Source organism: Gigantopelta aegis, unplaced genomic scaffold, assembly GCF_016097555.1.
Source record: "Gigantopelta aegis isolate Gae_Host unplaced genomic scaffold, Gae_host_genome ctg1962_pilon_pilon, whole genome shotgun sequence".
Lineage (NCBI taxonomy): Eukaryota > Metazoa > Mollusca > Gastropoda > Neomphalida > Peltospiridae > Gigantopelta > Gigantopelta aegis.
In genome coordinates this window covers 54,105-117,072 of record NW_024532812.1, presented here as the reverse complement: position 1 = coordinate 117,072, position 62,968 = coordinate 54,105, and the positions used below count along the sequence as shown (strand labels likewise).

At 31.2% G+C, this 62,968-nt stretch overlaps 1 protein-coding gene across 1 annotated transcript; it reads right to left on the bottom strand.

Annotated features, from left to right (window-relative positions):
• Nucleotides 1-8,730: 8,730 nt before the first annotated feature.
• On the bottom strand, nucleotides 8,731-47,434 carry LOC121391217 (ankyrin-1-like). The gene is made up of 14 exons (XM_041522917.1): nucleotides 47,291-47,434; nucleotides 44,602-44,697; nucleotides 43,632-43,730; nucleotides 41,600-41,698; nucleotides 40,797-40,895; nucleotides 39,716-39,772; nucleotides 38,183-38,263; nucleotides 37,423-37,526; nucleotides 36,985-37,003; nucleotides 36,356-36,454; nucleotides 35,659-35,757; nucleotides 11,184-11,211; nucleotides 9,752-9,876; nucleotides 8,731-8,808 (listed from the first exon to the last, which is right to left on the bottom strand). Exons 1-14 carry the CDS (start codon nucleotides 47,432-47,434, stop codon nucleotides 8,731-8,733), a joined length of 1,227 nt encoding a protein of 408 aa, XP_041378851.1.
• Between the last annotated feature and the right edge of the window lie 15,534 nt (nucleotides 47,435-62,968).

Below are 62,968 nucleotides of genomic sequence, written 5' to 3'. Positions count from 1 at the left end.
AAATTAACACTCTTGGCATTGTACCATAATTTGGGGAATTTTTTTGATATGTTGCATCACTGGTACGCTAATAATGGAAGCTTTCTCTTAACCTTCCTCTCTTGTTTTCTTACATTGAATCGCTTGTCTAAAAAGGCGAATTCCGATGGTTCCTCACCTTGTGGTCTGATCTCAAACATATAGAGAATGTCTAAATAAGACCATGGGGCGGTTCTTGAGGCACAGGATTTAGGACTAATGGAACTGGGAGTTTTAATGATATTGTGGACGGAAGATGTTTGGCTTCCAATAGTACAGTCATCTTTTCCACACTATGTATATATGCAAAAGTATGAAATACTCTGACAGCAGTGTGTGATGAGAACTTCCCGTTAGTACTGTAGGGGGTGCTGATGCCCATTGTCTCATTCTGTAACCCATTCTCGTCGTTTAAGGTACTATCAATTGCATTATCGCAACCAAACTTGACTTTGTTTCATCAGTAAAGTCCGCAGACGATAAACGTATGAATAAACATCCATTGTGGAATTGAAACGAGAGAAAAGGGTGCCTAGTATTACTTTCCACTGGGGATAGACTATCTTGTACATTGTTTTCTATACCTTGAAGTTATCTCTTAACTCAGTCCGTGTATTGCACTTTCCACTTCCTTTTTCGAACTCATCAGACATTTTAGAGCATTCCAAATCCAACACATTGCATCCTAGATTAATGATCGAACATAATACGTTCGACGGTGATTTTTCCAACTATGATAAGGGGCTGTATTGCCCGCACATACGTAGTTCTAGATCTAACTCAGAAACAACAGATTAACGATAGTTTACAGAAAAAGAAGGTTAGTCTGGATCGGGACACCGTCCGAGTATAAAAAGAGAATAGTTTGTGTGATGACGTAGACTGAAAGGTTTGATATAGTTCACATGCATGTCTGTATGGCGAATGGTTTCAAACACATCATTTTTTATCCAACAAACACAGACCCTACAGTGTAATACAAAATACCTCCATCATTACTGCACACACAGATAAAAATAATATCACTCTTTATTCCACAAATAGGAAGGCGCACACTTGTTTACTGGACATATAATTGTAAAGAAATAATTTTCATAATGATGTAATATTTATTTTTTTCTAATTAACATACCAATTAATTCAAGTTTACATAACTATATAATTTTGTTAAAAAGCAACATACTTGTAACACATCATATTTACATGAACACAACTAAGTTTAGTAATTTACATGTAACACAACTTAACACATCATAATTTACATGTAACACAACTTAACACATCATAATTTACATGTAAACAACTTAGTGACACTCACAGGTCCATGTACTATAAATAATTCAGAAGCTAGCTGTAATGTGTTAAACAAAGTGTCAGCGATTAAAAACATAGTTGAAATAGTAGTTAATGTTAGCATTATTACAAGTAATTTTCCCAATCTATGTACCAAAACAACTACTTACCAGTAAACATGAATCAGATATTATCTTCAGGTATATTAACAATAAACGTAACCGAGGGGACAACAGGAACTTTGTAAAATCATGATCTCCAAATTGCAATCGTTCGTCAATACGCACAGGTACACGCCTCCCTCTCTCTCAGTGGCCGCAACAGGGTAACCAGGCTCACCCACTTTAATCTTATGTTTATCGTCTAAACAGACAAATGCACAATATTCACGGACAGTTATGGAATACTCTCGCATATATGTAAGGAAGCAGATGCATAATAGGAATCAACATGATGATTACACCATTGACGTTGCTGTACCATGAACTTTATTTTAAAACCTTCCAGTGTGTTGAAGAGCTTTTGTAGCTGTAGGAATTTTAGGCCAAAACTGCAACGAACCCATTCACTTGGAAGGCATAAGAGTATGAGAGTGAGACAACGTTGTTTGACTTGTTTCGACCAAATCTCTGATAGAAATAGCACGTGCAAGATGAGTTATTAGATCATGACGGCGATCATCTACTGCAGTACCAAGATCCTCATTCAAAAACGTTTGGCACTCATTTCAAAATACATCAAACCTGCTGTCTTCCGTCCATTAGAAGCTCAAAGGTCTAAAACGATATCAGTATCTTCGGGATGTCAATGATCAGTTGAACTCGTTCATCAATTGCTGATTGATCATAGGTTTGTAGATGCTGAGTGGTCACCTAAATAAAATTACATTACATTTAGTATGAGCAAAAATTAATACAATAATTATACATACATGTATACCATAAAACTACACAACACAGCAACATATCAATTTTACAAAATATGATAACATGACAATCTTACCAGGTAAGTCTTTGTAAAAAAAACCCTCAAAACAGCTGGCTTAACTGAAGACGATACTAGACCATACTTTCGATACATAGCATTCCTCATTGCTCTTGTGGATAAGTGACCGGATATGCAAAAAGGGACCACTTGAGTCTTTCTGTCATTTTCACTTTTTCATACCATTTAAAGTGTAGATAATGCTGAATTGTTTGATACCTTGAATAAATGCATACGTTGCTCAAGAAACGAGATATAAACGGAAATAGAGTGGCTACTACCAAAAATTAATTTTGAGAAAGTGGAAATTAATTTTCCACCCCCGCATCCCGTACACTAATATTTGATACCTTTGAATAAATGCATACGTTGCTCAAGAAACGAGATATAAACGGAAATAGAGTGGCTACTACCAAAAATTAATTTTGAGAAAAGTGGAAATTAATTTTCCACCCCCGCATCCCGTACACTAATATTTGATACCTTGAATAAATGCCTACGTGCTCAAGAACGAGATATAAACGGAAAATAGAGTGGCTACTACCAAAAATTAATTTTGAGAAAAGTGGAAATTAATTTTCCACCCCCGCATCCCGTACACTAATATTTTGATAACGCGAACGCTTCTACGTGCAAAGCTAGAAAGAACTTTGCCTTTTTAGACGCTTCAAAATGACTATCAGGAACTATTCTCTTCGTTTTTTGGTTTAACTCAAATTCACCAAAATATTGAAACCATCACTTTTTCTGTCCATACTGAAATTTTTTTTTTTGACAGAAGTGGTCCCTTTTCGCAAATCCGGTCACTTAAGTCGTAATGAGTTGTTTTGCTTGCTCAATAGCAGGTTGACTGTGTTCAAAACACTCGTAACTTCTATGTGTCAGCACCTTTCCAGAGAAAGTGTAGATTACTGACATTACTGCCTGGCGAATACACAAGGAGCATACATGGACATTTTAATCCAGTAGATATAAGAGAGTTCAGTACTCTGTGTTTTTGAACATTGTCATTTGGCAAGAGATCTGTTATGAAAACAGGTTGATAGATATCATGGGATACAACTTTCTCCCCTCAAAAGACATATAATGAGAGTATGGTATCTTCTTCTGATGCTGTAATGAATTTAAGATGTAAGTTGGCAGAAAGGTCACGGACAGGAGCTAGTGATTTGTGGTATTTTTTACTCTTTTTATTCTTTGCAACGAGGTATTCCACATAACTAGATATACTGTGAAGAAGGGAGAGAAAGGTGGGTTTTAGTTCAACCCAGTGTGTCTATCCCAAAAACTGCAATGGAGGAGAGTTGAGAGTTCTAAAGCAAACTCACGCAGAGAAATCAGATGACATAGTTTTTAGTTAATCTCTTCCTGTGTTTAGAAAGCTCTGGATTGTTATAATCAGTAAATGATTCAAAAACAGAAGGAATGGGTTGAGCACGTTGTTGAAATACATGTTGGTGACCATCAATATGCCCAATATATCTCTCATGACAGTAACTAATCTTTTTCCCATTGGCAACTCTGATGTGTTGAGGTAACGGATGAATAATGAAGAATTGAATGAGATCATTAATAGTTTGTCTTTCTTTGTTCATTCCCTAATTGGTTCGATGAATATTGGAGGGGTGTATTCATTGTTACTTGTTTTACTGATTTGAAGAGTAGTTGACAATGTTCCTGTTACACTGTCTATATTTACTGTATATTTAAGAATGGACCAAAAGAATTCACCACAGCAACTAACGGAAGAGTAACATCGACAAGATCGAGAGTGTTCTTGTCCTTTCCTACTTGAGCTGACATCAATTCGAAATTACCTTGAAAATTACTGTCTAAAGAGAGTCTAAGGACGAACGTCTCTGTGAAAAACCTTGATATAGTCTGTTTCCTGATCATCGACGTTCAATATTGTCCATGGAAGTAACGTCTTTCCACACAGGGATGCTGCTGCAGTATTGACCAAGTGAGCATTGTAATTAGAAAATGTGAGTGAAATTGCAGAAGAGACAAAACTGAAATTAACTAAATACTTTGAAGATAGTCAGAGAGATCTAACCAAATCACGTGACTTACCAAAACGCTTAACGACTGGGCATCCAACGGTTGAACAGCAACCCGACCAGACCGAGTAAAAGCAGCTGAGTTATGATTTAAGAGATGAGGATGGCGAGTAAAACGTCTAATAAGGTAGTTTAGTCGATAATTAAGTAAATTAAGCCTGATTATCGAGAGAGACAACGCCACGAGGGTAATAATATATGATAATAAACAAAATACACAAATAATGAAAAATTTTGAAATTAGAAGCGGAGGAGTGCGGGCGGAAAACAGAAACTATGAATTTAATTGCAGTGGCCTTACAAAAATAGCATCCATCGTAAAAGACTCTAGTGAATGACTTAAGATAGTCTCCTAGAGGACAGTCGCAGTAACTTGAGTATTCTGAGACAAAGGACTTTGCAGTACATTGTAACAAATGGTTAATGAATATTAATATACTTCACAAAGTTACACGGAGGCATGTTCCACGTATCACCGTACACAGCTGGTTCCAAGTTTGTCCAGGCATGTTCCACTCTGTACGGAAGTAGGTTTTCGAAGGCAGACCCTATAAACCCAGCCCAAACTCATTTAAAATTCAGTCCAATCTCCAAAGCGATTAATCCATTACTCAAATGTTATGCATAGGATGTATACTAGCAACTTCTTGAGCCCCACCCAAGTTTTGTGATATTAAAATTATGAATGAATTTTAATTAATTGTTGCATTCACTTTTGACACTTTCGAATTTGTTTTGTTTCGTCCTTTCTTTGATCACGATTTGGTAATATAAAGATCTCAAAAAAACTAGATTTCCTCGATAGGTAAGTGAAAGAAAGTGTATGAATAAATGGATGGTTGCACCACTGATTAGACATAACAGTGCACCAATTCTCTTAACTAGCGAAGTCGACAGTCTAAATATGGTGAGTGCTTCCGTTTCACAATCTTTTTGCATAGTAGTTGCACAGGCAGGCAAAGAAGATTGTTTATCAGGTTGACCCAGTATCGTTAGCATCATCAGATGGGACGTCGAGTTTGTCCTCACATCATGTGCTAATAATAATTAACTCCATTAATGTGTCTATAGGTGAGTCTTTCATTTAAAATGGTATTTATTACCTGAAACAAACACACACACACACACACACACAAAGATAGCAGGCCAGTTAGTCTCTTGATGTCATGTGCTGCTATGGACTTATGTATATATGTTACAGTAAGATTGTCTAAATAAGGATTTTGTGAAATCCCTGAAACTTTCATGGAGTTTGTGAAATCACTATTTCACTTAGGGACTTCATAAATTCACTAAAATTTCTAGTGATTTCATGAAATCACTGAAATGAGGCTCTTGTTATTTCACAAAAATCACTGAATGTGATATATTGGTAGAAAATCAGCATTGCTTAAGTGTTGTAAGGAAGTTTATTCATAAAGATATGATTAGTTTTAATATCTGTACACATTCTTTATTGCCGATTTTTCATGGACAATCACCACAATGAGACATCTTTGATGAAACAGTAATTCAGATGGAATAATACCATAACTCTGATGACTACTCTGAGGATTTATTGTAGTTCAGAGCAGTTTTATACTTCCTTTAATGTGTTGTAATTGCAATTTAGCTTAGCCTTCACTATATATAAGACAGATACACAATGCTCATTTCACTTTATTCCTGCATTTGAAGCAAAATGGCGCAGCATAATTTTGAGACACAAAAATTGAAGAGGCTTTGTTCAAGAAATATTCTCAATGTGCAAAATATCTCATTCCTAAAGAGGTGTACTACAAGACCATTGATGATCTGAAACACAGCAGCTGAAGCTTCCACTACCAAGTCACATCACCAGTACTACATCCTAAAAAAGTATGAGTTACTCAGTGTGGTGATGTAGAGAAGCTTATCAAGAAGAAAGTCATCAGAAGATCGCCCTGTCTACTATGCCACCATAGAAGACACCTACAACATCATCAGTAAAGCTGACATTGCAACTGACCACGGTGGTTGTGACAGGATGCTGAAACATCTTATGCAAAAGTATGCCAACATCACAAAAGATGCTGTTGAACTCTTCAAGTCCTACTGTGTTGTATGTCAAGAGAAGAGAAATGTCCCAAGACTACAGGTGTGTTGTCAAGCCTATTCTTTCCAGCGAATTCAACTCTCGTGGTCAAATTGATCTTGTTGACATGCAGTCATCCCCACATGAACTACCTCCAGCCACCAGCGAACAACTGCCACCTTCACCTCCTGCCATCTCCCAGACTTTTACAAGCTCCCAGGCTTTGTCAGTGCATCATCATCACAATCCTTCTCCATTGACGTCTATACCCCTTGACAAGCGACTTGAAGACATCGCCAATGAACAAAAAAGAGCACGTGAATCCAAGTTATACAGGCAGAAAGGATGGTCAAGCACTCCCTATTGACTTAAAGGCAGTGAAGCTGGAGATAATGTTGCTGTCCCCATTCTCATGTTTGACTGAGGGAGAGGTGACCCAAGAAATATCCTAGGAGTTATTGTTGATTGGGATGAACATGACATGTATAGAATTGAGGTGAAAGCTGGGATTCTGAGCAAAAAGTATTCCAGGAATCAGTTTGATCTCTGTCCTCAGCAAGTCTTGAATGATTCTGATGTCAACAGACAATCTATAATCACTCCGTCAAGCTCTCAAGTCTACAGCTTCTGACGGACAAGGGTTCTTCTAGTGTGACTGCAGCAAAGGCAAGAAACAGTGTCAGACAAACAGGTGCAAGTGTTATAAAGCAAAGAGACTTTGTAACAGCAGGTTCTCACAGCAGTCTCAGTTGTCATAATAAGAATTGAGAATTTTGTACAGACATTAAAACTAATCATAGCATTTTAAGATTGTTATTTTATCGTTGTAATCATTTATGAATAAAGTTCCTTACAACACTTGAACAATGCTGAATTTTTTACCAATATATCACATTCAGTGATTTTTGCGAAATAACAAGAGCCTCATTTCAGAGATTTCATGAAATCACTAGAAATTTTAGTGAATTTATAAAGTCCCTAAGTGAATTAGTGATTTCACAAACTCCCTGAAAGTTTCAGGGATTTCACAAAATCCCTATTTAGACAATCTTACTGTAACATATATATGATATAGCATGCAATAAGTGTGATAATATATGCAATCTGCTAGATAAAAAGACAACAACATAAAAGGGAACTACATCCGTCATGAAGACTTTCTCTTTTATTAACTATTTATTAGAAATGAGAAATTTAATACATCAAAATTTACATTCAACCGATTGATAATAGGACACTTCTTCAACTCATATTATATAAGAGAATACATGTCTTTGCTTATACAAAGATGTTCAGATGTTTGTATTTAACCAAGGTAAATCAATCTACTTATCAAAAGGTTATAAGAAATACCCTCTCTTGTCTGTTCATTTAGCTTAGCATGGTCTACATATCACTAATCATATAAGCGAATAGATGCATAGGCAGGGGATGCCGAAGACGGCATGCGATAACAGTGTAAGTACATAAACAAAAGTTAATTTATGTCGTTATCATTTTATGTAAAACTACATGCAGTTTTTATAGGTTTTGTTGGCCCTTAATAAAAGTAAGTCAAATGAAACTATTAATTAAACTATGCGTATACATACAGGAAACAGTACAGAAAAATAAGTATAACCAATGGGTAAGTCCACAACATATTCCGCTACACTTTATCCTATGTCAAGTCAAAGTGTCCTGTGAAAACGTGCAAAGCACAGACTAAACGTACTCTTTCTCCGAAACATTATTGGCATTTTTTAAAGTAAGCATATTATGAGATGTTGTTATTACGATTAATGAGACTTATAGAAAGAAACAACCAAAAAATATAGAGAGAGGAGGAAGGAAGAGGGAAGGAACTTACGTTAAAGGAAGATGGATGGTAGTGGGAAAAGAGACCCCCAAAATTTCTAAAAAAAAGAAATAGATACATTATTAAATCGTACATAATACAGTTACAGTTAGACTAGGTATTGTGGAAAGACGACACCTACTATTACTTACTTGAGGAACAGAAAGAAGGCTCCATGACTGCATATATGTAAGTTCATGACTACTAGCATATGTCATCATTCCAAATGGACAATACTTACAGCAAAAATAAAAGTAAATTTTTGTTAGAGACAATTTTGGCTCTCTCCGTCATTACATATATTTGACAGGTATAGGCGTGGCCATGTTTTACTAATTTTAAGTCATTTACATTTATATACGAATTCCAGAAGGTTTCCGCTATATTTTTCGTATATTACATCTATTCAATAGCTAGCAAATGAACTTATAAAACAGATACCAGTTATATGACTCCACTTGCAAGAAATGTTCAACTTGATTAATTCAGTTCAAGTCCTCCTGCACTAATGGCATCAATTTTAAAGCACTATTTCCAATTACCTGTGATTTGATGAAAATACACTAAAAATATTAAATAAGTATAATTCTTGTACCTAAAGTGTTCTGATTCAATGCAAAGTTCACTAATGGACACACTACCAAAAGAACTCAAGACATTGTTACAAGCAAGAACATAAATGCTACATCATGTAAAGTGACCTGCTTTAAAAAGCACAATGAATCCTTACTTCAATACATAGAAGCAACTATGCCACCCCATAGATATAAATATCTTCATCGGTCTCTTGCATGTTAGTGTTCAGAGGTTACCCTTGAAAGTTTTTAAACATATATGTAAAAAATCAGTGAATACATACTACACATTCCCAAGAATGATGAACAACAATCCTGATGCACTAGTACCAACTTGCTAAAGGTATGTCTTCTTAAACTTCTGTCATTGTGTAATTGCGAACCTAATAATAGCTATACATGAACACATCTACTTAGTAAGTCGATCCAAGGAAGTCTCGTCAAAATAGTGGGACACTTCATGAAGAATGTACATAAAATAACTTTTTAAATGGTAGATTACTCAATTACCATGGACAGTAGTTAAAACATCAAGCACATAAAGTAAATTGTAACACTCAAATCAGGTATAATACAAAACAAATAAAAACAAAACTTACAATTATCTTAGAAAATGACCATGGAACTCTGGTTTAATATTCCATATACACATCAAGAGTTGTTAAAGTGTACCGGAAGCTTGTGAACACAGACATTCCTGGTAATGAAAACAATAGGCCGAATATTACAGATGGTTGGTTACCTAGAGAACAAATGCTATTGTAAGAGTGGCATGGATTACACTATAAACCTGCTTGACTTTACGACACCACGTTTGACACAAGTTAGTCCAATGGTATTGTCCTAGATTGTTATCTATCTAGATGCAACATAATAAGCAAGGACACAGTATATACATTACCTAGTCATGTGTGAATGTTATATTACTCACCTGATAGAAGTCAGTCATACCAAAAGATCTGCTCTGAATGTCCCTTACAATCATAAAGAATGCAATTGCCCTGAAGGATGAATGGGCATTCGTCAGAGGGCATGAAGGGACACCGTTGACAACCTCTACAACCACAATGAAATAGTTGCATTCACTCTGAAAAAGCATTTAAAACCCAGAGAGTGTACGAAGGCATCACAGTACACGAATTACCACAACAATCTGAAGCCTGACAGGTACAGATTGCCATTGCAACCAGCAAACTAGTTGCAGTAACCTGAAAGACCTCCCAACTAGACGACCAGAGGTTTTAAATGAGGCAATTCAGCCAGAAATGGACTCAGAGTCAGATATCTTTGAGAACTGTATCAGCCGTGTCCCAGACAAACCCGCCAAAATGAAGGGTTGCATTAAAAAATTATTACAATTAAATGGATTCACTCTGGTAATTGATCCAAGGAATGTATTTAAGTGCTTATAAGAAAAAATAAAAACATTAAGAAGAAATGGATTGTTTTTTTTCAAACAATCATGATAAGTGAAAGAGTACATATTACGTCAAACATTTGTCTATATAGAGAGCCTTTCATTCTGCAATACAACTATGATTCCAGTTACTCGAGCTAACCAAACTAATATAATTTGAAATTAAGTACATGTAAAAAAATGAAATAAATGTTAACTAATAAATCTTACTTTCAAACATTTAGAAGAACATTCAAAAAGACCACAAATTAATAATAAAAAAGTGAATTAATAAATTAATAAGTGTTACTTTTAAAACTTTGAAGAGCATTTCCAAATAACAAAACTTGATATAATTCTAAAAAAGGAATAATAAACAATATTGTTTTTCCTAATATGCTAAAGTTAAAACAGAAATTAGTTGAAACCTTAACTACATGACAATCGTTGAACTAAATGTCAATAATAGTATACTCAATGGATTTTCAAGCACAATGCTTATTTTTATTAGTAAATCTTAAATTTTAGGCATCACTATTGTCAAATGCAAATAAAGAAGTAACCCTAACTCTTGTTCTTCCTCTAAATCTATAATGGTTGCAATTAATGATTTTCATAGATTAAGATACTTACCTAACTCTTGTTCTTCCTCTCTCTCCATAGTAGCTGCAATTAATGATTTTAGTTCATTTTAATTTGTTGATTATTTACAAGTTTCCATCTCACTTTCTGACTCTCTTTCTAATTCCATCCCATAATGTCTCTCTGAAATAGAATGTATGAAAACTACTATATAAGTTAACATACCATGTTCTCGCTCTTGCAGGTCTTGTACTACTGTAATAGAATATATATTGCAATGAATTAATAGTGACATTAACGTACTTTCATAATCCCTGTGATCTTGTCTGTCATCACTGGCCAAACTGCTCAAACAAATAACCAATAAGGATACACTTGCACCTACCTGAAGTATCCCTGATTGACTTCTCCATCTATAAAAATAATAATAAAGTCAATATGGTTCATAAAAAAACGGGATACTATTTTTATTGAAAATGAAAAGAGACATATGAGTTTATGCAGTCTTACCTCAGTAAAAGTATGTCTCTATGAAGTAGTTAATGAGGATACAGTTTACTATTTTAATTTTATTTTTTATTTATAACATAATAAAAAAACAAGTATGAACGAGTTTTATATCAATTACTTGTCTTCACTGCTTTCAGGTAAAGAAGATAACAACTTTGACAATGAAGAGTAAGTTTAATTCACAGTAAAAAAAGAAATCACTGTAGGGTTTGGAGGTTGTGAAAGACATTGAATAAATTAATGAATATTTTTATTTATTAATATAGTTATTTCTAATTAGTGTCACAACTTTCACATGTGGCATAATACTTGAAAGTAGATATTACCTTATAGTTTGATTTTCATTAGAATACTAATGAAATAGTTCCTACCTTTAAAGAATAGCTTCATATTTGGAGCTGCACTCTTTAAAACGAAGCCACACCTACCTTCAATAATTGAGATATTAATTAATGAATTAATTACAAATGCAATGTATGAATAATAATACCAATATATTCACCACCAAAAAGACAGTTTTACTTATTATTATGATAGTAATTGCTTGACTTTTAATTGTTAATATTATATACTATTTATGTTAGGTTTAGGGTTTGGGGTGATACTTGAATGTTACATAAATGATATTTAAATAATAAATGTAGCATAATTAAGTTTTCTAATTAATTTAAAGTTAATTTTGTGGTTTAAATAGTTAGAAGTGAGTTAAAATGGTAAAACTAGTTAGTATATTAGAGTTTATGGTTTTATTAAGTGAAATGTAATGTGAATTTATGCATTTTAGTATTTTTCAAATTTTCTTGCATTTAATGATATGTAGTTGTACTAAAAAATGTAGGGTTATGTTTACAATGAAGTGGTAAATCCATTAGTATAGTCAAATTTTCAGGGACAAAGGACATAGTATGTCCCTATGTCCCCTAGTGAAAATATTGACCCATGATTTATTTTAATTACATCAGATGAATTGTTGTGATTCATTGATGCTATAATTGGTAATTTTATATTATCAAAAATGGACATATGTCATACAATATTTTATTAATAACTCTATAATGAATAGGCCTAATTAAATTTTCATATATATTTGAAAGACTATATTAATAATGAAGACAGTGGTATACTTTAATTTGACAGATATTTTTGGGCCATATGTCTTTATAGCTTTCAATAAATAATGTACAGATGTGTTAATCCTAATTAAATTAATGAGTGTGTTGTTGGTCATTGTGCAAATAGGGACACTTCTGATTAATTAAAACTTCATTTAATAATTGGGACATACATAAGGACATATCTAGTGGGGTTAACATAATAACTTGTAAAGGGGTTTGCCCTCATTAAAATTAATGTCATAAAGAACACCTTTGATTGACAACACATCTGATGGTACCCTTTGATTTTATAAATAAGTTTGGGACATATGGCCCTGTTGTTTTCATTGAATAACTCTGTGGAATTTTAACCCTCATTGAAATTATGAATAAGATGTTGGTTAGTATTGAAGGAGGGACATTTTTGATTAATTAAAAGTTTACTTAATAATTGGGACCTACATAAGGACATATCTACTGGGGTTAACTAATAATTGTAAGGAGTTTGCCCTCATTAAAATTAATGTCATAAAAGAACACCCGATTGACTACACATCGATGGTACCCTTTGATTTTATAATTAAATTTGGACATATGACCATGTTGTTTTCATTGAATAACCTTGTAGTATCTTAACCCTTGTTAAAGTCATAATACATTTATTTAATTCTTTATTAAAGAGGGTTATTTTAATATAAGTAAACCTTACTTTTACTATTAGGACATATGTCCATTTTTATTGAATGGACAAAAAAGTGGGTTTGGGACTTTCTTCATAACTCTGTACAATGTGTGACTTTCTGTATGGGGTTTGATAGAGAAAAGATAGAGCTACGTGATGGTATTCTTGATTTGACCCTCCCGATGAAGTTTTAGTAAGTTATGGGCTGTTGAAAATGGAGAAAAATTTTTTTATTAAATGATCCTGAGCTCATACACACTCATACCGTCTTCTCTCATTCCTCTGCTACGAGGTATATAGGGTTTAGGGTTTGCTTCTGTATTTGCATTTGACAATAGCGATGCCTAAATTTTTAGATTTACTAATAAAAATAAGCATTGTACTGGAAACATCCTTGAGTATACTATTATTGACATTTAGTTCAACGATTGTCATGTAGTTAAGGTTTCAACTATTTTCGTTTTAACTTTAGCATATTAGGAAAAACATGTTATTTATTATCCTCTTTTAGAATTATATCAAGTTTTTTTTATTGGAAAATGCTCTTCAAAGATTTAAAAGTAACACTTATTAATTTATTAATTCATTTTTTATTATTAATTTGTGGTCTTTTTAATGTTCTTTAAATGTTTGAAAGTAAGAGTTATTACTTAACATTTATTTCATTTTTTTTACATGTACTTATTTTGAATTATATTAGTTTGGTTAGCTCAAGTAACTGGAATCATAGTTGTATTGCAGAATTGAAGGGCTCTCTATATAGACAATGTGTTGACTCTATTATGTAATCTTTGACCTATCATGATTGTTTGAAAAAAACAATTCCATTTCTTGTTAATGTTTCTATTTTTTTATGAGCACTTAAATACATTTCTTGGATCAATTCCAGAGTGAATCATTTTTAATTGTAATAATATTCTTTTTAATGCACACCCTAATTTTGGCGGGTTTGTCCGGGACATGGATGATACATGTTCTCAAAAGATATCTGACTCTGAGTCCATTTCTGGCTAAATTACCTCGTTTAAACCCTCTGGTCTTCTAGTTGGGAGGTCTTCAGGTTACTGCAACTAGTTTGGTGTGGTTTGCAACGGCAATCTGTACCCTGTACTGTAAGGCGTCAGATGGTGTGGTAATTCGTGTACTGTGATGCCCTCTTACACTCTCTGGCTTTTAATGCTCTTTCGAGAGTGAATGCAACTATTCATTGTGGTTGTAGGAGGTTGTCAACAGTGTCCTTTCATGCCCTCTGACGAATGCCTATTCGTCCTCAGGGCAATTGCAGTCTTTACGATTGTAAAGGACATTCAGAGCAGATCTTTTGGTATGACTGACTTCTATCCAAGTGAGTAATATAACATTCACACATGACTAGGTAATGTATATACTGTGTCCTTGCTTATTATGTTGCATCTAGATAGATAACAATCTGGGAAAATACCATTGGACGGTAACTTGTGTCAACATGGTCGTAAAGTCAGCAGGTTTAGAGACTTCTCTGGATCGACTTACTAAGTAGATTTGTTCATGTATAGCTATTATTAACATCAGCATTACACCGTAACAGAAGTTTTAAGAAGACATACCTTTGGCAGTTGTTACTGGTGCATCAGGATTGTTGTTAATCATTGTTGGGAATGTTAGTATATATTCACTGATTTGTTACATATATGTTCCAAAACTTTCAAGGGTAACCTCTGAACATTACATGCAAGAGACCGATGAAGATATTTATATCTATGGGGTGGTACAGTTGCTTCTATGTATTGGAAGTAAGGATTCTTGTGCTTTTAAAAGCAGGTCACTTAACATGATGTAACATTATATGTTCTTGCTTGTAACAATGTAGTGAGTTCTTTTGCTAGCGTGTCCATTAGTGAACTTCGCAGTGAATTCAGAACTTTTAGGTACAAGAATTATACTTATTTAATATTTTTAGTGTGTTTTCATCAAATCACAGGTAATAGTGATTTAAAAATTGATGCCATAGTGCAGGAAGACTTGAATGAATTAATCAAGTTGAACATTTCTTGCAAGTGGAGTCATATAATGGTATCTGTTTTGTATGAGTTCATTTGCTAGCTATTGAATAGATGTAATATCCGAAAAATATAGTGGAAACCTTCTGAAATTCGATATAAATGTAAATGACTTAAAATTAGTAAAAACATGGCCATGCCAATACCTGTCAATATACGGAGCAAGTGACGGAGAGAGCCAAAATTGTGCATGTTCTCTAACAAAAATTTACTTTTAGTTTCTGCTGTAAGTATTGTCCGTTTGGAATGATGACATATGCTAGTTAGACATGAACCTACATATATGCGGTCAAGGAGCCTTCTTTCTGTTCCTCAAGCAAGTAATAGTAGATGTAGTCTTCCCACACTCAGACCTCTCAACCTCAAACACTGAGTCCACAGTGAGATCATGGTGCATGCGCGTAATGATAAATGGATAGCAAAAGCACAACAAATATTCAAAATTAATAAAATTAGTTCTTGTGTTTGTCATTGTACGCTTTGGGTTGCTTCTTTGCTTTTCGTAGAAGTGTGTCAGATGGTTTCCACTTAAGGGGAACTTCTACGTGAGTTTTGACTGTTATAAGTGATGAAAGAGTACCATTGAGTTTCAATGAACTTCTGCTGGGTGTCTTATTCTTATTGATTAGCAAGAATATTCGCTCTCCCCTGCTTAGAATGTGGGATTGTCATAACAAGTTCTGCTACCTTAAAAAGAAGATCAAACTCAAGGTACTAGAACCAGGTTTTCTGACACCTTTCAGGTAACCCCAGAGTACATCAACTTGGTGTGGATCATCAGGTCCCAATCCTACACTCTCTTTTACTATTGTGGTGGATTGTCATCTTCCATGAGTAGTGGATAATTCAAGAACTGTTCATTTAGGCGATCCATGTTCATTTCAGGAAATATCTTGGGGTATTGCAACACAAAATACTGCACAGAAAGGAAATTCTTCTCAAGTCGATGCTCAAAATCGAGCCAGGTACATGGGCCAATAGCTCATCATTCAGTGGGGCACCACAGCAATAAATACTCTGTAGCACCTAGTAAGGAATGCTTTGACAGCTTTAAGAAACAAACTGTACTGATGAGTGCTTATATCACCTTCCATGTCTAAGCGTTTCTTGATAGTTTGTTTCATCATGATCCAATGACTAAGCAGTCATCGTCAACCAGGTTGACAGGATTTCTGAAGTCTACTGAGGACAAACCGTTGGTTTTCAAGCTCTCAGCAAGCACTGCAGGTTTAACATACTTTCCAAGGATGCTTTGAAGCAGTTTCAGCTAATTGTGGCTGCAATACGTGGATTAGAGGCTGTTCTCTCTGCAGAAATTGGTTGTGCAGTAAGTGAAAGTAGGTAAGACTGACTGAAAAAAAGCAGATAAATTCTGTCATTGGGTCATTGAACACACGTTGCAATCTCTTGAACCGAGCTTGCGACTCACATTCTGATCTAAAATAGGAAGTTAGGCTAGGAAATTGCTTCAAACACATCTTTGCACAGCAATTTCTAGCTCAACCAACGGGTCGAGACGTGCTTCATGATCACGTTGATACTCCTGATTACAAAATGCACAGTAAGATTGTAGCCCATTCTTTCGCTTCGTTGACTTTGTCGAACCAGTAGTAAAGATCAATCACCAGTTCTTCAACATCAAAACAGCAGCAGGTTGATTTCACTCTGTAAAACTTATCTCCTGCCTTTTTGGGCAGCATTGGTGTAGTATATGACAGGGACAACCATTAAAATAAATGGCAGGGGTTACTCCTCAAGACTCTTGTTTTGAGAGAAGTCCTATTACCAATATTTACTGAAGTGTTATCTACGCCAACAGAGGTGCACATAATTCAATGGGTTGGAAACACTCAAGGAATTTTTTGCAATTGCCTATCTACTGCACTATAGATTCTTTCAGCTGTACTACTACGTGATGTGACATGTCTAGGAAGCGGGGTGACAATCTTGTTGCGGTTGACATCATAGAGCCTGATGGTGACAGGGTTCATTTTTTCTAATCCCGAGTCGTTTGAGCCATCAAACATAAGGAACAAAAGGATTGGTTTTCATACTTCGAATGAGATCATGTAAAAGTGTCAGTGCCACCCCTTCATTTTAGCATGCATGTGGCCTTTGTTGAAGCTGACTGATACTTAGCTGCTATTTTTGAGTCCGGAAAAACCTTCTTATCATCGGCGAAAGTAGGTCATGGAATGATAAAGGAACATTGGATGAAGCTGTTAATACTGTCATGTGTAGTTCAGCTTCTATCTTTTTAGCATCATTTTGTGCTTGACTAGCAAAGCATAACCTTGGTTGCGATTTAAGTGATTTGGCTTGTTCTAGATGACTTTTACACTCACAGTGCATGGTAACATCCCTTTTCCCCATATGACTACACTTCAGCTTTGTATCACATATATTACACCGAAACCTGGGATTCACAATGAGATCATGAATTTAGGTAAACATGACAACACGACATACCTGTAAGGATCTCCTGGCACAGAGGTGAGAAAGGGATATTGTTTTATCCACGCTAGATTGAACCTTGTTTTGTACATTGTAGCCCCTGAGAGCTTTCTAAATCTTTTAGGAGCGGGGGAGACGATATTAAAGTAGAGGTAGAGTCCGACTCATCACCATTTTCACTCTCGGGGTAACCGTAGGTATCATTATCTGTGCTAGTTCCCTGGGTATCCATCTAATAACCTTGAACTTTACCTTGCACATGCGTAGTGTTGCCGCGTGGAGCCACGCCTCTTTTGGACTCCGCCTTCGCTTTTTTGCCGGGCTCCGCTAAGTTGTTAGGCGTGTATTGCTACAGCAGCGCTATTATAGCCCTCAGCCTTGAAATGGCTCAGTCGCCGTGAGACCTTTAGATACGATCGAAAACCGTGTATCACACTGCCGGACTGTGTGAGTTGAGAGGTATGCACACTATCTAGTCTAACTGTAACTGTATTATGTACGATTTTAATAATATATCTATTTTCTTTTTTTAGAAAATTTTGGGGGTCTCTTTTCCCACTACCTCCATCTCCTTTAACATAAGTTAATTCTCTCTCTTTTCCTTCCTCCTCTCTCTATATTTTTTGTTTGTTCTTTCTATAAGTTCATTAATCGTAATATCAACATCTCATAATATGCTTACTTTAAAAAATGGCTGATAATGTTTTCAGAGAAAGAGTATGTTTAGTCCGTGCTTTGCACGTTTTCACAGGGACACTTTGACTTGACATGGGATAAAGTCTAGTGAAATATGTTGTGGACTTACCCATTGGTGATATTTATTTTTCTGTACCGCTTCCTGTGTGTATACACATAGTTTGATTGATAGTTTCATTTGACTAACTTTTTATTAAGGGCCAACAAAACCTACAAAACTGCATGTACATTTACATAAAATGATAACTACATAAGTTAACTCTTGTTAATGTACTCACACTGTTATCACGTGCCGTCTCTTGGCACGTGATAACAGTGTGAGTGTGACACTATGCAGGGTGGTTTGACCACATGAGGGTGGTTGACCACATGAGAAGTACTATGATATAGAGTGAAATTAATCCACAGTATTGACAAGTCAGGTTCTTACTTCTTCACTGCTACTGACTTGGCTTTCTCATCCTTCCTTCCTCCTGTACAGGCTTTTAATGTTCCTTATGTTAAGCATTTCAGTACAAATATTCTTACTTCTTCAATGTCAGTGTATGTTATATAAAATTTTAATGTAATAAGATGGATGATTATAAAAAATTGCTGTCTTACCTCCTCTCCACTTGTTTCAGGTATTGTAGTCTGTTGTAAAGATTAACAGTGTAAAGGTAACTGCATTTCTTTCCAAGGACTATGTTTTAACTCACTTTTCTTCCATAGAATCAAAAATTTGGAAATGGTGTGAGTTTTGAGGGAATTTCCTGTTATGAATACTATTATCATCTCCCTTTATTGTTAATCTCCACCTGATCACTGACAGGAATCTTGGTACTACCGCATCAAGACAAAAAGGTAAAACAACTTTTCAACTGTACTAGATGTTTGTTAAATGTTAAGTTAATTGAATGAAATAATATTATTTCTTTCAGCTGGAGGTATGAAATTAAGTGAGTCCCCTTTGGTCGACATGTACTGGTCCCTCTGTTAACTATTGACTATTGTTTAAATTTACTATTTCAAATTTAATTCCTACCATTTTGCTACTGTTTTTAATTAATGTACAAGTTCAATTTGAGACCATTTTTCCTATTAATTGTTTCAATTTGCTATTACTATTTACATTCTATTTTAAATTATGAAAAATAAAGGAATGAAATAGAAGTAAATATTACATGGGAAAGTGGGAACAACACCATAGTAGGTCTTTATTGAAAGTTCATTCAAAAAAAACCTAAATAGACAATATGTCAATAATATATTAAATCATGCAATGTACCTTTATGAACCCTTTGCTATTAGCTGCCACAATAATACTTCTTGAGTCCTTTAAAGAGATGACAATCACAGCTACATTATATTTTGATTGCTCATTACAGCAGAATAGACTCAACTTAATGTTGTTATTCATTCCTCCTACTGCAAAGAGTTCACTATCATTATTAAAGTCAATGCTAGACACAATAGTATCAGAAGAAAATCAGTCCATTAGTATATGTCTTCAAACATTGCTGAATAATAATAATAATAACAACACACTTACATCAATTACTAAGTAAACGAAGTAACAATAATAACACTTACGTCATTGCTGAGTACAGCAAAATAACAATGATAACATATGTCCTTGCTGACTAAGCAAAATTGCTGATTCAACAATGAGAGGAGGTCAGATTTTTGGATGTTATGTTATACTTTGCCAGTCTGCTGTAGTGGAACTCATTACAAACTGATGGATCAGTACACATAGATCTATGCCAATGGCTACAAGTTTAACCATTTGTCACAACACTCAGAAATAGATTACATGTGTTTTCAGTCTGTTCTAGTGGACTTGCTTGAGAACCTTGCTAAAATACTCTGTCTAGATCTGCCTGCATATCTGATGGATTGTTCATGCAATTGACATAAACAATGGATTGGTTCAAAATAGATATTGCATTATGTGCAAATGAAAAATCCATTTATGCAAAAAAATGCATTTTGAATTTTGTATTAATAGTAATAATGCAATTGGGTTTAGACATATGGGAGGAAAATAGGCGTAGCCATTTTAGGCCTTATTAACAATACATTGAAATCTAATTATAAAATAAAAACTATGTCAGTGTTCTATTGGAAATGACAAATATTACAACAAAAAAAGTATATGCACATGAAACAGAACAGTATGGACTATGCATGTATAGATGTTTAAAACGTGATTTTAAGGCAGTGTAGAATTTTATTGGTAGATAATGATCCCATTCTTTCTAAAGTTCCTAAAAAAGAGAGAAGTTTTAACTTATAAGATATTTTTTGAGTCGGTTTCTACTTTATATAGGCAGAGTGACAATGAACTTAGATGATATCATCTCTATCAACTATGCAAGGATATTATCTATAGGACATGTAGTATATTAATAAACCTAGTTTTACTTGCATACTAATTTAAGCTGTGTGTCCAGTTTTATATGCTTCTGTATTGTTTATAATTTTTAAGAAATTGTTTTTATAAAGAAAATTTTAAAAGGTTATATCTTTCATAATATATATATATATATGTTATATACTGCAGTAGAAATCATTATAAAGCATAGCATAAATAACCCAGAATAGCAGCACATATAGCTCATAAGATCAAAAAAAAAAAAATCATAAAGCTTGAACTGCATTTCTAAAAGAAAGCAACAATAAAAATGTACCACATACACTAAAGATGTTGTATATTATGTAATCAAAGGTAATAAATGTTGATATAATAACTAATAGAGTTTAAATCTATTCACAGCGTATAGGTAAATGTAAGCAAGTAATAACAGCATATAGTAATGTAAGCAATGTAATAAACTGCATATAGTTCATATAAGCAATGTAATAAACAGCATATAGTTAATTGTAAGCAATGTAATAAACAGCATATAGTTAATGTAAGCAATGTATAAACAGCATATATTTATGTAAGCATGTAATAGAACCACATATAGTTAATGTAAGCACAGGCAAAATAATAAACAGCATATAGTTAATGCAAGCATGATACCAGTCATAGAGTTAATGCCAGCAAGGATATAAACAGCATATAGTTAATGCAAGCAATGTAATAAACAGCATATATTAATGTAGCAATGTAATAAACATAGATACTCCAAAAATTTACATGTACTAATATAGCACAACATATATAGATTATATACTAACGCTATTGTTTGTGAGATCAACAGAACAATTTCAGTTAGATGGTACTGTCAATGATTGACCTTTATAGTAAAAATGAATAAATATTATGTGATGTCTATTGTAAAATAAGTTAATTAAATACCTGATAGTCAAATCATACTCATCCAATAAAAATGCCAGAGTGTGTCTCAACAAAATCATATTTACTAGTTTAAATAAAGCCAAAAGGTTGATTTGATGCCAGTTGTATATATGTATAATAGTAGTTCATATACACTGTATAGACCTGCCACAAGGGGATTTTAACAGCTTAATTGCATAAGAGGGAATCTCTTAAAAAATTCTGAGTTGACTGGTTTACATAACCACGTATAGAACCAACAATGAACTTGACATATATCTGATTGTAACTTATCATAAGATTGTACGAACCCACCACTATTGCAATCATAATGTAACATTTGGTTGGTTAGCAATAAGTCTAGCTCTCATGCAGTGTGGAAGTTTATAACACTTACAATACTGTCAAACAATGACAAAACTGTAAGCTTGTCCTCAAGTCGGTATTAAATCTGCAACTATTGCTGTTTACGAAGAGAGACCAGGATTTAAACATAAATCAATAACCTGCTATGAAGTAAATATGCATAATAGACCAACACTTTCATTTAAAAATATATTGGTTATGAATCCTCATCATGATTATATAATATATATATATATATATATATATCTTCATATATTTTACAAATTACCCCAGTGAAATGTTTTATATTACAATCTTATAAACTTTAAACCATGGTTTTATTATATACATATGTTGTGTGTGTGGTGTGTGTATACTATTATGAATGATAGTAGAGTATTCTGAAGAAGAAACATTCCACTGAATATGATGTTGTCAATGGCTAGAACTAATAAAAAGAAGACCTATTCAGTGCTATGGGACTGAGCCTTGGATGAAAGTAAACAAAATTTAACCCTGAACTAACACTGATTGAAATATAGTGTGAAACAATGAAAGAACCATAGACAAGATTAAAATATTATGGTGATCTGGTAACAAGGTGACCGACCACAAAACCAATGTATGACACAGAGAAAAGGCATTTAGGGTAGACATATATGCATAGACAACACAGTAGGAAATATAGTTTAGTTTCTAAAAAAACTTTTAATATGAATACTGTTAGTTTCTATGTATTTTCGTAATGACTGCAGTCAGATTCTCAGACTAAAAAGATAATTCAGTAAAATTAATGAAGCAAATGTGTAACAATTGTATATGCCATGAACTATAAAATATATTGGTGACAACACAGAAGCAATCCATCATTACTGACCTCATAAAATACATTTGGATCTGCACAAATTGTAATATTTTGAGTGATGTATTGGTCAAACTGAATAAATAGGTTTATATAAGAAGAAACCATTACTATATGCAGTCACGATATAAACATGAATTATTTTGGAAGGTACACTGTGTTTAATTTTCTTTAGAATGAAATGCAGAGCTTACCTCACATCTGGTTCATTGAAACAGAATCATAATCTTTATCTGAATGAAAACTAAATTAAAAATTGACCTTAATAATATAGTTTTAATAATGTTACTTTAAAGTAAAATTGGGATTTGACAATTGGAGAGCTAGCAATCTGTATACAATTGCTAGAAGGTTGAACACTAGGCTTCGATTAGTCATACCCATTGTCATAGCACTAGCAGTTGGTTTACCTCAGCAGTTAATGTGTGTAGCTTAATTTAATTCATTGTCAGTTTAACAATGGCAAGCATCAGTGAGATTTGTGTATATGGTAGCTGAATAAGCTTGAAACAGAAGAAAAGCATTGCATTAATTAAGTAATATTAAGCTCATTAATAAAGTTGCAAGAAAATGGGACATACTAAAATATCATTCAAAGGGATATAATACAGTTAGTAAGCTACTTTAAGAAAGTAGTAATACCTAATACATTTTCTACTGCAGTATTAAGATATGATGAATACATAGTGTCATTTGATGTTTTCTTATTATATGAGAAATGAAAATATTAATAGTAACAATATTAGTAAATTACTTAATGAAGGAGTACTTGGGCTAGCAGTAGTTACTCCGTTTTATCAGATGCTATCAGATAATATGTAATAAATCAATATATCATCAAACAAACAAAGACTAACTTTGGCATGTCTTCTCACAAGTGATTTAGAGGCATATTTAATGTCATCATCAGATAATGTAGGTGAGGCAAGATCCTGTACTGATGTAGATAGAGCAGTACAATAAGAAAATTAAAAATACAATGTTACATGTATACAAAAAGTAAATAAGTAATAGTGCATTCACTTACCAAAGGATTACATTCAGTAAAAACATATTTACTATATACTTCAGGTCTTTTAGAAATGTACAAATATCATCACCAATTTGATGATGTTAACAATTGGACCTTCCCACTTCCTTTAATAATGCATTCCATGTGGCTTCATTTGATTTCTCCTGTAACATTTATTGATCACAATTGACAGGTTCATCTCTGTTAAGTTATTACTTATTATTAAGCTATCTAATTCTTCAGTGTTGACTTCAAGTGAGACCCCAATGAAGTACCATTTGTCTTTAATAAGATATTAGTAAAGACAAAACATCTTTCATTTTAGGAACTTTAGAAAGAATGGGATCATTATCTACCAATAAAATATACAATGCCTTAAAATCACATTTTAAACAGTATTGTAGTAATACTGACAGACAAACAGCATTAACTTCGAGTAGTCTTACCTAATACATTTTCAACTGGTTGTATTAACTGAGAATATGTTATAAAGCAATATATCAACAAACTAAACAAACAAATACTAACTTTGGCATGTCTTCTCAACAAGTAATTTAGATGCAACTATAATGTCATAATCAGTAATGGAGGTGAGGCAAGATCCTGTACATGATGTACATAGCAGTACAATAAAATAATTTTAAAATTAAAAAGTACATTGACATTGTTTTCAGTACACTAAAGTGAAATAAGTAATAGTACATTTTACTTACAAAAGGGATTACATCCAGCAAAGACACTCAAATGGCTACAGTGCTCCTTTATAGACTTGTAAGTACATTCAACAGATGATAAAAATGCGTACCACAGACATCTTTAATGTGTTGAAGATAATTATCTTGAAATGGTAAGTCAGCATTACTCTTATTGAACAGAGCTTTTGTTACCAAAGGAGCAATGAGAAGAAAATGGATCTTTAGTTCCTTACAATCTCTTTGACATCAATTGTTGACTTGCCATCTGTGTCGGTAACATTAGCTTTTTGTATGAACAAAATACTATGGTATGTGCTAATGTTGGCTTAGGTAAGTCAATCACTATGTCAAACTCAATAAATATGATATCAAGAAGCCGTGGTCTCAAGCAGAGATACTACTATAAGTGATATATAGAACTTTCATGACATGTATGTATTATGAAAGTTAATTTTAACCACATATGCTCTATATAATGAAAATAAAAAACACTTGGCTGCTATTGACTTCATGTTGCATCATAAAATCTGGAAAAAAACCTCTTCCTTAGACTACCATTTTCCCTATTGCATAATAACTAATATTGAACTAGCCACTCTACAGAGGTCTCCTTTCTGAATTATCAAACATCATGAAAAAATAGTCTGCTACCTTTAATAGATTTTCATGGAACAGAAATGAAATATACACTAATATCATGACATCTAATGAAATGTTTAATTTTAATTTTGACATGTAAATGTCATATGAACACTAAAGATAGATACTATTTTTGACTTGACATTGACATCATTACCTTAATCCCTTTCATAAGAAAAAAAAAAGTAAAAACACAAGACTATCTTTGCTATCAATTACGGTAGTTTGGGGATGGTTCTAAAAAATGGATTATACACTATTAACATGTTAGAGATCAACAATGTAGCAAAATTGTCTTTCAATGGCTTACACTGTTGCACGACAAGGGATACCTTTACAAGTTTATGCTAGCACCATGGTTACTCATATAACAAGAGTCTTTCAAAATTAAGGAATTGTAGGTTCGTGAATAATACTTGTATCATAATTCTCTTTTTAGATAAACTTTTAGTATTCCATTTGAAGAATACCAAACATTAAGAAAACAAGTCATGAATGATTCCACTGATATGTCAATTCAATTTACAAAACATGTCATACTGTCATATAATTTCATTCCTTGACTGTCATGCCTTGTATCTGATGTCCAGTACAATTAATCAATTCAAATCTTGGCAAAACAATATCCCTATATTATTATCATGTGACATCTAAAGCTACGTTCTTATTTCTAGATTTGACCAAAAACAGGACATAAATTGATAAATATTCTTAAGCAAATTATCATAAAATTACATATTGTTATGGGATAGTAGGCTTAGTTTCCTTCTAGGCCTTCCTCCTAAGCCTGTTACCTTAAAATAAGGATGAAAAAGCTAGCTTAACTAACGTATATATTATTAAAGTAGGTTTTGGGGTTAAGTGTACTAAGTTTACTCACCTCATCTTTAATATCAACAGAACAGCTATTGTTAATCAGTAGAAGTGCAATATCTGTATGGTTCAACTGAAGCTGCCATCCTCAATTGCTGTCTGTCCATTCTAATAAAGGATATAACATATAAGTATCATGTCATCATGTTATAAAAAAGTAGAGTAAAGTGATGTACATATAATAGAATTTTGTCAATCTTTTTTTTTTACATCAAATGTAACATCAATTTTTAGTGATAGCAGATATATATATGTAAAAATTTTAAAGAGGTACTGTGTCATAATTCAAGAAATAAGCAGTAATTTCATTGTAAGTTCTACTTGATGTTAAGAAAGAACTCAACTGATACATAGTGGAATGATCTCTATTACTAATAACTATAGTGAAGTAGCTTTGTTCATATCAAGCATAAAAACAGTTTGCTATTTCTTGGAAAAGTGAGGAAACAATAATATAACCATTAATTGCCTTGTCTACATGTGGGCATTGTAATAGTGAATGATTGTTGGCTTCTGGATGCACTCAACTCACTCTCAGAAGTACTGCTTTGTTTTTGAATCTCAAACACAGAGTCATAATCAGTAGTAGAAATGGCAGTCACAACTCTTGTATCATCCATTTAACTCCAAGAACGTATCCATTACACAGTGTTGTTGCTTCACACTTTTCTATTTATTGTACATTTACTTCAAATTTTTAGTCCTATCATCAATAAAGTCACAAATGTGTGGTTGTCATTTCCTCATATTTTTTCAAAAGGATATCTCATGTACCATTAAGGGCCTGAGAATGATTTTATCATGGCATGAGTATAATCATATGTATGTCATACACAGATTTTATAATTGTAAAAAACAGTTTATCATGAACAGTAGTTTTTATTGTCATATTTATCATGAATTTTTAATTATTGACTTTTTCTCCCTCCAAAATTAGTGTGTGAGGTGACAATCTGTTACTTATCATGTGACATTAGTCTATGATTGGATGGGGTCATACTAATGACACTAAGACAAGCTTTGAAAGAAAATGCACCCACTGCATTTTTGCAAAGGGGGTCTGGCAGTTAGGGGGACAAAACTATGTATTTGGGATGGTAGGAAAAAAGAGCCAACCGTTATTAAATGATGATGCTCTCATAAATACTACATTTCTGGTCATAAATTAGCAGAATTTTAAATAAATGATCAATTCCAGTTTACTGATGATAATTTTTTAATATCTGAGGCATAAAGACACTTTAAAAAGAGGAAATTACCTTAAGACATTACTTTGTTATTGGAAATAACCAACTTGTGTGCCAATATCTCGGAATAGTTGATAAGCTAACATAAGCTAGTTGATTACCATTGGAAGAAAGTTATAGAACTTTCCAAGGGTGAAATTATGTTTAGTCAAATCATAAACTCAAGCTCTGTGATCTTGCTGAAGATGGTTACCATGAGTGTGAAGATATTGATGACCATAGAAACTTGTTTGATGAAATATATATTATTCTATATGTCTGTACATAGTTGATTGGAATTGACAGGTTCTACTTCTGAGAAGTTGCTTGGTTTTTCTGAAATATAGGAATACTAGTAGCAATCAATAATGTAACAGTAGCAATAGCAAATGACAAATGAGAAGAAGTAGCAGTTGAAACTGACAAAGAAGTACCAGTACTGTTTTGTTTTTTCAAAAGAAAAACATCATAATCTCATATGTCATCATCTATATAGCAGCTAAAACCATTGTAGTCACTGTCTATATCCTTTATCATCTTTAGGACTACTTCGGATTATTCATAGTTGGAAAATGCACCATTTGGAACTAGTATTCCATAGAAACTAAGCTGTATGTTGTTGCAATAAGCAAAATTATCTATTGGAGCCCAAAAAGAGGGTTCAGCATTTTTAAGTAAAAAGGGTGGTGCTCTATATGGGAGCAATAAGCTAATGAAGGATTAAAAGTTGAAATAATCTTATTTCAATTCTAAGAATCCACTCTTAAAATTACAACACAACAATGAAATTTGCTGTATTATTTGAAGTTTTACAGTAAATTATCAGTACATTAATATGGTCTATACCTTAGTAGTAATGTTAATATTGGCCTGTTTAGCAAGTGATTCTTTCACACCTTCCAAATCACCTCTTATCGAAGATTGAGTAGAAGAGTGTCCTATAGAAGAGATCACAGTACATGATTTATGTCCACAGAATATAACATAGTACTAATACTTTATAATTCACTGAACATTTTATCACATCATACATTATAATATTATGTAACTGATTATGAGTTATGATGTATACCTAAATAATAGTATAATCATTACTAATAGATAATATTACTATGATTGACGTAATGTTGATATTGTTAGCTTTGTATCCTAACTATATAAAGTTTTATTCAACATTATATTTTCTGACAAAATATAGCATCCTGCTTACAGCTTTCACTGCATCCAAATTACTCTCTCTTGATTCTGTCAATAACTTCACAACATTATCTTTATCTGTCCAATAGGCACATGTAGGGAGAGTTCTGCCATACTAAATAATAAGACATGCACTGTGTAATCAAGACGCAAATTTGATTTTAATAGTAATCAAGCCAGCATAGAAGTAATAATAACTCATAGTAATTATAAATAGATATTTAAAGGTTTATTGTTATACACCCATGATTCCAAACATAGTTGACTAATGTCAATACATAGAAATCATCTCTTTGTCAAATCCTATGTGGCCAAATGATTTCCATTAATTGAACATCAACAATATTCAGTACATTTGATGTCAATATTTATATAACTTAACATAAATGCATAATATGTTACTGACCTTGTCTGGAACATTCACTTGAACTCCATGGTCTAGAAAAACTTTACAACCTTATCATGACCATTGTAACATGCTATGTACATTGGAGTTATGCCTCCTAAACAAGATATAATATTGGTGTCACATGCTAGTACAAACTATATAGCAAAAGTATTATTAAGTTGACTTTAGAGAACATTCACTCTTTATTAGGTAAACTTTACTTGATGTTATCAATGTGACAGATGTAATAGAGTGTAGGGCATGTACATACAATAATACACTACAATAATTACTTCATAATCCTATCAGTATATATTGATATCTTTCTACGCTAAGGGATAGTAGTACAATTCAGTCCCCCATATCCAAGAATTATAATTAATGAATAAAGTCCATTTTAAAATAATAATGTATAAATAATCCAAAAAATTGAAAAAATCAATAATGTAGACAATGTTAAAGAGAATGAGGACAAAAAACTGTCTAGAATGTTTATGGATACAAAAATCTGTGCAAAAATCCCTAAATAACTAGCTGACCAATGTACATTTACTGGTGTGTTTAAGCAGAAAAAATAACCTTATTATTATAATTCTAAGGTATGGTCAATTGTCTTTGACATAATAATTTATAAACAGATCAGAGTATATAGTAATATCTATCTAAATAGTGGATATGTCATTGTATGGTGGAGTCCAATGTGTGTGATGATTTCATAGCAATAACCTTTATCTCAGTTTTCTAGTTAAGTATAGATATAGTGTTAAACTATACAGATAATAGGAGAGTGCATGCGTACATGAGACAATAGGTCATTTCAAAACAATTAAATTAAATTACCTTTAACAGTTAGGCTGATTGTCAGAGATAGATGATTATATAGACTGATTTAATGGGGCCCATCAATAACAGTTATTAAAATATTGTTGAACTATATTAGAAATTGGTGTGTGATGTTGACATTGGTTTTATCCAAACAGCAAGTCTTAAAAAAATTGTGGTGCCAATGGAATTCTTTGATGCAAAAATTTTCATTTCTTACAACTTTTTATATGGCCAACTGGAAGGCATATGAATGTGAATTGTAGTTTTGGTTTGTCACATCTATTCTAAAATATCAAAAGCAGTTCCTGCAGAGTTTTTAGAATGTAATAGAGCCACAAAACAAAATACAGACATATTGATACTAGGAAAGAGAATGGAAAGAGTCATTTGATAGTTTTGATATTAGTGAAGAAAGTATCATATATTTTTGCTCTTTGTACAAAGAGAAGGATGCATGTATCTATTGCAGAGTTACTGGAAGAAGAAGATACTTGACTAAGATGGCATCAAAATTTCATATTTTGTATTATTCATTGAATGTTGCTCTTACAGTAATAATACTAATCATGTCTTTGTTATTAATCATTATTATTATTCATGTTTGAATGATTTTGTGAAAAATATTTCATGGATAGAGTACAATCAAGAACATCTTTTTACAAAAGAATGTCCAGACTTACTGCATATTTACAATATGCTGACAAGGGATTTATAATCATGGGGACAGAACCAAGGGCAGGTGATTATAAATTTGATATAAACTTGAGTAGGTGTTGTTTAGGATAAGAACTTGTGAATGGCTAATCTCACTGTACCATAATTCTAACTGTATTAAAATATGACTGAACACAAATGGAAAATTTAAGTATTAATTTGTCTTGGCAAGTGTAACTATACTGTGACTACTTGTAGGACTAAGACTATATAGCCTACATCATTGGGTGTGTTTGTTTCAACAAACCTCACATGTACTTTCATCTATTTAAATACTCATTTATAACATAGACAGTCCTCTATACTCTTCCAATCACAATGGAAGTTACAATAAAATACAACAAAGAGTGTAGTTTATTGTATTCACATATAACCATAACCACTATTATCTATTGTGACACTTTCTCACTTTAAAACCATTATGTTATTTATACTCAAGAAAATTAGTATTAAAAGCTCATTTATAAGTTTGTAAATTTTTAACAGCAATAGTTAAATTCTAATATAATTGTACTACTACACTATAAGAGTTAATATATTGATATAGAACTACAAAATTTATACAGTTATGCCAATAATACACCATCCCTTGCAGTAGTCACTACTCCATTATAATATATGTAATATATTGTACAAACTTGACATCTATAGGTATATGTATAATAAATCTCCATATATTTGATTGTTACAGAGTTATTTTAAATAAGAGAATAAATACATAATTTTGTTTAATTGCATTTTGAACTTACAAAGTAAGTCCTCAATTTTAAAAAATTCCTTCCTTAATTAAGCAAAGGGAGGAAAAAAAGACTTAATAATTTGAAATAAATGTCTTTGCTGGTTGTTTCGTGAAGCTCCCATCATGATGTGACTGCAGTAGGTCTATAAAATTACCCTTCAGTGACATTAAAAATCTTTTAACTAAGAACATAGTTCACCTATCATACCTAGAGCTACTGTAGAAAAATCAAGCTTAGCAAACAAAAATTTTGCTTGAAGCAAACTGATCAAATGCTTCAAAAATTGTGCATCTGTCATTACTAAACACTTTCACTATTTAGAAAGATTCAAAACAACAAGTTACAGTTTGTAATAAGATGATTCTGGAAAGACAAGAAAGGATTAACAAACAACAGTTAATGTTTGTGTAATTTTTTCAGCTATGACTCAATAAATCAATACTACATTTGAATATAAACACTTCCTTGCTTTAACAACAGCTCAACAATCTTAAATAAATACCAACAAATACATGGAGTTAAAGTAAGAAAACACAAAATTTATCTTGATGGAAGGATCAGTACAATTGTATGTAGACAACTTACTTTGTTTGCCATATCAATACTAGCATTGCCTTTAGTAATACTTGTACGACTTCACTGTTCCCTTTCTTTGATTTGCAGCAAAAAAGAGGAGTCTTGCCATCTATATAATATGTAAGGAGAAAGCTAAATGTTATGTGAGGAATATCAAGCTAAATAATGAATATAATTTTGTACATAAACAGTAACAACAGACATATGTAGCATCATAGAAAATGTTATAATAACAAAACTAAATTAGTAGTAAATGTTTGTGTGTTTATATGAAAGAAAATTGGTATACATGTAAAAAATAGAAGGTACATGTACAGGTTGTAGTAGATATGTGTAAAATAAAAGTAAACAGTGCTTCTTAAAACATTTCAGTGGATGTATTACATATAGATGTGTAATGTGTTTCCATATGATAAATTGTTTAGCTCAGGAGAGTCGTGTCAATTTTTTGATATGCTCAAAGCATCAATATATTAAAAGTAAAATGAAATTCAAATAGTTTAATACAGCAACTTAAGATAAATTAAGCTTATCAGAGAAAACATCACTCAAAAGCAACTGGATACCATGCATCATATGATCTGTGGTTATTGAACACTGTCACTGTTAAAAAAATTAAAATGAACAACATATAATTTGCTATGAAGTGACTCTAAAAGGCAATGAAGTGACAAAACAACAGTGGTATTTTGTATGCTATTGTTGGGTAAGTCTTAACACATTGTAAACATTGATTGGTTGATTAACAAATATATTGTTTACATAATCTCATAGTACATTAGGAATAAAAATAAGTATTATGATTAGTTTATATTCAACTTGCATAACCATGTATTGGATAAATTAAAGCCACTCAATTTTTACAGTGACACAACTACATTCAATAATCAGTGCCTTGTTTTAATGGCAGGTTAAATGCTCTGATTGAATGAGCATCAAAGTATTGAATAGGAGATATAATAATTATCTTACAGAGACAACTACATTGCTTGCTATATCATACTAGCATTAGCCTTTAGTAACAATTTTAACAACTTCATTGTAGCCTTTCTTGGATGCAACATACAGAGGAGTATTGCCATACTATTATATATACAGAAATAAATGTCTTGTAAGGAAATGTCAAATTAAATAGTGACCATAATCAATCATGTTATATTTAAATTAATTAGTAATAAAAGAAGATATATGTTAAAACTAAATAAAGATTGTGAAAGGATCAGGTCACTCAGTATAACTAGAATACATAGTACAACTAATTCTGTAAAAAGTGTATATTCATCAATATGTTATGTCTATCTAATATAAATTATAAATATAAATAAACTGTTGTTTAATAGTAAACTACAACTCTAAAATTCAAACTGTCAACTTTTCAGTGTTATGTCACTGCACACATAACACGTAAAAAGATTGTATTATAAATAGTTGTTGCACAGCTTATTAGAAAAAACGTTGCTTGAAGTAACAGTCATGTCTCAAACGTAGGGTATAAATAGGATCCACTTTTGTTATTATAAAAGTCTTTCAAAAGACAAATTATAGTTTGGTAAAAAATTAACAGAAGTGTTGACAAAGTGATGAAAAGAAACAGTTAATATTTCTATTTATGGCCAGTTAAGTGTTAACAAAAAGAGTCTAGATTGAAAACATGTCTGTAATCCCAAGTTTTAATACCAGGTTTAAAATGTTTCAAATTACATGCAAATAACATCACGTTTGCAGTAATTGATGAAATACAAAAATTAATTAAGAAGCAATATAATTGAAGATGAGAAAACACTTGCTTTGTTTTTCAGATCCATACTAGCATTAAGCCTTTAGTAACAGGTGTACAACTTCATTGTGGCCTTCATCTGATGCAACATAGAGGGGAGTCTTACCATCCTATATATATACAGAGATAAATGTCATGTGAGGAATATCAAATTAAATAGTGAATATAAATCATGTATATGTTACATCTAAAGAGTAACAACATATATCATAGGAAATATTATAAAACAAAATTTAACAATAAAATAATACATGTGTGTGTGTTTAAATATCAAAGGAAAACTAGTATACATGTAAATATACATGTATAGGTTGTAGTAGATATGTGTATAGTAAATGTAAATGTACTTGTCACATTAAAGTGGATGTGTTACTTGTAGATGTGTGCTGTATTCTATGATGAAGGATTTCATACATTTTGATATGCCTTAAAGCATTACAAAATAAGAGTGAATTGAAATCAAGGTAGTTTCTATAGTAGCTTAAGAAATCAAGCTTATCAGAGAAACATATCTCTCAAAAGTAACTTGCTCTAATGCATGAGATGCATCTGTGATTAGTAACCCTTTTTTTATATTTACAAAACATTTAAAATGGACCAGTTATAATTTGTTATAAGTGACTCTCAAAGTTTATAAAGTAACAAAAACCATGTACAAACAGTAACATTCTTATTTTTGTCAGGCAAGAGTAATCATTACAAACATTAATTGGTTGATTAACAATATATTGTTATACAATCAATATTAAGGTACATTAGGAATGTTTAGATAATTGGATGCATACATTAGAATAAAACTATTATTATTTGTACTTTACATTTGGCTTATATAACCATATATATTGATTAAATCATCTAATCAACTTTTATAGTGATATAAACTATATTAAATAAACAACTGCCTTGTTTTAATGAGTTGAATAAACATCAAAGTATTAATCAAAGAAATACAATAATTACTTACAAGAGACAACTTACATTGTTTGGTATATCAATCTAGCATTAGCTTTTAGTAACAATTGGATAATTTCACTGAAGCCTTTCTCTGATGCAACAAAGAGAGGAGTCTTGCCTTCCCCTGTATATATACAAAGATAAATTGTCATTTGAGGAACATCAAATTAAATAGTGAGTATAATCATGTATATGTTACAATTAAACTAAATTAATATTAAAGGAGGATAATGTATTATATTTTGTATGTCAAAGTGTAACTGGTATACATGTAAGTGTACATATACAGTTTGTAACAAATATTGTGTAGAATACAAGACATACACTTGTCAAAGAGATAATGTCAGGTTAGTTAACTCATGACAGCTGCATCAAGTTTTGACATGCCTCAAAGCTTAATATAACGAGAATCAATTGGTTAAGTAAAATGAACCTCTGACAGAACAGCTCCAACTACTTTAGGTAATCTGAGGAATCAATTGTCAGGGCTAGCTACCTTAAGAAATTGTCAGTTTTGCTCAATACCCTGACTATAAGCTTATATTTACAGACCACACTCAGTCATGTGGCATTTTTCCAGTCAGCCATTTGTGAATGATTGCAAAGAAAGTCTTGACTCCATGAATTTAAAAAGTCTTTATTTTGTAAAAAGGTATAACTGCATAACTATATTTATACAATACAAAGTCTAAAAACAATGAGTTACATAAATACTTGCTTTATACATGTACTGCATACAAGTCCACTTCACATTAACTTTAACCTTGTAAATAACTATATCATCACATTAATACACATATCCTTTATTCTGATAATAATTTATTTATAAGTAATAGATAGATCTTGTAAACAATTATATAAGTAAGATGAGGATATAGTACCACAACAATATGTTAATGTGTTATTGCACACTAAAATGAGGAAACGGAGTCAGAGAAATTTTACTTTTGCTTTTAACACACATTATATAATGTATTGAAGCTGTTATAAGATTACATTAGAAAAACATGAGCTTTTGACAGTTTCTACTCAAATAAATTGACAATTTAATTTACAATCTATAGTTCTTCTAACTCAGGCAATCAGTCTAGGATTTAAGCATGTTTGGTCAAATTTAGACTTTCTTGTTCACTCCTATAATGTATTGTGATCTTATCATTATGAGATCATAATGATGTTTACTGGCTGTTATGAATTATTAGTTGTATAAATTATTACTTAAGAATTAGCTATTTTGTTAATTTCTCTTTAAAAAATAAATTAAACATTATAGATTGTCATGTCATAAACTCACATTATTAACAATATCAACATTAGCTCCAGCTTTAATTAAAAGATCAACAGTGGTATCATCACCTCTAGAACATGCTTTGTATAATGTTGTGTCACCATTCTGTATACAATAGAGAATACATGATATATTATAATAAAATTGTATTTTAATAGAGATCTGAATTGACATCACACTTTTCTTTAACATATGTTATAATGTTATTAACCTTGTTACATTTGTGTATGATTAAACATGTTTGTGAGTATACATGGAGAGATAAGGGCATCAGTGCACATCTGCAAATTCAACAAAATTAATTTTAATAGTACATGTACTTGTAACATAATATATATATCATGTATATGTAGACAGAATCACCCTACAGCTTTATCCTAATATATTGTACTCTCAATTAATCATTATGGGAGTGACTCTAATGTTGTAAAGTCTTTAGAATAAGTGCACATATATATTGACAATGGTAACTGGGTTAAAGTGACTACTAAAATACTGAGTTTCTTTTGTTAATTTCTTTAAAACATTGGAAACCAGGTTGTACTGCTGACAGGGTTTGGTGTAACATTAGCCTGCATGAATCAAAAAGTCATTATTCTTCCTACTCATTAGGAATTTTAGTCCCACTCATCTGTTATTAATTAACATATCAAAATATTAGGTGGACTTTTCAGTTTAATAACTTAGTAACTTAAAGACTGACCTTGTCTGGAACATCAACTTGAACACCATGGCAATGAAATACTTGTACTACTTTATCATGACCATTGGAACATGCTAAGTGCAATGGAGTTATGCCATCCTAAATAAGATATAACATTATTGTCAACTTTAGTAAAATTGGATGGCAAAAGCGAATGATACAACAGAACATTTTGCATTCTTAGCAACAATTACTTCATCATAGATTATATCTACCTAATATAAAATTACATATAACTGTCTTTAATAATAAACTACACCTCAAAATGACAAGTTATATAAACTAAGAAGTCATAACAACTACATTTGCAGTATGTACATTATCAAAAGTCATTGCAAAATTAGCAACAATGACACTTCAAATCTATTCATGTTACTAAACATTTATAGAATATTAAAAAAAGTTTAAATTTTCTTTATAATTTTAAAACAAGTAATTTTAGTAAGAGATGTACCAAACTTGTTAACATTGTATTTGTGGCCAGGTAAGGCTATAAATAAATATTAAAATAACACCATATATGTTTTTAATACCAGCTATATTCTACAATTACATACAAATGAAAACAAAGGTATTTACAGTAATTATCTTAAAAAAATCACCAGTTCAGTAAACAAGAGATAACTTACTTTATTTGCGAGATCAATCCTAATTTAAACAACAGGTAACATTTTTACAAGATCACACAAGCTTTAGGTGATACAAGTATGTGATAGTAAAACATGTTTATATATAATCTCAGAAATAATGTGTCATGTGGGAAACATCAAATTAGTATAATCATGTATATAAATATAAAATTATATAAAACTATTTTAAATACTAAACCACACCTCTAAGCTTTACATGTCAAAACTAAGTCATAGTATTAATGCAAATATAAATTGAATTCCAAATACAACTACATCTACAAATGTATTGTAGTAAGGATAATACCATCACTCATTTTATAAGACACTTAACACTTTCATAAACACATTATCAAATTCATTTGTTTTTTATGACCAAAGTAACATTATTAAATTCTGTTGTGCTACTTAACTTAAAATGAACAAATGATATGTTACTGACCTTGTTTTTGAACATCCACTTGAACACCATGGTCTAGTAATACTTGTACTACTTTATCATGACCATTGGAACATGCTAAGTGCAATGGAGTTATGCCATTCTAAATAAGATATAACATTATTGTCACCTTTAGTAAAATTGGATGGCAAAAGCGAATGATACAACATAACATTCATATTCTGTTAAAGTTACTTCATCATAGATTATGTCTACCTAATATAAAATTACATATAACTGTCTTTAATAATAAACTACACCTCAAAAATTTAATATAAACTATGAAGTCATAACAACTACATTTGCAGTATGTACATTATCACCAGTCATTGCAAGCTTAGCAACAATGACACTTCAAATCTATTTGTTATTACTAAACACTTTAATTATTATATAAAGATTTAAATTCACATGTTATAATTTTCTAACAAGCAATTTGAAAGGGAAAAGCGATAAAAGGAGCAGTTAACATTGCATTTGCGGCCAGGTAAGGTATATAAATAAAACTTTAAAATAACATAGCATTAATCAAATATAAATACCAATTCCAAAGCTTCAATTACATACAAATGACAAATGTATTGTAGTAAGGATAATACCATCACTCATTTTATAAGACACTTAACACTTTCATAAACAAATTATCAATCTACATTCATTTGTGTTTTTATGACAAAAGTAACATTATTAAATTGTGTAGTGCTACTTAACTTAAAATGAACAAATGATATGTTACTGACCTTTTCATGAATTATCCACTTGAACACCATGGTCTAGTAATACTTGTACTACTTTATCATGACCATTGGAACATGCTAAGTGCAATGGAGTTATGCCATTCTAAATAAGATATAAATATTATTGTCACCAAATACAATTACATGCTAAAAATGTATTGATACAAAGGATAACATTCATATTCTGTTAAAGTTACTTCATCATAGATTATGTCTACCTAATATAAAAAATACATATAACTGTCTTTAATGACCAAACTACACCTCAAAAATTTATATAAACTATGAAGTCATAACAACTACATTTGATATGTTATGTACATTATCACATCCATTGAAAGCTTAGTCTAGTAATGACACCTCAAATCTATCTCTTATTATAACCATTTTAATGCTATTGCAATAGAAGTTTTAAATTAACATGTTATAACATTTTGTCAACTTTAGTAATTTGGAAGGCAAAAGCGAATGATAAACAGAAGTTAATATTGTTAAAGTTATTTAATCAAGGTAGATATGTCTAAAGATCATAAATAAAAAATACATATAACTTCTTTAATTACAAATGTACTACACCTCAAAACCATCATTAATATAACACTATGAAGTCATAACAACTATTTTATGAGCAGTAACATTATTAAATTATCAACAGTAACTTAATGCAAGCTTAGCAACAATGACTTTCAAATCTATTTGTTATTACTAAATTTATTTTGACTTTAAAAAAAGATTTAAATTCACAAGTTATAATTTTTGTCACCTTTAGTAAAATTGGATGGTAATTTGGAAGAACATGTAAAGAGCTAGTTAACATTTGATTTGTGGCCAGGTAAATTACATATAACTGTTATATAAATAAAAATTAATATAATAACATAACAACTAATCCATTTAATATACATTATCACCAGTCAAAAACTTAGCTCTAATTATATCTCATACTAAATGAACACTATTTACAGTAATTATCTTAATAAATAACCAGTTATAAGTTGTACATGAGATAACTTACATTTATTAATGAAACAACACCACTTTTCTATTTTATCAATCCTAAAGTTTAATTACATACAAATGTAACAAAATTTCCAAATGTCATGTAGCATTTTCTTGCATGCAAAGTGAGATCAATGACATGCAGTAGCCTAATATACCATATATATATAATATATAAGAAATAAATTTATGTGGGAAACATCAAATTAGTATAATCATGTATATAAATATAAAATTATATAAAAAGAGCATTTTAAATACATTTGCCACACATCTAAGCTTTACATGTCAAAACAAAAAGTCATAGTATTAATGCAAATATAAATTGAATTCCAAATACAACTACATCTACAAATGTATTGTAGTAAGGATAATACCATCACTCATTTTATAAGACACTTAACACTTTCATAAACAAATTATCAAATTCATTTGTGTTTTTATGACCAAAGTAACATTATTAAATTCTGTTGTGCTACTTAACTTAAAATGAACAAATGATATGTTACTGACCTTGTTTTGAACATCCACTTGAACAACCATGGTCTAGTAATACTTGTACTACTTTATCATGACCATTGGAACATGCTAAGTGCAATGGAGTTATGCCATCCTAAATAAGATATAACATTATTGTCAACTTTAGTAAAATTGGATGCTAAAAGCGAATGATACAACATAACATTCATACTCTGTTAAAGTTACTTCATCATAGATTATGTCTACCTAATATAAAATTACATATAACTGTCTTTAATAATAAACTACACCTCAAAAATTTAATATAAACTATGAAGTCATAACAACTACATTTGCAGTATGTACATTATCACCAGTCATTGCAAGCTTAGCAACAATGACACTTCAAATCTATTTCTTATTACTAAACACTTTAATTATTATAAAAAAAGTTTTAAATTCACAAGTTATAATTTTGTTAACAAGTAATTTGGAAGAGATGTAAAGAGCAGTTAACATTGTATTTGTGGCCAGGTAAGAGTATATAAATAAATGTTGAAATAACACCAACTTGTTCCATTTTAATACCAGGTTAAAAAGCTTCAATTACATACAAATGAACACAAAGGTATTTACAGTAATTATCTTAATAAATGACCAGTTCAGTTGTACAAATACTTGTACTACTTTATAACTTACTTTATGCCATTCTAAATTTGTGAGATCAATCCTAGCATTAGCCTTTATATAACATTTCCACAAATTCATTGTAGCCTTCCTGTGATGCAGTATGACAACTTGCAGTAAGCTTAGCAACCATCCTATAATATATCTCTATACAGAACATAAATTATTATATGGGAAACATCAAATTAGTATAATCATGTATATAAGCATATAAAATTATATAAAACCATTTTAAATACTAAACCACACATCTAAGTTTTATATGTAAAACTTTAAAAGATCATAGTATTAATGCAAATATAAATTGAATTCCAAATACAACTACATCTACAAATGTATTGTAGTAAGGATAATACCATCACTCATTTTATAAGACACTTAACACTTTCATAAACAAATTATCAAATTCATTTGTGTTTTTATGACCAAGTAACATTATTAAATTCTGTTGTGCTACTTAACTTAAAATGAACAAATGATATGTTACTGACCTTGTCTTGAACATCCACTTGAACACCATGGTCTAGTAATACTTGTACTACTTTATCATGACCATTGGAACATGCTAAGTGCAATGGAGTTATGCCATTCTAAATAAGATATAACATTATTGTCACCTTTAGTAAAATTGGATGGCAAAAGTGAATGATACAACATAACATTCATACTCTGTTAAAGTTATTTCATCATAGATTATGTCTACCTAATATAAAATTACATATAACTGTCTTTAATAATAAACTACACCTCAAAAATTTAATATAAACTATGAAGTCATAACAACTACATTAGCAGTATGTACATTATCACCAGTCATTGCAAGCTTAGCAACAATGACACTTCAAATCTATCTCTTATTACTAAACACTTTAATTTATTATATAGAAGGTTTAAATTAACATGTTATAATTTTGTTAATAAGTAATTTGAAAGGGCTAAACGTGATAAAAGAGCAGTTAACATTGCATTTGCGGCCAGGTAAGGTTATATAAATAAATGTTGAAACTTGATGCAAACCACATAAGCATTAATATAAATATAAATTGAATTCCAATATACATGTATATAAATATAAATTACAAAACTACATCTACAAATGTATTGTAGTATTAATGAAATAAATTTACCAAATACAACTACATTTTATAATGAGAAGGATAATACTTCACTCATATAAACACTTTAACTAACACATATTCATCAATCAAATTCATTTGTGTTTTTATGACCAAAGTAACATTATTAATTCTGTTGTGCTACTTAACTTAAAATGAACAAATGATATGTTACTGACCTTGTCTTGAACATCCACTTGAACACCATGGTCTAGTAATACTTGTACTACTTTATCATGACCATTGGAACATGCTAAGTGCAATGGAGTTATGCCATTCTAAATAAGATATAACATTATTGTCACTTTAGTAAAATTGGATGGCAAAAGTGAATGATACAACATAACATTCATATTCTGTTAAAGTTACTTCATCAAATTATGTCTACCTAATATAAAATTACATATAACTGTCTTTAATAATAAACTACACCTCAAAAATTTAATATAAACTATGAAGTCATAACAACTACATTTGCAGTATGTACATTATCACCAGTCATTGCAAGCTTAGCAACAATGACACAAATCTATAAGTTATTACTAAACACTTTAATTTTAAATCCAAGTGAACAAGTAACATGTTAGATGTAAAGAGCTCAATAACTACTTTATTTGTGGCCAAAAGAACATAAAAGTGCAATGTTAATTGCATTTGCTAAAGGTAAGGCCAGGTTAAAAAAAACTTTAAAAAACACATAGGATTAACAAAAATTATCTGAATAAACAAAATAACGTGTATATAAGAAACTTACTTTTAGTTAGGATATCACCTAGCATTATTTTTACCTAATATAAAATTTCATATAACTTCTTTAATAATAAACTACACTTAAAAAATTTAATATAATATAATGAAGTCATAATAAACTATTTTAAAAGTAATTATATATAAATATATTTATAAGCTTAGCAACAAAACACTTCAAATATCTAAATTTTACATGCCATTCTATCTCATAGTATTAACATTATAAATTGAATTCCAAATACAACTACATCTACAAATGTATTGTAGTAAGGATAATACCATCATCATTTTATATACACTTAAGAGATGTAAATTATCAAATTCATTTGTGTTTTTATGACCAAAGTAACATTATTAATTTCTGTATATATAACTTAACTTAAATGTAAAAATGATATGTTACTGACCTTGTTAAAAACATCAATTGAACACCATGGTCTAGTAATATTTGTACTACTTTATCATGACCATTGAAATGCTAAGTGCAATGGAGTTGGCCATTCTAAAAGATATAACATTATTGTCAACTTTAGTAAAATTGGATGGCAAAAGTGAATAACAACAGAACATTCATACTTTGTTAAAGTTACTTCATCATAGATTATGTCTACCTAAATAAAATTACATATAACTGTCTTTAATAATAAACTACACCTCAAAAATTTAATATAAACTATGAAGTCATAACAACTACATTTGCAGTATGTACATTATCACCAGTCATTGCAAGCTTAGCAACAATGACACTTCAAATCTATTTGTTATTACTAAACACTTTGACTATTAACAAAAGATTTAAATTCACAAGTTATAATTTTATTAACAAGTAATTTGAAGAGATGTAAAGAGCAGTTAACATTGTATTTGTGGCCAAAGCTATATAAATAAATATTGAAATAACACCTACTTGTAGATTTTAATACCAGGTTAAAAAGCTTCAATTACATACAAATGAACAAAAAGGTATTTACAGTAATTATCTTAATAAACGACCAGTTTTGTTGTACACAAGATAACTTAAGTACTTTGCATTCTCCTAGCATTAGCCTTTAGTAACATTTCCACAATTTCACTGTAGCCTTCTGTGATGCAACATGGATTGCAGTAAAACCATCCTATATATATATATAGAAGAAATAAATGTCATGAGGGAAAATTTTTAGTATAATCATTTATAAGGGCTAAAATTATAAAAAAACCATTTTAACATACTAAACCACACATCTAAGGCTTATAAATAAACACTAAGTCATAGTATTAATGCAAATATAAATTGAATTCCAAATACAACTACATCTACAAATGTATTGTAGTAAGGATAATACCATCACTCATTTTATAAGACACTTAACACTTTCATAAACACATTATCAAATTCATTTGTGTTTTTATGACCAAAGTAACATTATTAAATTCTGTTGTGCTACTTAACTTAAAATGAACAAATGATATGTTACTGACCTTGTCTTGAACATCCACTTGAACACCATGGTCTAGTAATACTTGTACTACTTTATCATGACCATTGGAACATGCTAAGTGCAATGGAGTTATGCCATTCTAAATAAGATATAACATTATTGTCACCTTTAGTAAAATTGGATGGCAAAAGCGAATGATACAACATAACATTCATATTCTGTTAAAGTTACTTCATCATAGATTATGTCTACCTAATATAAAATTACATATAACTGTCTTTAATAATAAACTACACCACTTTCAAAACTCTAAAATAAATTGTGAAGTCATAACAAATACACTTGCAGTATGTACACTATGACCATATAATTATATTCAAAGCACAAAGTTAACATGAACAATCTTCAATCAAATAAATTTATTGTACATTATATAATTGCAGTGATATTTGACACTATAAACAATAGTTTATTGTGATAGTCAAATGTAACAATATAAACATAAAAGTCATGTACTTATCATATGATATTAAGTACATTACTATAATAATTTGTAACTTATAACATTATCTACAAATACTTACCTTATCCTGTATATTGGGGTCTGCACTAATACAAAGCAAACAACTGATGATATTAATCTGTCCATTATTAGCAGCATGATGTAACATAGTCCTGCCATACTAAGTAGAGACAGAGAATGTATCATATAATTTAATCACACTGTACTAAATCTACATGTATCTTTTAGATAATAAATACCATTTGTAGATATCAGGTTCATATAACACAGTCACATGTACAATATAGAACTGTTTATCAGATAATTGTGACATTTTTTACAGTTCACATCAATATGGTGTCATTCTTGATAGTATAATGTTAACCCTGTACTATAAATCTGGTATTACTATTTCTATGAACATCATTATAACTGTTTGTCATATTAATGCATATTGTTAAACAATATCTATAAGTCAGTAATTATTATATGTATAACATGGACTTACTTCATTTATAGTGTTAACATGAACAGAGCCATCTTCTATGGCACTCTTTATTACATCAAGATCACCATTATGAGCTGCCTCAACAAGGTATTCCTCCTAATATAAAGAGTGAGACACACATTATACATGAAATAACTGATAGTAGTATATTTTAGAACTATATCAGTGATATATATTACTAGACAACATTGATGATATGTAATCAATACATGTATTCATGTATATAATGTACATGTACTTTACTCATAGTCTACTCCTGTTTTATCTACTAATATTTAACTGATAATAACATGTACTAACATAATACAAGTTTACTTGAACATCATGTAACATCATGTAGACAGTGATAATAATTAAATAAAACACTATAGAATTAACAACATTATTATGATATTAATTTGTTTAATGAAATGGAATTATAAGGACCATTTAAGTCATTACTACAAACTTTTTTTAACACTTCACAATATCACTGACACACTAGATAGTAAGAGTAAATTTCAAAGAAATGATTATTTATTTAATTGTTACTTTTCAAGTGACAACGTTGACAGATCTCACTTAGCTAGAAAATCAGAGACTCTTAAATTGAAATCTTCTGCCAAAAATTTTAAGCATGTTATTAAGTTGTCTTGTATCATTTTAAGAGAGGAGCTGGCTATGCAAGACTAGTCACACACACCCAGCAGGACAAAATGGTGGACAACAAAGAGTTCAAAACAGATACAGAATTATTTCTTACTTTAAAATTTATTTAGTGATTTATGTAAATTTAATATGTGTTGATTTTACTCAACTTTTACATTATTGTCAGAAAGTTGGAATTTCTCAATTCAATTTATTTGATTATAAAATCATTATTTTCCATCTTAATGAGCTAAATACACAAGATAGGATGAAAAAAACAAAACCAAATTTATACACAAAGATATAACCACACATCAGATAAGATTATAATTTTTAGTAAAACAACAATAACAAACCTCACAGTATGCCAAGTTTAAGCCAAAGGCATAAAACTGACCACTAACAGTAGTAATAGACATTGTGGCATTGATTATATGACACACCCACTTAATTAAAAAAGACATATGCTTCGCCCACACTTGCAATTAAGAAGATATTGACGTCTGAGAAACGTGAATGATACATACTGAACAATGACTCGAATAAAAAATTCCCTCAAGAATCCTGACTGGTTACAAGAGAGGACAGTGAGTCACTCTATGTAAGCAAAATTTAGTCATAATTGACCCTTTTTATCAGTTTGGTGATTTAGATCAATTTCTTTTCAACATGTGACCCGCCCCCAAATTTTCCTTTTTTTCACCTAATTAATGACCTATGATAATATAACAGGGCAAATTGTACAACTTGTACTTAAAAATAATAAAACCATATACTTGCATATTCCTTGTAAGAGTCACAGGATGTATATATTGTTAACAGGATATGTGGAGGGAACTATTTCAAGTGGTAGATAATATCTAGAATATCAAAAGTAGAATTTATTTTGATTCCTTTTAAACTTTATCATTGATACTACATACATCAGTTATAACTTTGATTTGTTAGTGTCAAAATAAGCACAAATTTCAAAGGAATTTGTCAATTTAACAAACTGTCTAACTATAGTCTATTCGTGTTCACCTTGCCAGTAAAAAAAAGTTTATCATAACTTTCTAACAACTCAACCAAATTCAAAATTTCAAAGTTAGGTGGTCTCCTGATGACCATCTGTTTCTTTTGATGTCATTTTCTATATGATATGACCCACAAGAACAAATTTTACCTAAAGTTATAGGAGATACCACTGACCATGAGGAATGTAATCTCGAATGAAATCAATAAAAAGGCTACAGTTTGAAGAGAGAGCCAGTACAGTTAAAATACATTTGGACTATAAAAGTTTAAATCATATAAATATAGGTAAAACCACTATACTCTTGTAGCTAATAAATTTGCTCTTACAAAAAAGGAAATACTCTACACACAGACACGTGGGTTTTATGCAATGAATATATTTTAAATGTAAGGTGAGTACTAGTATTAGCAACTAGGTGGCTTGCATATCCAAATACTTTATATCCGAAATATTTTATATATATACATATGTATACTATGTGTTAAGATCTAGTGACATATGTTGTACCTATACTGTTTATGATTACTTCTGTTATCAGAAGATGGTAGTGTAGTCTGTAGAATGTTGTGATACTCACCTCATGGTCATTGCAAGGTATGTTAATAGTGTTGCACTGATATATGAATCAGTATGGTACCAATATCACAATAATTTTTTTATTATCGGTATCATTCATTTCATGTTTGATAAAACTGATGGACAAACACGTGTGTTTGTGGAAGCCATATTATACTTCACATGAGCAAATCAATGCTGACACTATAATATTGTTTGATATGCCAACAATCTGATTCTTCAAGATAACTCAATTCACAAAGTTAGATATTAACAACACGAGGTCAAACTAATCACGTGACCAAATAATAATAACAATAATAATAAACATTACAACATCTCCCTTTCTCTCAAAATAAAATAATAACTCAAATAACATAATGAAATAATGAAATATGTCACAAATACCAATGTAAATAACTCACACAAATTGTTATCAATAATCGTAAATGTTCTGTCCATATCGTGAACACGTTTCCTGTTCCTCACAGGATACCTTGATTCATTTCCGTCTCTATCTTGTTCATTTCTGTCTTGCTCATCACTTTCTTGTTTATCTCTGTCATCTTCTATATCATAATCACTATCTTCATCATCTGTTACATTTCCACTGACTTTAACTTTCTTTAACATTGATTTGTTTCTCGTAAGATACTTTCCATTTCGAGTTACTGTTATCATCGATCCTTTCACTCTCACTACTTTGAATGGAACTGGATCAAATGTTGTTGAATATTTATTAATTTTCCTCTGTTTCATTGTACCACATCGTCTACTTTCAACTCCAACACTTTGGCTCTTCTTCTATCTGCATCTTCTTTCATGTGTACTTCTTTTCTTTATCTCTCTTTCTAACTGGATGATCTTGTTCTTTACCAATTCTGGAAGTTTTGTGTTTATGACTCTATTAAACAACAATTTAGATGGAGGTTCGTTTGTCGTCAAGTGAGGCGTAGCTCTATAATTTAGTAAAAAATACATTGACTTCTTTCTTCCAGTCATTCTTCATTACATGAGCACTTTTTTATCACTTTTGACAATGGCTTCATAAAATTTTCTGCTTCGGAATTTGCTTGCGGCCCACAATGGTGTCACTCTTCTGTGATTGATTCCATATTCTTGCATGAACACTTTAAAATCTTGACTGTTAAAAGGAAGTCCATTGTCGCTTTTCAAAATTCTTGGAATAACCATGAGTACAAAATATTTTTTCCAACTTTACGATTGTACTTTTAGCAGAGGTCATCTGGACAATTTCGACTACAGGAAATCGTGAATACACATCTATGGCAACTAATAGGTATTCACCAGTGGGAAAGGTCCGCAAAAATCTACATGTACAGTATGCCATGGCTCTGGTGGCAACTCTGACATCTGTAATGGACTTGGACATAAACTTGATGTGTTTGCTTGACATGGTGTACAATAGTCAATCACTTGTTTTACTTCTTTGTCAATTCCTGGGAACCATACTTTTTCTCTGATCATTGCTTTGTCTTAACTATCCCTGATGTCCTTCATGAGCCAACTCCATTGCACGTTTTTCTTAGTGCACTTGGTATCACAATTCGAGTTCCTCTGAGAATGATATTCGAATCACTGTGTATCGTCAATTCATCATGGACTTTGTGAAATAACTTGAGTTCTTTTGCATTGACTTCACCAGAAAAATCCCATTTTCCTGATCTAACACTTTGTGCCAACCTTTGTAGTGTTTTATCCTCTTTTGTTGCTTTCTGTATGTCTGCTAGTGACATTGCCTTGGAACTGCATAATACTGATGAATTTGACATATTCTTCCGCAACTTGAACTTCGTCTTCAGTAACATTCTGACTTGGATGTCGCGATAATATCAGATGGATTTTTCTCTCCCTTTATGTGTCCAACTGAAAATCATATTCTTGTAATAACATGTTCCACCTCTCGATTCTTGCTGATGCTTTCGACTTTCTATTCTCAAAAATGAATTGAAGTGGCTTGCAATCTGTGACTAACGTGAAATGACCACCAAACAAGTATATGTGTAGTCGCTTGATTGCCAAACTATAGCAAGAGCTTCCTTTTCTGTCTGTGAATACTTCTGTTCTGTGGCTGATAACGATCTGCTCACGTAAGCGACTATCCTTCGGTCATCTGTACCTGGTGTCTTTTGTGACAATATGGCTGACAATCCCCATGGTGAGGCATCTGTAGTAAGCTCCGTTTGCTTCGTTCCATCAAAATAAGCCATCACTGTGTCACTAGTCAACATTTGCTTAACTTGCTCGAATGATTCTCTTTCTTTTTCTGTCCATTTTAAAATTGACATTTTTCTTTGTTAACTCCCGTAGTGGCTTTGTAATGTCACTGAAATTTGGAATAAACTTGGCACAGTAGGTTGCCATGACGATAAAACTTCGTACTTTAGTGGTTGATGATGGCGGTTTTGCCTCATGTATTGTCTTGACTTTTCGAGGATCTGGAGAAATGCCCTTTCTTGAGAAGACAAATCCGAAAATTCAAGTGACTTTTTGTTAAATTCACATTTTTCTTTGTTTACTGTTAATCCTACGCTCAAGAGTCTTCTGAAGTACTGCTTCCCAGTGCTTCATTGTGTTTCTCTTGAGTTTCGCCAAACACAATGATATCATCACTAATATTGATTACACCTTGAATGTCTCTGACTTGTTCATTAATAGCATTTCTGGAAAATCACTGGCTGAATTAGTTCCAAAATTCAGTCTTTATACCTTCGTAATCCTTTGTGTGTTGCAAAAGTAGTGATATATCTACTTTCGGAAGCTAAAGACAACTGGTGATAGCCCGATCTCAAATCTAACTTGGAAATACAGTTGCACCATTAAGAGAGTGCATCAAATCATCTACTGTGGGACTGGGGTGCCGTTCTCTAAGTATAGCTCTATTTGCCATCCGCATATCAATGCATAAAACGAACTTCACCGTTCCTTTTGGGAATAATTACTAATGGAGAAATCCATGGAGTAGGACCGTCTACCTTTTCGATGATTCTTGTTTCTCTAATCTCTCCAGCTCTATCTCAACCTGCTTCCTCATGTGAAATGGAATTCGTCGTGCCGGTTGTGCTACTGGAGTTACTGACTCATCTATGTGCAACATTACTTCATAGTCCTTTAATTTACCAACTCCTTCAATACTTCAACATACTGTTCTGTCAACTGTTTGATGTTCATAGCACAAATATAAACCTTAATTAGTCCAAGTTCTCGGGCTGTAATATAACTCATGAGAGAGCCATTTGTACCTTGAAGTACGTGATTGTCGCTTTGATACTGCTATCTTTTTGTTTGTACTTGTTGCGTCAAATTGACCTAATCTTAAAATGACTATAAAATATATCCTCTCATCGCCAATTATAATATTGTTTGATATGCCAACAATCCGATTCTTCAAGATAACTCAATTCACAAAGTTTAGATATTAACAACACGAGGTCACACTTAATCACGTGACCAATAATAATAACAATAATAATAAACATTACAGACACTATTAGCATGATGAATTTAAGTGCTCCCCTACCTCAGTTGCTTCTGAAAGGTTATTCAATAGTGCATCAGACATATGTACTAACTCAAGAAACTGCCTCTTACCAAAAAAGGTTGAGCAATTACTCTTCTTAAACCAAAATTTATGATTTGTTAATTATGACTATTAGCTTTAATTGTTTTATATTATTTTTGTTCTTCTTTCTTCATCTTCTTCCTTCAATAAATCATTTTCTCTTGAATATCGGTTAAAATATCACGAAAATTTAAACATATTTATCATATTGAATATATCAGTAAACACTAGTATCAGTGGAACACTATATGTTACTACCATACATGCTGTGTAATCCTGAGCAATTTTATTGCAGGAGTATTGGAACAGATCCTAGACTAAGCAACATGCTGTAGGAACCTGGCATGTTATGTACAACCTGTTATGTGGTAAATTAGTGTTAAATTAAATATTCCATCTATCATAAGTAGTACATACCTTAGAATTAAAGTATTGGTCACATTCTTTCAAGTACAAAAATTGTTACGCAATGTTTGGAAAAATGGTTGAGAAGTTTATAATCATTGAAACTTGTTTTATATTGATAGTGCTGATTAAAATTATATATATGTATATATGTAATATATGTACATATGTATGTATGTATATGTAGATCTAGAAGTCATAATGAATGGAGTATTTTTAAAATAAATTAAAGACATATAATTGTTTGTAACATTTATATCCTAGAACACAACCTTACACTGCTAGTGAAATTTTTTTTGTATGAGTGATTTGATAGTAATTAACCTTACACTCTATTTGATATTAAAACAAAATTGACAGTGCCAGTAGTTTGTGTATATAACAATACATTTCATATGAATATGTATATTAACTCGTGATACACTAAAAGAACTTAGCAACAGATTAATTAAAATGTATGATAATTAAATAAAGATATTAAATAAGGATTTCCTATTTTTTTAAGTACAGATGGTGCAAACGTATGTGATATTAACCATTTAGTTATATACCATTAGTTATACCTGCTAAGAATGATACTATATGTCAAGTTCACATACATAACTGATGACTATTGTTTTATAATTAATAACAGCTTCCTTGGTTACCAAATAGATTTGCCTTCAGTATTAGAAATAAATTCATCAATAGAGTAATCAGAAACAAACTAATGTATGAGTGAGAAAACTGTACTTATTAATACATGTATATAAAGGTTATGTAACTGAACATTGTCGTATGTACATTAAATCTCATTGGTGCTCTGTTTAAGTTTTGAAAACCCAACAATATATATAATATTATTTTTTTGCTATTATAACCTATAAATGTAACTACATTCATACAATGTATCTGACCTTATTTCCTAATAGGTACTTATTAAATTCCACTAAGATACCCTATGACGAGAGACAGCAATACTCTTTCATGTGAAGTGCATGCAATGAATATATTTAAATGTAAGTGAGTACTAGTATTAGCACCTAGGTGGCTTGCATATCCAAATACTTTTATATCCGAAATATTTTATATATATACATACGTATATATATATGGTTAAGAACTAGTGACATAGTAATTACTGTACTTCTCCCTAATTGACACACTATATTTTTCATATTACCAATGTACACATCATTTGAAGTTTTTTATTAGACAAGTTAATAACCTCATTATTGTTAAGTTAAAGAAACTTACTACTCTTAAAAGACTCAAATAGAAGACTAGAGCTAACAAGCTCATAATTTCACTCATCCCAATGTGGGACAAATTTATGTATGCTGAAGAGAAACATTCTAATTTTTCCAATTTCTATTTCTATTGCTAAGTGCAGATTGCAATTACTATGAGCTGTCTCTTAGAATGGAGCTAAGTGACATCTTTCTAGTTAGGTGGGGATAGGTGATTATAGTTATTAAATATTCCATTGAAGGACAAAATTGGAATTAGAAATATTTTTTGAAAAACTTCAAAGCAGAATATGAAATTACAAAGTAGAATTGGATGTCTGCCTTTGGTTTCTGTACAAATTAGTGTTGTAGAGGTCATTAATAAATCTGGTTAAATGAGAGCTTTAACATTAAACATGTCATGTGATTTTCCTTTATAACTTGTCATGATATAAATATTGATTTGTTATGTATTCTCTAGTCTATGTAGAGAGATCACTTAATACTATATATCTAGATCCAAAAGATAAAGAAAAATATTAAACAGTAATACTATATGTTATATTATAACAGTATATGTATAAAATGTACATGTAATTCAGAATTTGAAGAACCTAACATGTTCAATGTTATATGAACACTACTAGTACATATACATTGACTTTCTAATTTTTGCTTACACTTTATGAATTAGGCAAGACTATTAATGGCTTGTCACTATTTGAACATACTATACTAGCTACATTAGTAGGTAAGTTCATTTATATTGAATATAAGTATAAATATAGTTCCCTCTGTCACATTGATAAATTTGTCTCTGTAAATGTTCATGACTATAGCAGTGAGTTGTTTCTAAGAATCAGATATTTGGGACTGTTTACCTATAAGAATATTAATACATAGTAATGTAATAAGTTCATGTAGTACATGATGTATGTCGTGGATCATTACATGATATATGGAGTAAATGTATTGGTAAGGATACTTGAAATAAAATACATTTTTTGTTTCCTGCTACTCAGTAGTAATGATAATACAAATTCATAATGATATAATATAAGAATTTTGTCTATGTTATATCAATATTATAAGAGACTGTAGTTTGTTGTAGTATCTTAGTTACTTCACTAACATGGAAAAATAATAATTATATTATTAATTAATGCATTAAGAAATCCACCCAGACCTTTGATAAAAAGACCAACAGAATCAACGCATCTAAAATATAAAACATGGAATCAGTAAATAACATTTTAAGCAAAAATCCTTCTGTAACTGTTTTAAATCCATTTTATCCTACATGTGAGTATAAACTAGATTAAAAAAAAAAAAAAAATTTCAAAGTTATTTTTAAAATTCTACTGTACTTAACTAGATTGCCAAAGCTAATGTAACTCAATCCTTTCCCTTTCCAAATATTAATCTACCACATATGTTAAATTAAATGGTAAAATGGCACTATGACCTTAATAAATATCATGGCTAATAATCCTTAGCTGAAAGATTTTAGCTTAATGGCACTTGATTTTCCCATCTGTTGATATTGTCACTTGTATACAAACAATAAAAATATATTGATGGTATCATAATTACCCCAATGGGATAATATGGACTTTTTTAAAATTAGAATAAATGTTTACTTGTGTTAGCAAGTTACAACAACTAGTTACAATTCGTTCAGCATAAATAATCTTTACTGAAGTTAATTGTTAGTAATAAAGTTGTAGTAGTATATTTTTAAAACTCTCCCTATTAATAGATTTATATAATCATATAACCTCTGAACTATTATATAACACATATAATCATGCTATAGAAGTGTATTGTATAATATATAAACATGCCAACAAGGGAATATATTGTTTAAGGTTTATAGACATGAAGACAACCTCCTTTAGAAAATGCCACATTGGCAGGTTTATATAACATATATACCAATGAACCATGATATAATAATATGATATAATTTATCATGAAATTTATACTGACCTGCTACTATCACTCTGTAAAATAACATCCTGTCTCTTTCTTGTTGTTTTTTCTTCTAGAGAGGAGAGTCCCACTCAATGTAGGGAGGATTAAGAAATGATGTCTTAGTTTGTGATGAGAGGAGGAAAATGTTTGACAAGAGTTTGTGTAGCTCAGAGATGACACATATGGTTGGAAAACTTCAATGGTCACAAAGTCATGTGTGAATATCAATCTTTAAAACCCCTTCATTTCCTAATCTTTACTATTAGGGTTTAGACTTTAAGAAAACACTGAGTGAGCTATGTCCTCTACCTAAAGTAAAACCCAATTAATGAAAGATGTTAATAATTATGCAATGATACATGACTATAAATTGAAAGTGTCACCTAACGTTGGACAACTCAACTAACCAGTACATCCTACATAATTAGCATTAAGGATTCAATAAATTTGTGTTCTATAACTCTTCCAAAGCTTTTTGAAGTTTGTTATAATATATTATCATGAAATGTCATCATATCCTGGTTCTTCTTAAAGATTATTAAGTGTTTTGGAATATCTCTCTCCACATCTATCTTATGTTGTATATCTTTCATCATAGACTGTAAATGTACCTTCCCAGTTCCTTTATTATCATTACACTATAAAACAATACTAACTAACTTGCTGTCTATATGTTCAACAACAGAGTAGATGTTTAAAAAAAATCTTATAAAAACCTTAACGTAGTACTGTCTATTCAACATTATCTATAAACTATTATATTTAAATAATTACACTCTTATTATATGTGACCATAAAACACAAAAAATTGTACCAAACACACAAATAAAATAAATTTCAAACAAACGCTTGTCTCGAAATGTAATGTTACATTCCCATCTTGAGGAGGAGTCAATGTAATTTGGTATTTATATAAGTCAATCATTGAGCTTGTCACAATACCTAAAATGTTAATAACTGCCTGTTTCAAGATGGTCATATAGCAATGATTTATACACAAGCATTTGTTGAAATTTGTTTGCATTGGCAAGTGTGTGGCTTGGTTTTTGACTGATAGTTTTATTGAAGTTATCGATAGAGATAGAAAGGATCACAAAAGAAACACAAAAAAAGCATAGGTATAGCTTTAAAGAAAGACCAAAAAAAAAAGGTGAGCTTCAAACTCTAATTAATACTCATTAACACCTAACATAAATTACATATATAGCATCAACCATGCACTTACTGCTTAATAACAAAACATGTTAACAATTTGCCATATATGATTGATATAGAACTTTTATAAATTATTGATTTATGATCAATATACTTTAAAATATTACAAACATGAAGACACTGATACTAAATGTATGTTGAAAGGTTAATGTAAGACTAGCATGATCAATAATATAATAACTTTTATAGCAATCTTAAATGCTACATAGCTTACCTATATTTTGGAAAAGAGGCTTGACTATGTATCATGTTATTTCTCCATATTGAAGAAGACTGTTCTTCAATAAACAAATAAAGATCTATACTAGAAATTGAACAAACAAATTAAAGAATGACAAAGGAATGAGATATCCTTAAGTAATACTGACTGAGGTACTTTTACTATCTATTACATGTGATATCAATACAATTTATAATGTAAGAATGTTTCTTGGTTCAGTTGAGAATACATTTGATTTGGAGTTATAGTCAGGCAAAGTAAGTCTTATTCTATTAAGTGGTAGATGTACTATGTCCAGTCATTTGTACACAAGACTTTTTTGTGCAAAATTTTGTTGGTAGCTACTCTTTACCAATGGTATTATTATAAGCCACTTCTAAAAAACTTGTACATTGATGATCATACAAATTTTCCAACTTTTCATCTTTTTGTCATTTAATTTGAGTGTGTTACAATTTCTTCATTTTTAATTATACTTACTATAAACATTATAGACACATAGAGAGGGGGACTGAGCTGACTTTCAAGACATGGACATTAACACATAATAAAATAAAACCAATTTTATTCTTACATTTATATTCCTTTTGACATTATACAATTAGATCCTTCCACTCCAAAAAAGGGCTTTGTCTTGCTAGACTATTTATTGTGTTCATTTTACAGTATGTATTCACAATATATATTGCAGTTATGTTATGACAATGAAAAAGGAAATATCAAAAAAGATGTGATGGAATCAAAGAACACACATTGTTCACAATCTATACATGTTCTACCAGTACGATATAGTCTAACAACAACGCTGACTCCACCTACTCTCATTTTAAATCCGATATTCTAGACTAATACACAGATTCTTAAATCAAAATACTTATATACACAACAAATAGACTTACTAAATAGTTGATAGAAACCTCTACAACGATGAACACTTTCACAAGACAAGTTTACTCTCAAGTTTAATTTTATAAGTAAGGGTAAAATTTGTTTACCTATTAATCTAACGTCGTACCCAAGCGTTAAGTGGTACGAGGGTCACTGTCACCTAAAAAATTGATACTAGTAGTAAACAATTAATGTTCGGACCAAACCAATTATTGGACAGTTGTTTCTTTTGAATAGTAGAGCAAGAACTGAGGTATCACTTTCGGGCACGTTAGCAGATACTAGCATTTCTAACTTACTGCTGTAAACTATGACCTATTAATTAATATACCAAGTTGCTTTGAAAAGTTTTAAGAACTGCTGTGAATAGCGACAAGCTTTTGAAAAAAATTTGAGGGCAGGAGTAAACTATTGATATTCGGACAACACATATATTCGAACGTCTTCCCTCTTTAGTAGTAAGAGAAAAAAGTAAAACTGGTATATATAAAATGTATTTAAGTCATAGATTGGTAAAAAACACTAGATGTGGAGAGCCGCCGTCCTTGAACGTTCACATGCTAAGTGAAAACGTCGAGATAGACTTGACTCAGTCTTGTTTTTGGAGTTCTCTATTTCTACTTGCACTATACCAAGTCAATAAATTTCACAACTATTTTTGTCATCGTGGAGAGTCTGAATTGGATCTTTTAACTACGACCACTGCAGACTAGGAAACTGCAATTATCCTGACTTTATATCACAATATGTTATGATAAGTCAATCTGTTTCTTTCTAAGTTACAAATTAAAATGATCTCTATGTCAGACAGTGTGATGATCATGATTTATTCACCACTGTTTGTCTGTGTCAATTTAATAGTGAATTCTTTTAGTTTTGTAACTGTTAATACTATAATCCTTAAAATGAATGTAGAGTGAAATAATGAAGCAGTATTGGGTGGTATGTTTGTAATGATAAGATGAACCACAATGCTTGTTTTGAAAAAGAACCAAAATGGTATTTAATTTTTATCTGAAGATACTGTGTTATTTCAAACAAACCTTTCAATCATGCAGTAGCCATTAGTCTTTCCTATCAAGCACATCTCAGCTCCCCTTTGTTAGTCTTGAATGGAAACCATTGTCAAGTTTTCCAATAGTCAGTTGTTTATTCATTGTTATATATTAATTGAGATTACATATACGGAAACAAAAGTACGAACTTTCAAGTTGCATATAGTCATTTACGGAAGACGAGAACGGACATTCCAACGCCGTATAACCCGTTTGATGGAAATAGAAATTGTATCTGTGGCTTCGTACTCCTCAGCTTCCGTAGCGACCACAAAAGGCGCTTCATAACAAAACAGCGCCTTTCATCCACGTAAGCATAGAACAGCGCTAAATAAAGTTCTTTTCTCGTCTCTGTTTAATGAGTCTGTGCTATAGCACATCAAACATAAAAACTAGATATTTTGCTGCTTCTTTGTCAAGAAGAAGTGTCAAGAGTATCAACTATCACATTGTGCTGTCTATGGTATATTTGTATGGAGTATATGATTTTCACTCTTCCCCTAGCAGCTGTAAGTTGTGAGCAGCAGTATATAATTAAATTATGAATATAGAACAAAATATAGTTCACATTTTTGCAATACATAAATATATTAATTATTGAATTGACAATAAATTAGCATGCTTCTTGTAAGCTTCCTACTATGGCAACAGCATCAAAAACATCTAAAAGGAATACCAAGAATATGAAAATAAACTTAAGAGTTAACTACCCTTTTAATCTCATACACCTACTTTGACTTCTCAAATGAACGGAGTCTATTTTATTTTCCAGTTAATTCACACATTATCATGCACTGGAAGTACATACATTTATCTTAGTGTCTCATTTTCAAATTTCCAAATCACTTGACAATCATATACAATGTAAATTCATGTCCTAAATTAGTTGATTGTTAATTTCTACAAGAAATTTTCTCCTAAGCTAGCTCATTATTATACAAATGTTACTCGTGAAAATACTAACTGCAATCATGGATAAAACTGGTGTCCTGACTTTTGGCATAATATGCATGCATTACATACAATGCAATTAGAAGATACTGCATGCTTATTAAATACAAATGCAATTAGAAGATACTGCATGCTTATTAAAACAATGCAATTAGAAATACTGCATGCTTATTAACATCACCTTCTGGTTATTTTTACACTGATTAAGTCTCCTGAGTTAATTGTTAAAGTATCAAACATTCTGGTTAATGTCTATTTTATTAGTTAGAATAAAATTATGATACTATGTCTGTCCTGTAACTGCTGCGTTATGTAATCTGTAGTACTACTATCATCGGCTGTTCACTATACAATATACAATAGGTCTTCCCCTGTTTGTTTAATAATGTAATCATGTAAAGATGGTCTTATAAAAGTACTTCTAAAGGTATGTATTGTAATGTACTGTAATGGTGACATTACAAAAGCACAGCCCTAAAAGACATGCATCACTGATAGATTGTTTATTTAACTGATTCATTATCAGTTCAGTTTGTCTTCTTTTTTTACAACTGACACTGTTTTTACTATAAAAGCTGAAAAATGATGGCACAACAACAGAATTATTAATTAAATAGTGCGTAGGGTAAAAAAACATATGCGTCATGTGTATACTTTTAAAAGATGCTAGTAGTAAACACTGTCTTGTATGCATACTCTATTTTGAATATGTGATTTAATAAAGATATTAGATCACCGTGTGTAACAGAACATCTATAATCTGTTAGGCTGATTTAGATTGTTAAGATTTAGTTGTTGAGGAACTCAGCAGAGTAAAAAGACACAAGGATCTCTAAAACAAAATTCTGATGCTACAGGACTTTCATGTACCAGCGTAGAGAGGCTGTAGAATGGAAAGTTCCCATTAGTTCTCTATGCCGTTCTCTATGCATTCTCAGTATTCCTTCTTTGTTAAAAGATTTTTTTCAGAACCTTGGTGGCTTTATAGCTTCCTTAAATTCGAAAAGACAATGCCTGGTTTTTGGTTTTAATAATGATATTGTTTTATAAGAATATCTGTTCATATAATTAAAACTGCAATTTTGAATTGCCATGTGACATAGAGCTGACTTCTCGAGACGAAAATTGGAATTGTTATTCGTTAAAATATCATCGAAGGTGCAAAATTTGAAGTATGTCGAAGCATGGCGTTTAAAATGTATGGAGTTTTATAGTTGTCACTTTCTCCTACCAATAGAGAGCTAAAATGTGCGTTTGATAGCTGAATTGTTTTTGGTGCAAGTCCCAATAGAATAAAACGACAAAGTTATTTACATGTCTGGGTATACCTTCTCAACACTCAAAGAGTATATATAGTATCCTATTGTCAGGGAAGTGGACACATTTATATACAACACTAGATATTCCCAAATACTGGGAATATCGTAAACTTGCTTCTTCAACAAGAATTAGAAATTTCTAATTAAATAAACTCTGCACAAGTGCATTTATATAGTTCTGTGCTTAGGGCTCTAAATTGAGACTACAGTGTAGGAATGACATATTGTGTACAGTCATCCATGCATTTTAGGAATGTTTTTGGAACTTTAATGACATTGTTTTTTTTTAATTTAGAAATAAAACATCCTTTTTTAAAAAGAACATTTATTAAATCTTAATATTGCAGTTCAAACTCTAATATGGTGAGGCTATTGTGTCTTTTGATCATTTATACAGTTTTGATGAATAAGTAAGCTTTTTGTAACACTGTATTATTGTAATCTGTCTTATCATATACAGTTGTCATCCTGTATCATCTTGCTCATACTATGTATATGTGCGTTCCCAAGAAACATATTACACATACCGTGCTACTTACACCTCATGTTTTATTTGGGGTTGGGGCTCGTTGTCGAGATGGGTCAGTACAATATCATTTATTACATATCTACTAGTTATAATTATTAAACTTTGGTTATAAAAATACGTAAGACATCATATAATCTTGAATAAAGTCACAAATTTTTTTAATTGCATTATTAATATTGTTGACATGGGTTAACAATCTTTATGTATATATTTAGCAGCAAATTTTAGTTAGAAACAAAACAAATATACACTTATTTTTCAAATAACAAAAACATTTTTGTATTTTAATATAGTAATCGCAAAATATCACAACAAGATGGGTTTCCAGTCTTGAAAAAACGATGTTGTTCAGGTTATGGTCCAACGCCAAACTGTCAGCGTACGTTATATTTGTTATTCATATAAATATATAACAATTTAGCGATTTGTAATTCCCAATGTGGCACTAATAAACAATGTACAGCTCCCAACAATTGTACATGTGTTAGTGGATGGACAGGCAGTGACTGTCTAACAGGTATGGTTACTTCTCCAATTGAACTCATTATGCAGTCTTATAACACAGCATATGTAGTACACAATGTGGCACTAACAAAGAATGTACAGCTCCTAACCATTGTACATGTGTCAGTGGATGGGACAGGCAGTGACTGTTTAAACACGTATGTTTGTATATACAATTGAACTTATTATGAGGTCCTATTCCAACACAGCTTTTTGCAATTCATCTTGTGGGACTAACAAACAATGTACAGCTCCCAACAATTGTACATGTATCAGTGGATGGACATACAGTGACTGTTTAACACGTATGTTTGTATATCCATGCAATTAAACTTATTATGAAGTCTTATATCAACACAGCTATTTGCAATTCATCTTGTGGCACTAACAAACAATGTACAGCTCCCAACATTTGTACATGTGTTAGAGGATGGACAGGCAGTGACTGTCTAACACGTATGTTTTGAATATACAATTGAACTTATTATGAAGTAATACGCCAACACAGCTATTTGCAATTCATCTTGTGGGACTAACAAACAATGTACAGCTCCCAACAGTTGTACATGCGTCAGTGGATGGACAGACAATGACTGTTTAACACGTACGTTTGTATATACAATTGAACATATTATGAAGTTCTATATCAACATAGCTATTTGCAATTCATCTTGTGGGACTAACAAACAATGTACAGCTCCCAACAGTTGTACATGTGTTAGTGGATGGACAGGCAGTGACTGTTCAACACGTAGTCTTTAAATACATTTTAAAAACATTATGAAGTTCTATATCAACATAGCTATTTGCAATTCACCTTGTGGCTCTAACAAACAATGTACAGCTCCCAACAATTGTACATGTGTTAGTGGATGGACAGGAAGTGACTGTTTAACACGTACGTTTGTATATACATTTGAACTCATTATGAAGTCTTGTAATAACACAGCTATTTGCAGTTCGCCCTGTGGCACTAACACAAAATGTACAGCTCCCAACAATTGTACATGTGTCAGTGGATGGACAGGCAGTGACTGTTTAACACGTACGTTTGTATATACATTTGAACTCATAATGAAATTCTGTAATAACATAGCTATTTGTACTTCACTCTGTGGCACTAATAAACAATGTACAGCTCCCAACAATTGTACATGTGTCAGTGGATGGACAGGAAGTGACTGTTTAACAGGTTTTGTTTTATTGATATAACATATATAAGCATTTTGCAATAATCAATGAGACAATAATATCAAATTACTGCTATTTTTTATCGACAATAGATATCAATGAATGTTCACAAAACTTATGTCAAGTTCAGTGTACTAATACTAATGGATCATACTACTGCTCCTGTGATGATGCATCAAGTGTCCTTGCTACTGATCGAATTCATTGTCTAGGTAATTATGTTTAAAGTAATGTAGAAAATACAATAGTTGCCAAAACTCAATATACTATTATAAACACATTTGCCTCTGATTAATATATAATATATTGCAATGTTTTAAAGCAATCATCTTGATAGAAATTTGTTATAAATTATGTTCTTCAGTAGAGCACACATTAAATGTATACTGTTATTATTCATTTTCTTGCACAGTGCTATTCAAAACATTAGCTTTTCACAGCTGTCCAGTACACACTGCATAATTTCATGGAATCCTCCATTTCAATACATGCAATATGGAAGTTTTGATGGTTACATAGTGATATGTAATATATCAAATATTACCACTATAATAGCATCAAACATCACTCAGAAATTAAATGTCTCTATAGTATTTCTAACACCATTTACTTCATATATTTGCTGTGTCACACCTCAATGGACAAATAATGGAACAGGAAAAACAGAATGTATTAATTTTATTACATTACAAGATGGTAAGTGACAAACTAAATATTATTTATTATTTTTAAACCTTTCAATGTAGCTCCTAATAACTCTCCAGTTAATGTTAGAGTTAATGTTGTTGATTCTTCATCTCTTCTAATTCAATGGGAGCCTCCATTGATACCTAATGGTATCATTACTTACTAACTCTGTATATCAATTATACTAATGGAAGTGAAATATGTACTAGAAGTGTAGATAGTCAGTTGATAGTGTACCTACTGGAGGGACTGAGACCTCATCAACAAGTGGGAATAAGTATCTCAGCTACAACTGGTGGAGGAGAAGGTCCTCAGTCAGCCTATGTCTACAATACAACTGAACAGACAGGTGAGATTGATAGATGTATGAATATATAAGTAAAACGAATGAATAGATAAAAGTTTTTATAAGAAATGTGGTCATGCTGTTTCATATGT

Bases quoted from the DNA above. Each gene is read 5' to 3' on its own strand.
- LOC121391217 (XM_041522917.1), bottom strand. From the start codon at position 47,434: ATGTTAAAGAAAGTTAAAGTCAGTGGAAATGTAACAGATGATGAAGAT. The intron at 44,698-47,290 runs GTGAGGAACAGG...TCTTTATATTAG, and splicing joins GAAATGAATCAAGGTATCCT to GAGGAATACCTTGTTGAGGC. The intron at 37,527-38,182 runs GTGGATAATTCA...TATCTTATTTAG, and splicing joins TACTAGACCATGGTGTTCAA to AATGGCATAACTCCATTGCA.